We start from the raw sequence: 72,089 nt of genomic DNA on the forward strand, positions 1-72,089 counted from the left end.
GCAGCCAAGGCTACCCCCCAACTTCACATCTCCTACAAGTCCCTCTCTATTTGATAGCACGAGGTCCAGTAGCCCTCCTCTCCTCATTGGCTCCTCCACAACCTGCGTCAAAAAGTTATCGTCAACGCTCCGCAGGAACCTCCAGGACTGTTTGTGCCTGACTGTTTGTGTCAGTCCTCATGCTTTCATAAAATACTTTCAAAAAGCATGTTCTGGATGAAAATTTTAAAAGTAACTTGTATTTTGGTATGTAACAATGTTTGTTTATAGCCATCTAACGATGTAAGGAAAACGAACTATTCTTTTACCCCTATAGAAAGGAAAAATATTACCATTACTAAATGCTGAATTCTTTGGGAATAATCCAAAGAAAATTAATAGAAGAAAATTAAGCAGAAGAGGAACAGCATAACTGGTAGTGACTTTTGTCTGGATATTGTTTAGAGAAAATCAACATTAGTCAATGATCGATGAAAAGTTTTTTTTTTTTTTTTTTGATAAATCTGTTCATTTGAGTCTTAGGAAAAAAAGAAGATTCTTCATAACATAAATGTTCTTCATAATGGAGATTTTGTTGAAAGACATAGACAATTTGGGTCACATCATCTAAAATAAAGTCAAAAAGGCCAAGCGAAACTGAATGAGCTGAGGATATGTTCTTGATATGTGTTCTGTTTTGTCATAAAACCCACCGAATAAGGTAGTGAGAGTCCAATTCATGTAGGTTGTCTGAATTATTTTTACAATAAAAAGTCCTAGTAGCAACATAAGTCAGATTTTAAGGCAGCTGGTTGTCAAATTGATCACATTTACATTTAGAAAATGTAATTGAAGAAGGTAAATTGCAAGAATACAACACAGTAAGGAATGTAACACTAAGAAATCTTAACCTATAGGGTGCCATTCTCCAGTCTGTGAAGACAAATTTGCTTCATTTATACTGGCAAGAAACAGGCAGTAGAGAATAATATTGACACAAATGAAATATCCTTTGATGAGGGTAGTACAACCTCTTCCTACAGCAACTGTTTCCTTGACACTGGCTTCCTCACTTAGAAGGTGTGCTGGAGTTTTTCTTCATAAAGAGCTATCCAGAATGCTCCTAAGTGTTGCAGGATCTGCCATCTTTCTAATTCAAACTTCAGCAGCATGCAATTTTTTTGTTAGGTGTATAACTAATAATGACAAAATACCTAAGTACTGTGAACTTTTCTAAAGATTGTGGTGGGATTCATTAAAGATGGAGGAATGTCTTATACTCATTACATCTTTGTGATTTGCCAGCTCCGTCTATTATTTCAGATGCTATTGTAAAGTCTAACAATACATATAAACCGCAACTAATATTGTTTTGGCATTAAAGTTACTGCACAAAGAGTGATCATGATATCTGATGTGTAATTTAGCTTTGGTTATTCTTCTCCCAAGATTTCTTTAGCCTCTCGAGGTCCATAATGCTTCAGGAAATGTGTCTTTTCATTTTGTTAGCAAAATGTACTGATGAATGCTCTGATGGAATAATGTGTGCCTTGTGTCTTGTTAGTCCTGGGATGTCTTGAAGAAGATATCTATCTCAATGAGCCTCTTCCTGGGAGACAGATACGATTAACAACCAAATGTATAAATCAAACAGCCACCCTACTACTGTAAGGAACAGCTTAGTCTTGTGTATTGTTTGGGGGGCTTTGTTTTCAAAATACTAATTTTTATAATCCCTTTGAAAGACAGCTTTAGGTGTGAGCTGCATGAAAACTCTCTTTTTTACTTCCTTTTATGAGGTTTTGGGCCCAACAAGTTCCCACTCTATCCTTGCAGAATCTTCCTTGGGCCAGAATGATTATCTAATTAATTTAATATTATTCAGGGAATACTCTGGAAGGTATATATGATAATCTTAATGTTTGATACCTGTTTCTCTTCTTTGCAGCTGTATTCTCTCCTTCTTTCTTTGGGAGAAAAGGTCTTAGCTCAATGTTTTTTTTGCAGTTGGATCTGAAGTTAATGTCCACACTCTGAAAGAGAAGGACGCAGTTGGTCTGAGGTGAAAACTCAGTTGCCATCAGAGGTGGCTCACCTCTGATCAGCGTGGAATATGAGCATCTACAAGCCCATCTGTTTGCAAAATGGCAGAGTAACCCAAAATCTATGTACGAAACCATCATTTAGACTCTTCTCAAAGGCATTATTTTCCATTTGATACCTTTCTACTCCTCTTTGCTTCCTGCTGTCTTGACGTATCCAGTCATATCATATTGAAAATATTCTTATGAGAAGCTTGGAAGAACACTGATGCTAGAGTAGCTCTATAGAGTCAGGTAAGTGATGTCATGGTACAGCTGGAGTAAGGCAAAGGAGAAGTGGATGCTGCTTTAAAAGAATTAAGTCATTTTGCAACAGAATAATTCTGATAAAGGTTAAGATTGGATACATTCCATCCAAAATGAGATATTTTCTCCATCCATCTACAGAGTTTTCTAGTGTTTGAAACTACAATCTCAGACCCAAACTAAGATATCTGACAAGTCTGGGTATCATATACTAAAGAAATGACTGTTAGCAAGCATCGTTTCTCTGAGATTGTCCAGATGTTTTTAAAATGTTTTATGTACTACCAAAAAAGATTTTTTTTTTGCTGCTGTCAAGAATTTTGCCTAAAGACTTACAAGAAAATTTTCAGAATTATAATTTAGATAGTTCAGGGTCATGAAAGGGCTGAAGATGCCATTTGATGAAGTTCTTCTGTCTCAGTAGAATTCAGCAAAAATCGTATTTGTTGAAACATGCCTGGAAACATAATGGCTATGAAGCTTGGCCAGCATTGTTAAGAGAAAATTATTATTTAGAAATAAAATTGTTTTATTTATTTGTTAAATTGCTGCTATTGCTATTAGGCCCAAATACATATTAAAACATTCATCTAGCAGCATGAATAAACAGAAAATTTTTAAAAGTTACATTTTCTTGAGTCCTAGTAATTTTTTAGCTATTAGGAAATTTCCTAAAATAAAATAAAATAATAAAATAAAATAATAAGGAAAATGAGTGGTATCTCTTTCCAGGATATTGAAAATAAAATTACTTGCATTATTAATTATTTTTACTGCATAAAATAAAATATAACATTGTTAAGTTTTTTGAAATGTCATCACAGAGGAAAACTAGTTGGCAGGAGACAGTGTTTTGTGTGTGAAAAGGAAAGGAAAGAATATCCTAGTGTGGACGAAATAGTGGAAATAGAGGATAGAAAGAAATGGAAGAAAATCTGGCTGGTTTGCTTTCTTTTTGTGTTTAAGTAAGTAAAATGTACATTTTACTGAAATATCTTATGGAATACCTAAACAACTTAGGCCGACTTAGGAAGGCAACGGGTAAAGAAAGGATCAATACTGATGAAAAAAAAAAAAAGGATTTTACCAATAACTTATTACAGAATTAATAAACTGTAGAATATTGACTATCAGTAGAAAATGCAACAAACAGATCCATAGATAGCTTCATAATCTGGGTTGTCACATCTCTGCTTTTTGTTTTCTGTGTTCCAATCATGATATACTATTTAGCTGTGAGAAAGGATTATGAAAATGTCCCCATGAAGTTAAATAAAACAGAACACAGGAATAGAGGATGAAACTAATCACATCTTGCTATGGAGGAAGTGAAAGAAGCATTCGGTTCAAGTATAGAAAAAGGCTTATTCAAGTCAATGAACTCGAAACACAGAAATGCAGTTTCCCATGGCAAACAATTCAGGCAGGGCTTCCACACTTATTCGAGTTTTTCATCGAGAAGTGCTGCTCACAGAGAAGATACATGTGAAACAAAGGAGAGGTGGGACTGGATGGACAGGCATATTGTACCATATGTTGCTGATTACAGTGATGTGGTGAGATACTACTACACTTGGGTCATAATCTCATATTATCTACTGAGTGACCCTGGAGAATCATGCCCTCCTTGATCTCAATAAACAGACATAAAAACTCTGGCTTGCTTTCTAAATTATCTCAGAATTTTCTGATGAGAACTGTAGGAGCAGAAACTTAGCAGACATTAGGAAGATGGGAGATCAGAGATACCAGAGTGTCTGTGGACATTGTTTTTCATTAATGGAAGCTTGTTAAGGGGGATCTGAAATGTGTGCCACTGTGGAAAGAATATGTCTAGGATTGTTTGGAAATGATGAGGACTTGCTCCTATTGTGTGCTCTGGATTAGAGGACAGGACCACCGAGCCACCATCATCAGAGATGCAAACAAAGCCACAACTCACCTGCGTAAGGTGATCTATAGAGTAGGAAAGCACGGGATAAAGATAGAAGGGAAGGTCAAGAGGAAAAATAATGTGTAGGTAATAATGCAGGTTAATAAGAAAGCTACTTTGAGAGCTGAGGTGAAGAATAATTTCTCCTTAGTTTGAAGTACTTAACTGATGAAAGCTACATATCTGCTTGTTAAAAAAAAAAAAAAAACACAGAAGGATGAAAGGATGAGATAGAAACAAGGAAATGAAAATGTCACAGGACGTATATACCTGGTATTCTCAAATCAGTTCAATCATATTCTCTTTCTTAACTTAATTCTCTTAATCTTAACTGGATGACTTTTCCTGGAAATGACTCAATTAGTTGAACAGCAAGGCTTAAATGGAGAAAATTCAGAGGAATTTACACCTCACGGTGCTAAGATAAAGCAGCAAGGTCAAATAAATTTTGGACGTGTGAGAAGCCAGACTCTATCCCTCTCTTCAAAGAGAAAATAGGAGCAAGTCTCAGGATTTGGCCACAATCTTTTGTATTGTTAATACATTTCTTTATTTATGAAGGATGTTTTTAATAGGTGAGTCATAGGAAAAATTCACAGTCAAAAGCATTGTTTAGATGATTTTAATAAATAGATTTTTATGCTTCTTCACAGAATAATCAATCTGAGATCCTCAAATGAAAAAAAAAAATGCTAACTATAGTTTGTCAGGGAATTAATATTATTGAAGAAACTATTTGTGTTTTGGAAATATATATTTATAGAGAAATCGATGTCTCTGGTAGATAATATGTGGTATGTTAACAGATTTAAATTCCACTACTCATTTCTAAATTAGTTAAATATCTATTTACCAAACTTCTGAAAAGGGCATAATCACCCATGGGCAAAAGGAAGCTTAAAATGGAAACAATAGGACACTGTGTGTTGTTGTCCAAACAAAACAAAATCCAATTTATAATCTTCCTTATTACAGGAACTTTCATTTTATGCCTGCTTAGAAAGAATGGAAAGCATCCTTAGGCTCATAGTAATATAAAGACTGAGGATCTGAACTATTATTTTCAAGGAAAATGTAAAGAAATTCTAAAGACAAATACAGCCTTTGGAATCAATCCATGAAGTAATTGATGTCAGTGAAAAGCCCCTCACTTGCCATTTAGCTGCTTTTTGTCACAGGCTATCTATCTGAGCTTTTGTGTGCGTGGAAATGTATGATGCCATGTCCTGCATATTAATTAATTAAAGAATTGTTATTAATGTATAATTAAGTTTTTTTCAACACAAACATTCAATTGTTAGCATAAAGTGAGTCAGTCTTTTCTCCTATAGACCAAGAAACATTTTTTTTTTGGCCTTTTTTTGTCCTTTTTTTGAGTGGAAAAGTAGTTTGCTAAAACCATAGAAACAGAACTCTATGGACAGGAGGCATTTGTTTTGGAAACATCCTTTATATTAATGACATTGGCTAGAAAACTTAGCAAGACATCCTACAAAACAATAATCCCACCTAAATGTGATTCTAGGATGGAGCATTCTGAAAGGCAAATTTTATTAAATAACTAAAGTTAAAACTGAAGAGCAGGAAAGACTATCATTTCAAAGCACTGATGTTTTATTATAGCATTGTTACCTCTTGGGTTGCAGAAAATATGCCTAATAAAAAGAAGTTGTGCAACCTCGAAAACAACTGGAATAAGAAAAGTTGTAAAAATAACAGATAAATCGTTCATATTCAAACTTTTTATTGTTGTTGTGGGTGGCTTTGTGTTTTTCCTCTTGAGGTGGTGGATAAAGCAAACAAGAGGATCATAGACAGCACTTTACACTTGTTTCAACTCTGCTGCAGACCTTCCTGTGATGGTGAAGTACTCTCTTAAGAATGCAGTTAAGAAATATTTCTTTGGTCAACTATAAGAATGCTTGCAGAACTAGTTATTTTTAGCAATACTTTGCAAATGATAATAATAATAATAAACCTACAAGTTTATTATGTATGTTTGAAGCAAATGAGGAGGGCTTTTTGAAATGCACAGAAAACATTGAAAAGAGTCTTTTCAAAAAACGTTCTCAAAATGGACTTTCTTTTTTTCTTTGGTTGTAGAGAGTTGCTAATAATTTGGCAGACATTTCAACAAAACTAAAGCAAAGAAAAAAAATCTTTGACAGTTTGCTGCTGCTGAGCATTAAGAGGAACTGCCAGTGAGTTAAAAGAAAGATCATCACCCCTTCACCCTTGAGGATCTTGAGCCATAGATAAAATTGTGTTAGGCAACATGCCTTGAAATGTTGAAAATACAAGCCTTGAGAATTTACAGCCCAAGACAAGAGACCACAAGCAATCAACAACTTCTGTATCTATCTGATGTGCGGGGAAGAAGGCCAGGCAGGCTGGTGTTGTGGAACCTCGATCCAGGCCAGGGGTCCCCTTGCTTGCCTCTTCTCCAGCCCACCTCAGTTCCTCCTTTGCTCTTTTAACTGAACTGCTCCCTTACGGTTGCTGTCAGCATGCTAAATCCATCGCCGGTATCATTTGCACAGTGGCACTCAACTGATCATTTATTAAAACTGACCAGCACATCAAGGTGAAATCCTTCCCCACAGAGTAATAGTGCACAATATAGTCCTATTTCAATATTACATGGTTCCCTACAGTGGCTTTAAAATACAAGGGATTTTTGGTCCACTGCAGTGTCTGCTTGACCTGAACTGGCTGGTCTGTTTCAAAACTCATAGAGCGACAACCACTGTCTTCCACCATGTAGCTTGAACTGCACACTCGCACGCAGCAGATTTCAATATTTTGGGGAAAGGTATCCTCAAACTGATGTCTAACATGACTGATGGTAGTCAAACAAGTCTAATAACCCTGGCTCCCACCAAGAGGGAATGTGTTTTTAAACTATTAGTAGTGTAATTATTAACAGCTAAAGCATTAAAATTGTTAGGATCAATTGGATCTTGTTTTAAGGTTGGACTTTGTTCATTCTTCATTACCAAGAATTAATGCTGGTTGAAACTTGGAGTTTCAATGCTGGAAGTTACCATGAAGAAACTAGGAAACTGCCGTTTTGAGTCTCTAGGGTGGTAAGAGAGTCTTGGCTTACAATATTCATTGTAACTTTGGTTTTGGTTTTGGTTTGTCAGAAGGTGTTTGAAGTACATTATGACTCTGTGAGTGGACAGTTGTAAAAATCCAAAATATAAAGGCTGAAATGCCTTTAGGTGGTATGAAAATACTTTTCTAAAGGGGAGTTTTTCATTTCTTTCTTCAAAGGCTCCATAATGTGCTTCTCCCTGCCTGTGCTCTGCTGGTCTTTAATTGCCTGACTGCCTCGCTTTTCACTGTGTTCAGATGTCTGTCCTATCTACCATTAATCCTTGGAAGACTAAACTGGCATATATATTCATCTAAAGTTGCTATTCATTCTCACTCTTAAGATTAGGGTCCACCTGCTCCTTCTCCCCGCCACACGCCAGAATAAACCATGTCCTTTGCCTTTTTGACTAACAATGTATTAGCTACCCTATTGTTCTTTGTTTCTGACTCTCTTTACCACAGAGAACTCACTTGAGGGGCAATTCTCATTAGAGGCAGCTAGAGCCATTGCCACATAACATTTTTGTCCATAAATGCTAAATAAATCAGATAATATGCATATATGAAAATAAATAAACTAACACCTAATAGTGAAGAAAGACATAATGCAATTATTTTGGAGGCTGGATGACTTTTTATTAGTTTAGCTTTGCAGACTTGGGTCTTTGGGTCTCTTTTTCTTTTTTTCAAAAATATTTTCCCAAATTGTTACACACTCTCTGAAGTAATGCATTCAAAGAAAAAAAAAAAAACTATTCCTGAAAGCTTTTTGTGCAAAGTGTTTGAAATGCACTTTCACTCATTAACACATTTTGCCTTGTGAGTGAATAAAATGTTTGATACTGTTTTGTTTAGTGTTGTTTAGTGATCTTGCTTGATTTTAATGCTTGCTATATTATTTATTCTATGCTTCGTTTCCTTGCTTTTGTGAAAGAGAAGTTAAAAAACAATAAAATACAAAGTGGAAACTTACTTCAACCTGGTATACAGGTCTCTCTCCAAAGAGAACATAACAAATTATTAATGGCCAACAAAATCAATCAGACTGCCTGAGGTGCAAAGTGAATTACGATGACAGAATACAATTCTTGGCAATTAGGTTATGCCCATCTTCTGGCTGAAGAAGACAGCATCATTTGGTTTTGATCCCAGGTGCTGAGTAGCTGGATCACAAGGAAAAATCATCGTTTCCATCTTTTTCACTGTTCATCAGCTTGCTAGAACTCCATGGTAAGAGTAAATACCCTGCAATAACAAAATGCTGTTGGGAATGTGGCACTGATAATGGAAAGTCTGTAGTCATCAGAAACAGGCTGGAACAGTGAAAATCCGTGCAGCTAGTGATTCAGGTAAAAGACCTGAACATACTCACCAGAGGAACAAGTCCTCGAACTTGATGAATATCTACTGAGAAGTGCTGAGTACTGAATGCTTATTGACTTCTGTGGGAATATATGCTAATATGCAAATCTCCTTAGCGTATTAGTTTTCTATGTTCTATATTTTGCAGCACAGTAGAGATGACAGTTCAGTCATGCTTACTCTGTCCCCTGAGTTTACTTTCATTTTGTTCTGTACAAAGAGTGCATGATATTCTTTTGTTGTTGTTGTTTTTGTGAAATGGGTAAGTGGGCAAATCACTTAAAAACAATGGACGCATTTGATTAACTTTGTTGCTGCTAGAAACTTGACTTTGAGTCTGCCAGTCAGCAATTTTTTTCCAAGGAAGAAGATTGAAGAGATACAGGAATAATTTTAAAAATGTAATTCCTCTTTGAATAATATAGCAAGTTGTTGGCGCGGGGGTCTCAGACACCACTCACACGATCAATGTGATCAAGCAGTGCCAGTTTATTCAGGGTTCCAATTGCGCTTATATGCAAGGCTTCCCCGTACACGCGAGCGCTTCTTTGCAATGATTGGTTAAGACCCCACGTCTATGCTGGCTAACTAACAGTGCCCACGTGTCCTCACATTTAAGGACCGTCCCCCTCTACCTGTTTGTCTCAACTCTTTGACTCCTTATCTGACTCTCGGCTGATCTCCTTATCTCTTAGTTAGCAGTCCTTCCATCCTTTCAGCTAGGCCTGGCGCCCTTCTGCCCTTTCATCTAGGTCTGGCGCCCTTCTGCCCTTATCTGGCTTGCTCACAACATGACCACTGGCCTTCAGAAATCCCACAGCAAGTATGTTAGCATGGGAGAAAACACAACCGTATGAAATATGTGCCTGCAAAAAATAATATTTGTTTTTCAATGCCTTGCAAATTCTAATTGCCTTTCATTTCATTTAGCTTTTTATTTTATAATTTCTATGTTAATGTTTCATTATCCATCCATGAGAGATTAATCACAAATTTCTTGTGGTTCTTTATCACTTTTAAAGAGTTTTTTTTTTTGTATATTGGGCATGTAGGTGCTGCAAGTCTCTCTCCTGAGGTCCCTCTTTCTTCTTCAGGAATATATGAAAATCCTGGTGCTCTGAAACAGCATTTTGCAATTATAAAATAGTGAAAACTGCCTTTTTCTGGCCTGAAACCAAAGTGGGCTTTAGGCTGATAAGTCAGGAAAGCCCCTGGAACTTACTTGGGCTAAAGTTGCGAGAAAACCTGCTTTGAACTGATCTTTCATAGACATAAAGGAAGAATCAAAGAATCCTTAAGAAAATCTTAAGTTTGTGACAGATAAAAAGTAATGTGCAAGACTGTGCAGAATAAACAGCTGTTTCTGGAGGCTGCTGGAATGACACTGTAATCCCTGATTCTCACCAATCTCTACCTTGCTTATAAAATGCATACTCACTCAGTGGGAAATTATTATTTACTTTTAAATTCTCACCTTGTATGCTTCCTTGCCCTTCCTTTTCCATCTTTATTGCTTGCTTCTTTCTCCTTACTTGTTCTCTCTGCTTTGACAATCTCTTGTACACTCAGGCGTAATCGCTAAGTACTACTCCTACTGAGTAATAGGCACCAGGGTAATATACTCCTGAGTAGTTGTTAGATATTATTCCTGAGTAATGTACTCCTAAGAATGATACTCCCAGGTAATTGCTAGGGAATTCTAGGGAATTCTTTTCAGGGCCATAGAAACATAGGAAATTTCATCTAAATATAATTACCCTGAGCAAGAGTATGTTCTGTCTTGACTAGAGGGTCCCTGGCTCCTTCTTTTCAATTTTGTATTACATAGCTGTCAGTCACTGCGATAAGCCTTCTGGACAATAAGGAAATATCAGAACTTCCTTCTATTCAGAGGGATCCCTCATGAAATACAATACCATATAGAGCTCTCCTTGGAAGAGTGCAGCCTGGCTACCATCTGCAAATGAAGTTAGATCAAGTACAAAGCTCATCAATGAAAAATGGCTACCCTCTCAGGGGGCTTTTTAGTGAGGTTGTAGATGCTTTTCCACATTTCAGAAAGACCTCTAAAGCTAACAAAGGACAATAAAAAATGTATTTGATTATCTTCTAATTATATACAAACCTCATGGAAAAAAATATACCAAACACTATCCATTTGTAGATTATGCCATGAAAATAGATTTTAGAATAAAACAGTCTGCTAGTTCTTTGGTATTGTACTTTTAGCAAAGAACAGAAGACCCGGAATATATATTTATTCCTGTATTCACTCTCTCTTGCTAAAGCTCTCTCTTAGCTTTAATAAGAGAGTATCTATAATACCATTTGGTTCAGACTTGCAGCCACATTCCCTGAGTTAGAAGAAATACTACAGTCAGGCAAATAGTTTGAGTGACTTCAAATTTCAGAATTATTTATATGAATTAATCATTGAGAATCCACTGGCTAGAGTGGATTTGTTTGTTTTTATTTTGTTTTTATTTTGATTTCTGTTGCTACTAGATAAGGGCTTGTCTGATGAAAGAAAAGAAACACGTCATAAATGATTTACTATACAAGAAAATGAAGTAAACTCACAGTGGTTTGTTCAGGAAGAATACTTTTGCATTTTTTTTTTCACAGGTTTTCACACAATTCACAAGTCTTATTTTGTCATAATTCCGTTCCCATAAGACTATATTCCTCAACACTTATAACTGAAGTAGAAGAGGAAGGACAGGGAAAGAAACTCATCATTTAAGAGATTTGCCAAAATGTCTGCAAATAAGTCATTCCAGATCCTGGTAGGGAAACCACGGGGGAATTAACTCTAGTAGGTATGGTAATTTTTTTCTTTTGTTCTGAAGTTCCCTAACAGAATGAACCAATAAGAAAAGAAAAAGTGTAAATTATTATTATTTTTAAAAATTATTTTTCAAAACAAAACACAGAATTTTATGTCTTTCTGTGCATTGCAATAGATGCAAACATTGGGTTTGCCTCTTTCAACCATTTTATCCACAGCCAAGTTCAAATAATATCTGCATTCATATCCTAAAACATATTTACATCAGCAAGTTGGAACCTTTTCCAAGAGCCGCTGTTTCTATAGCTCGTGGAATAAAATATTAGAAGCAAAGGACACAGTCCATACCTTGCAAGAGGCTTTGCTTCTTTTCCTTTGGAGCATGCGGAGTTGGACACAGAGCTGACCTCTTTGACACATCACAGCACCATCTGAAGTATGTTAATTTTGCCTCCAGAAATGTGTGCCCTTTGGCAATCAGGCTTTCACAGTGAGCCCTCCTTTTGGGAAGTAGGCAGGACCACCAAAGTTAACATTACTTCTAGTAGGGAAAATTGTAGTGAGTTACGAACAGGGAGAGCAGCAGTTAACGGCTAGGTGAAAAATTTCTGCAAGGCTTAATGTTCTTGTTCCTGGAAGACAGAGGTTGGAAATGTCAGTTTACTTTAAATACCTAATCATACCTGTTAGTGTAAGAGATTATATGTTATGAGATTAATGTATTGTTATAGAAATGGATTTTTATTCCACTAGTTTCAAAACATAGCCGTATTTTCGCACAGCAGATCTGTGCCTTGGGAGAAAGAACAATAAACAGGGAAATGATTGAGGCTGGAGCCCCAAGAGCTGGAAATATGGCCAAGGGAAGCAGGAGAGGCTGACAGACAACTGTAGCACAAGGATAAAAAAGCAAGGACCGGAGCCCTTTGCTCAGTGAACCCAAATGTTATAAATTAGCCTTCTCCAGGTGAGACAAGCTATCCCAGAAAAGCAATGTGGGAAAGCTAAAAAGGTGCCAAAGTAAATCAGAGATGGCTCTAGTCCTCCCTTCCCGCCCTCTGCAGGTAACCAGATGTAGAGAACTGCTGTTCATCTTACTTCTTGTAGATGGGTACATGTTATCAAGTCACCAAGGCTCCTCTACAGCTCTGAGACCTAGTCAGTGGTGTCTAGAGTGGCCGCCTTCTTACCCTCAAGCAGAGATCTACAATGTTCAAATAAAGAGTATCTTCACAGCAGGCTTCATTCATGCTGTAGGCCCAGGCTGACTTCTGTCCATAATTTAGCCAACTAATCAGCCACATGTTTGAGATAAAAAAAAAAAAAGACCAATCTGACATGCTTTACAAGGAGCTGTGTTCTGTCTAACATGGCTGGTTCTTCATATTGCAATTCTAAGCCTAGATCCTCCATTATTGCTTTTCAGCACTTAGAGTGAAGATGAGGTAAACACACTTGCATTTTCTAATGTCCATATTTGGCTCTGAGGAAATCGTCTTTAAAACATTCTTTTTTGAATTCCTTTAGAGCTTATTTGAACTTCTCCATCCCATAACATTCTGTGGGCAATAATACTGCCACAGGAGAGGCAGAATATTGTGCCCTGTAGTCACTTAAATCTCATTCTCAGTTCTGGTCCACAGAAATTATCTCCCATGCCTGAGTCAGGGTCAGAGTGGGTGCAGGAAACATACAGCTAAAACACATCTCAACTCTACATAGGCATTTATCTGGGATACTTTGTGTCCCACCACTGGGCTAAGAGAAATAATTTTATGGTCTACCATATGAATGTAATGCAGTGTCAGCTTCACTACATTAGCCTACATTATTCTTATTCCTATGAGAAAGGTTATAAATGTGCTTTGCTTTGCATTGTTCACGTCATGACACACTGCTTGTGGTGGTCTTAGGCAAACTTTTTCTGCTATTTAAAGATAATTCCCAGCTAATCCTGCTGAAGTTTCTATAAGATCTGTCATAAAATTTAAAGCATAGATTCCAGAATTATGGCATGACGGAGCCTCTCATTAATTATGGATTAGGAATTACGCAATGTTTTTGTATCTTTCTTGAAAGGCAGATCCATTGCACTTCATTTTGCTTTTACTTTGTTTTTATTATCTTTTACTTATTTTATAGTCAAACCGTTTGCGTCTGAGACAGCAATTTAAAATGTCATATTCCTACCAATTATTTCTATGTCTGTTACACTACCTGGAGGTTAAAAAACATTTTCTTCTCTTAAACAATACGTAATTATATATTGCTCACAATGATTGATAGTCTATTGAGTGCTGGATCATGAGCAATAACCTGAATATTACGATAAAACAAGTTCCACTAAGTCTCAAGGTTTCAGGAGTTGTCTCACAGATCAGTCATTTTGCATTGTAATCATAAAGGCCTCCCTAAAATGATTGAGAGTAGTTCTATAAAGTGAATGCTGCGAAGAGAGGTTGTCTGTATAGGTAACAAACCCTCATGAAGATCACCCTTTCCAGAACTGCTTCATACAGGAGAACTTTAATGTGTTGAACAACAAGATGTATGAGTGCACCTCTTCACTTCAGGGATATATGCAAACATACTGACATAGGATAGACTCTTTTCCTTCTGGCCGTAAAATTTTCTGTTGCTTCTTTATGGCAACCATGATGTCAGTGCTGAGCATCATTGCATACTAAGTAAATAGAGGATTTATTTCGAATCAGCTCCACTGACTGACATCTCTTTCACTGGTAAGGTCAAAGCCACTCCCTTGTTGGGATAGATATGATATATTGTTGCAGGCATCTATTCCACTCTGTTTTTGCAGTCAGCAACCTTTTGTGACAAAATTCAGGGGAAGAAAACACCTCTGTATATGAATATCACAAATGGTACACTGCAAGTTTAACTGAAGATTTTGTGTCTAAAGAATACCCATCTCTGAATGAAAAAAAAAAAAAAACACAAATAAACATGGTTTTGAGCACACCAAATGTTAATGAAAGTTTGTACACAGTCTTCTTAGAGGCCAGAATTAGAGTTGTTTAGAGACTTTGTGGTTATTTTTGCAGTTAACAAAAATTACAATGGAATTATTTAAACCATACCAAGCAGACAGAGATAGACATGTTGGAATTTGGTCAAAACTGTTGATTAGACTAGGTGGCGTTTCAGAACAACTGCAACAAATTAAATGCAAAGTGGACATTTGCACTTCTTGCAGAGACAAACAGATAGCAATGTGGTAGTGTATTCAACTATGCCACAATATATGCTGGCAATCTATGCCAGAAAAGCCCACTAAAACTAGCACATCTATGTTTTCTCTGATTTGCATGCAGAACAGCTTTTATTCCCTTTAATCATACTAATTCTCACATAAGTGTAGGAGAATAGAAATCTAAATTAGCCCCCTCAGCAGGTCCAGAGAATTAGGACTGAAACCTCCTAATATGAGGACAATGCTGTCAAAAAACATAGTTTACAAATAAAAACTGAAAAGCAGTACTAGCCAAAACTTTCCAGTGAAAATAATTTGAGTTTCTTCTGATCAGAGGAGATCAGTTTTGAAGAAATCTTTTTTTTCTTTTTTTTTTTTCACATCAGAATGCAACACTTTTGATGATCCTGGTACAACCAGGGGATGGAAAAGAAATCTGGTCATGTTGTTGGCCTTACCTGAAGAAATCACTTGAAGCCCATGCTTTAGCAATTTGCCCAGTACAAGCCAAGTGCTTTGAACATAGTACAGTCTGAGAGCTGATGTGCTGCCAAAGAGAAAAATGTCTGAAATCTCTGTGCTTTCAAACACATGAAAACTTCAGAAGGGGAAAAAAAAAAGTCTTCTTGCCCAATTCCATCCCATTTTTTTTTCATTCAAAGACTGCTACATTATCTGACTGAAAAAAAAAATGCTGTGTGTAATTGTATTATTTGTCATACAACTGAAGCAGCAAAGCATTGGACAACCATCTCCAGTTCTGTTATGCACAACCTTTCTGTGTTAGAAAGAAGTTAACAATATTGTGGATTCCTTCATTCGCATGATGGCAAATGGTTTTCAATGAGGCACACTTCTGCACTATAACATAGCAACTATGGGCCACAGGGGAGCTCGAGGAGGAGAGTTTCCCTAACTGCTATACAGTGACTCCTTATTATCTTTTGATGTATGCACGTTTTCTTTACTTCGTTGCTATAGCCACAAATGATATTGCTTTTAAGACCGGAAGTGAATCACGCATTACACCCCTTCATAATCGTAAACTATATTACACTATTTTGTGGTATTATGCACTTCAGCATGCCTTACACTTGCGTTGTGTCTATCAATCATGATGCTTCTTATGTAGCGTCATGGAGCAGTAGAGAATAATCTGGCACAAGCACACCCCATGACATGTCCAATAGGCTGTTGGTAAATGCTCTCAAGAAAAGATCTGGCACATGATCTTCTTCCTGTCCTCACCTGGAACAGCTTTATTGGGGTTTGTTGCAGTGGGTGTCCAACAGCATAGTTATCCTACTGCATGTTTTAAATTTGTAAGCATTTAGGGAAATATGGAAAAGCAAAATATCAATTTCAGCATTTCTGTTCAGCTGATGATGAATAAGTGCCTTTTAGGGGATAGACTGAGGGAGCTGGGCCTGTTCAGCCTGGAGAAGAGAAGGCTGAGAGGGGATCTAATCAGTGTCTACAAGTACCTCAAGGGAGGCAGTGAGGAAGATGGTGCTGGCCTCTTTTCCCTGGTGGAAACTGACAGAACTAGAGGTAATGGCCACAAACTGAAACACCAAAAGTTCCACAGGAACATAAGGAAAAATTCTTAAGAGTGAGGGTGCCAGATCACTGGGACAGGCTGTCCACAGAGGTTGTGAATCTCTCTGGAGATCTTCAAAATCTGCTTGGATGCAGTCCTGTGTCACGTGCTCTAGGTGACCCTGCGTGTGCAGGGGATTGGACTAGATGATCTCTAGAGGTCCCTTCCAATCTTAACCATTCTATGATTCTATGAAAAGGCGTGATGAATCAGCACAAAACTCTAACAGGTCTGCAAGGGGAGAAGGAAGGGGAAAAAGAGCTAACAAATAACAAATTGTACTGTTCAAGAAATGATGCAGTCCAATTTATGAGAAAAAAAAAAAAAAAAAAAAAGAAGAGTTCTTTTTCTGAAGTAAGTATTCTTTACAAACTGATTTTCTGAAACACAAGCTCCATAGCACTGGAACAGGCTGCCCCGAGAGGTTGTGGAGTCTCCTTCTCTGGAGATCTTCAAAACCCTCTTGGACGCAGTGACCCTGCATGTCAGGGGATTGGGCTAGATGACCTCTAGAGGTCCCTTCCAACCTTAAGCATTCTATGATTCTATGATTCTATAATATGTGTGGTCACTTAAACAAATGTACCTAATGTGAGGAAGTCATTTGTTATGCTCTAGGAGGAGTAAAATCATTTTTCTGCCTCAGTTTTCTGCCTTGTCCTTCAGAATTACAACTACTAGTTGCTATGGTACTACATAGTCCAGCACATAGATTCAAAAAACACAAGAGGCTCAAGTTATTAGAATTTAGTGAGATATTTTAAATTAAAGTCAGTTTTCAGTCACAGTTTGGAGAAGGGGGAGAAAATGAAGGCTTTATATATACTGCAAAACTCTCAGCAGAGACTGTAACCAAGCTAGTTTGTGAATAGTATTATATCACAGTCCTTTCATAAATGATTGTTCAGTCAGAATATTATTGCGGATTTTTAATTATTTTCCTGTAAAGAAAGAAAAGCCTGGATTTGTAATCTGTGTGGGTTTTTCATTTGAAGCAATGAGAATTCTTTGTCCATAGTCAAAATATGATTTGGCCTCCAACTAAATACAAATTAAACAATGCTGAGATAATATGTCTTTACTTATATTAGGGAAGTGCTCTGAGACTTCCATAAAGGTATAAATCTTTCAAACATACATAGACTTTACCCCAAACAGCTTATTTTACCAACAAGTGACTGACAACAAAAGGATGAAGAAGTCAAGCTGAAGATCAGGTGCATCCATTGTAAATTTACCAGCATAAATCACCTGATTTCTTGGGGGTTTCAGATGTCCCCTTGTTCTGACTACCTACCATTTGTCCAGGGCATCTCTTGGCTTCTGCAGTTCAGGACATGACTAGGCTGAAATTTTGCCTTCACATTTCCTACCTAACAGGGCATCTGACAAAAGTTACATCTTTACGTTCATGTAGGTTGCTGTAGGAGTGAATGAGACATTACCGTCTTTTACTAAAATGGCTGTTCCTGGGTACCACTCCAAGAGGAAGAATTTGACATTACTTCTGCAAATGTTAGCATTCAAAGTACTTTCAAGTTTGTCCACTCTGAACATCCTGTATACAGAGCAGAAGTCAGTGGCTAGCACTGATTGCCTTGTGTTGCATTATGTAATTTTTGCCCTTTTTTTTTTTCTTTTAAAAGAGAATTAGAGCTTAGCACTTAAAAACTCCTTGCCCAGTAGCATTTTTTTCCTTTCCTTTCCTTTCCTTTCCTTTCCTTTCCTTTCCTTTCCTTTCCTTTCCTTTCCTTTCCTTTCCTTTCCTTTCCTTTCCTTTCCTTTCCTTTCCTTTCTCCTTCCTTTCCTTTCCTTTCCTTTCCTTTCCTTTCCTTTCCTTTCCTTTCCTTTCCTTTAAAAAAAAAAAAAAAGGATTCTTGACCCTAAAAGATCCCGGAGGCATGATATTTAATCTGTTTTCTGTCAGTGTTAAAGTGTTTTTAAAATAAGTTTTGAAATCCAGTAACCTTTTATTTGACACACACACACAAAATTAGATGGCTGTAGGGTAAAAACCAACAAAGATTTTTATGAATTCTGAAATATTATAAGCCTAAATTATTGATAATTCAGCTTCACAGTCTGTGCTCCTAATTCATCAAACAGTTAAACATCTGAATAGTTTTACACTTGTGAGTAGCTCTCGCTGAGGACAGCAGATTAAAATAATTTCCTGATATTTACATGCTTAAACATCTTTATGAAATGGAACCTAAATTTATAGCTGAAGTACCACTGCTAAGAGGTAATGTCTACCTCTTAGATTATTTCACTAAATGGTAAAACACTGAGTGGTTCTTACTCTTTGTGTAGTTGTGCTCAAAATATTACACTAAAAAAAATCATCAGCAAATAATAAAAATACAGAAATTTGAAGTGGCTAAAGATACTTTTAATGCGGATAATTGTATAAGATGAACCTAGATTTATCCTAGGTTGTCATTTGTTATTTATTCCTGACTATACGCTCTGTTCTACCTATTATTCATCAATTTTAAGGAAATATCAAGAGAAATGCATATTTAATGGAATATACAAATCAACAACAGCATTTTTTTCTCATTTGTGTGTGGTACAAGACCACGATTAGTGTTTATTTTGAATATATGCTAGTATCTTCATCTAATTCCTTGCTATCTGATGAGTAACAGCAAACAAAAAGTCAGGAGAATAAATAAATCTGATTTCTTTTATGTACAATTAGATGAATGTTTTCCCTTTCTCTTCCTTTTTTTTTTTTTTCTTTTTTCTTTTTTCTTTTTAACCAAATGTATATTAAGTCTTGAACATGGGTCTTGAACATGGGTCACGTGAGTCTTGAGCCTTTTCAGGCTTTCAGCGCCTTATCACCTCAACATAAACAAAAATCTACTAACTGAACAATGCAAGACAAGGACAGAAGAAGAAGGCTCTCTTCTCAGTGCCCAAATGCAGATGGCTGGGCTTCTCCTTCTGGACATGGGAAGAATGACAGAGACTGGTCTTTGAATATTCAACATCCAGTGAACTGCAATAAACATACAACTATTGATGGCCTCCAGAATGCTTCTTTTTACAGATACAACAAGAAATTAGAGCTTAGCACTTAAAAACTCTTGCCCAGTAGCATTTTTTTCCTTTCCTTTCCTTTCCTTTCCTTTCCTTTCCTTTCCTTTCCTTTCCTTTCCTTTCCTTTCCTTTCCTTTCCCTTTCCTTTCCTTTCCTTTCCTTTCCTTTCCTTTCCTTTCCTTTCCTTTCCTTTCCTTTCCTTTCCTTTCCTTTCCTTTCCTTTCCTTTCCTTTCCTTTCCTTTCCTTTCCTTTCCTTTCCTTTCCTTTCCTTTCCTTTCCTTTCCTTTCCTTTCCTTTCCTTTCCTTTCCTTTCCTTTCCTTCCTTTCCTTTCCTTTCCTTTCCTTTCCTTTCCTTTCCTTTCCTTTCCTTTCCTTTCCTTCCCTTTCCTTCCCTTCCCTTCCCTTCCCCTTCCCTTCCCTTCCCTTCCCTTCCCTTCCCTTCCCTTCCCTTCCCTTCCCTTCCCTTCCCTTCCTTCCCTTCCCTTCCTTCTCTTTCCTTTCCATGTTTTTTGTAGAAATGCAACCTAAACATTGGCTTGGTTCAGTGAGAAAAATAATAGCAACAATTATTTGGTATTGTAGGTTATTAATTATTCACAAAGTCCTCCTCAGGAAAATATTTTGCCATGTCTATAATGATAATACTTGCTTGACTGATGACTAGAGAAAACTGTTAAGATGCACATATGACTCAGGAAGATTTACTTTAAAAATAATTTTAAAAAGTAATATATTGAATTTCAAAAAAAAAAAGTATGCAATTGTATATAGAAAGGGACAACATAAAGCCTATTTTCCCCTTTAATACATTATTTTAATCTCTTTTCTGTACAATAAAAATGGATTTCCCTGATCAATTTTATTATAATTTTAAAGAAAAGCACTATATATGCTATACTATATCAGAGCACAGGAGCCTATCTGCATATGTCCTTCTATTATATAATTCCTCATATGTTAAAATATATTGGCTCACAATGGCACATTTACTACAATAAGTATGCTATGTATTTAAAAATCATAGAAATACTTGCATAAATGTCTGTTCCTATTTGTTGCCTGTAATCAACCCTTTCGAGTCGGCAAGTTAGGAACTCCTGCTGTTCATGCTAATACATTTTACATTAGTATTTCACTTCAGGAGATCTCAATTTATGGTGTCAAGAATGTTAATTAAATAAATAAATAATATACACCATTGAGTTGTATTATCTCTGTGTCATTCTATCATCTATTTATTTATTTCTGTGCTAAAAATGGGTTTTGTTTTTGATGAGAAAAAAAAAGGTTTGATGCTGGAAGCTGCTTGCTAGGAGATGTGAACTATGCAAACCCATTGTTACAAATTAAATGTAACCGTGCAAAAATGTTTTTGTTTTTATTTTAGATTTATTGCACTGTCTTCTGTGAAACAACTCTGCATGAAACTTTAGGAATCTTATTCGATAGTTCCTCTTTTTGCATTTTATACTTAGTTTTTTTTGAAGTTAACTTTACTAATATCACTTGTTATTTGATTTGGGGTATTTTTTTCTGAGTCTATTTTACTTCTGATTCCAGGGGCTCAAATTTATCCTCTATACACAGGTAAAATAAAGATATTTGCCAATTCACATTTTCAGAAAAGAAAGCATCTGGAATTCCATATAATGATTTCTAGAAGAACAGGATGTAATTATTCCTTCACTCCAAAGGCTAGAATCAATAGAGCTTAAGCCACGTTTTTCTGATGAACTAATCTGTTGGTTACAGCCGAGCTTTAATAGAAGAAAGGACCAAAAAGAAATGGACAAAATTCCACAAATACAAAATTAAAGTTTATAATCACATAAAAATTAACATGGTAGGATTTCCATAACTGAAATCAGTGGTAATCATTGCAGATCCTCTCAGAAAAGAAAAAAAAAAAAAAAAAAAAAAAAGGTCATATACACAGTAGTTCGACAAAGTACAGACATATTACAGCTGGTTAGACAGCTTTTCTGCTATATATTGCTTGCTGAAAAAGATCTTTTGTCATAGGTTTTTGTTTGTTTGTTTGTTTGTTTTTGTTTTTTGTTGTTTTGTTTTGTTTTTCTGTCCTGAAAATAACATGACTAAACAAAATAAAAGCATTTCTTTTGGGAGGTCATTAGTTTTCTTTCCGATTAATTGTTATTTTCTCCCAATGGCAAAATGAGAAAAGCAAAAAGTATGATAAGAAAAGAGTGGAGAAGGAAGACGAAATCCTTTCACTCCCCAAAACATTAATGCCTCCCCAAGTTTTTTGTTACACTCATTTTTATTTTAGAAATTTGCCCAAAGCGGTCAGTGTGATACTTTCAAAACCTAAGGAGTCAAAAGACCTGAAATTTTTTTTTCTTCCATTTCCTTCTAATTTTCTCTTTATGCCTCCATCTTATTCAGAAGTGAGTGAAAGGTCTTTATGAAAGGGCAGGGAGAAGAGAAGCTTCTAATGAAGATGGGTGTGTTATAACTGCTGGGTAGCAGAGCATTAAACTTTCCAGCACAGACTGAAGCAGCTACAGTACAAGCAGCTCAACAAGGTGTACAGTGATGGGGAGGGGATGATAAGTAGAAGATCTAGTTAAGCACTGGAAAATAGTATTCAGACACATGCATTTGAATTCTGAGTGGATCAGGACAACTTTCCATTTTAATGATCTCCTGTACATGATCCAGTATATATTAACACTATCTGGCTGTGTTATTTTTCTGCAGCTCTGTAATATTACTAAATTTGTCTTGATAATTTGACCCATTCACCATGATTTCCTGTAGTATAAATAAGGAAATCAAACAAAAAATATTATTTACTTTAATAAACACAAATTTTGTTTGAAAAGTATTCTTACCAAGTACAGTGGCAGCCAGATAGTCATACTACCACTAAATATTTTAAATATTTGTTTTTTTCAGCTAGAAAAAAAAAATCCTCAATACATCTAAGTAGCCCAACCTTTACAAAATGTTCAGTGTTTAGAGAGACAGCAGATCTGCCTTCAAATGGTACTGAATCATGAGTGTTTCTAGCACAAGTTAGGCCAAATTACTTCAACAAGATTTTTCTTTGTTGGATGATTCTTCCTTCCTGTACAAGCCAAATTAGGAGGAACAGAAAACCTTCAAAGAATAGAGGTGCTGTCCACTGTAGTTACATAAACAGCAACATGTTAACAGACAGGAGTATGAAGAAGATGAGGAAAACATCATTACGAGCCAGGACTGAGAATCAGACTTTTGAGTTTGAATAGAAGAAAATCTTTGAACCAAAGAAATAAATGAATAAGATGAGAACAAAGTATACTAACTTCCTGGGTTTTGCTGATTTTCAGCATCAGGTACTGCTGAACATATACTTCTTTGTGTTCTTAAGGTACCTGCTTGGGACCAAGTGGCCATTCAGATCTTTATCTGTTTACCAGTAAGATAATAATAAAATCCCAGTCCCAATAAAGAAAAACACTTTTTACGGGATTTCAACATAGTGCTTTGCCATACATATCTTCACACTGTTGCTCATTTAAGGGTTTTGCTTTAAAAATTAAAATAAAGCAACCTTCCATATGTATAGACAGATATTACAGAATGATTTAGAAGAACAACATTTTTGAAAGTCATGGAGAAAGTTTAACAAAAGTGTTAATATCCATCCTGAGAAATCTGAATTTTTGTTTCAATATTCTTTTATCCTCTTTTTCTATGAACATTTGTATTTTTATCTTTCCTCTCTCAGAAGTACTTGTGAAAGTCTCACAAAGGCAGACAACACACGCCTTTCCAAAATCTTTTATGAGGCACCACAAAGTAAAACAATACTATCTTTGCTGATGGCCCACCATGGATAGTCCAGGGATGATGCTTTATTGGTTCCTGAAGCTGAAAGGAAAAGAGATGCATGAGCAGCATATATATGGCTGAGGATGTCCAGGAGGGCTTTGTCTCCCCTTCGCAGAGCACCAGGCACTTGATCCCACATTAGGTATCATAACTGTCATTAAGTGGCTGTACATCCTCAAATGAAAACTGGAGATGTGTCCTACACTAGCACAGCTAGCTAGAATAGCTGCATTATTCATTCCCCATTTTTCCATATAGAAAAGCTGAGGGATTTTTGTTGAAAGTCTTTCATAGACTCAAGAGATTTTTGACCACGTTCTACCTTGATTAGGCAGAAAAGTTAGCCCAATAGTTACAGGTATAAACATTTTACACACCAAAAAAAAAAGGGCTCTTTTTGGAGAGCAGTTTTGATTTGCCTCACTCTTCCTCCTCGGTGAAAGCTCTATTGCTGCATGTGTGGCTATCTTTACTGTACCTGGGCACCTCATCCTATCAATTCTATCCTCCCAAAGCTTCTAGGGGATGAACTATCATCACAGCTTTTGTACAGGTGCACAGAATGGTATGTTGGTCTCACCTATTGTGTGGAAGTTGCATAATAGCCCATGTCTGGCAAAAGACTGTTCAAGACTCTTGAAAGGGTTTTTGTGGAAGCCTATCCTTTCCCAGCCACAAAGAACACTGGGAATCTTTTCAGATCCTTCTGCATATTTAGCTTATGGTTATCACTCTTTCTATGGCTTTCCCTATTTTGACCTATTTTTCCTTGCTTCTTCTAAAATTTCTAATTTATTTAGCAGACTTTCAATGACACCCAGTTTTCTTGAGTAAACCGTGATTTCCCCTTTGTTCCTATTCTGTCTCTATTTGTTTTTCTACTCCTGGTCTATTAGAATTTGGAAATCTGCAGGCCGTTTGGGGTGACAATGCATTTCTGCTCTGACCACTGTTTCTGCTTAGTTAGGGCATATCTACATGAGCAAACTCTGTGCTCTGAGTTGGAGCTGCGTGAGCCAACTTCATTCAGAAGCCAGATAGCCATGCAAGCAAGCACAGTGTTGTGCTCATGGTAGTAAGTCCCACTGAGAAGTTAATTAGTTGCTATTGCAGCGCCTTTGCAGTTTCTGTGTGGATTTTGGTGTCCAGTGGAGCTCACTTATCTCTCAGCCTGCTGAGCCAATGTTGGCAGCAGATTGCAATTCATCTACAGGACCATTACACTTCATCCCTAGTGCACTGCAACCTATGCAGCAGACCCAATGTGATGGAAGACAATATATGTGGATGGCTTGTTCTTTGGTTTAAACACTGCGCACAGTTCTGCACATACTCACCATCTGGCTCAATAACTTGTCTGTTATCTTGTTTTCCTTATATTTTCAGAAGGGCCATATTAATCTTCTATTTTTTTTTTTCAGAAGAACTGGGTTTGACTTCAGGAGTGAGATTCATCACATCCATATCTGCCATGAGAGGTCTGATCACCTGGCATGAGAGGGCTGCTATCTTTGTCCAAACTCATCATTTAGTAAGCAAGAAAAAGAAGGCACTTTTGTAGTACAATTGGCTGTATCCTAAGGTAACTATCTAAAATAGCTCAGGTGAACCTAGAAGAACTCTCCCCCACTGAATAAAAATGATTCTAGGCAGCAGCCTCAGAGGTAAATCTATTTTGTAGCTACCCAAAATGAGATGAACCAAACAACCTCTGGCTGTGATGACTAGTGAGGTTTCATATGATTTTGGAGTGGTACTATTTGCCAGATATGGCAAATGTTATCAAGCAGAATTTTTCAGTTATTTCATAAATTCAGTTTGATCTTTTTGCCTTTAGTTTGACCTTGCATTTCAGCTTAACTTACCTTTTTTTTTTTTTTTTCCTTCTTTCGTTTCCTTTTCTTGGTATTTTTTTTGCTCATTATATTTGTCTGCTTTTATAACAATAGACATAAGCCATACATAGAAATTTTGAAGGTAGTGCACTATTGTTGCATGATTTGGACAAAGCCTTAGGGTATTTTCTTTTATGAGTTAATTCATTAAAATTTCATACAAAGTTTCTTGTACTTTCCTCACATTTTTTTCTTCCATAGTGCAAAGTCTTTATTTCTATTTAACCTCATTTCAGTCCTACTATTAATGTAATTATGGTCAATATTACTATAATACTGTTTGACATTTATGTCACCAGTTCTTTCCTTTAAAGTGAATCTGGACTGTTTTTAACTTACACCACATAGGTCACCACATTGTAGTATACCTTGAAATATTCTTTCATTATTCCTTCAGTTGCATTATAATTTTTTTAAAAAATGTCTGTCAAATGATGTTTCTCCTGGAGCTTTGTGGAGTTAATACTTCATCCTCTACTCCTGTCCACACATACATATGATAAAACTATTACATTTAAGGGTCTCTGAGAACTTTTTTTTTTCGCTTTTGCAACAACAACGTGCTAGCTAGTTTTCATCGGTGCTATATCTAACAGATTTTGTCAATAAAATGCCTTTTTACTCTCCAGTTTCTTCTCGGTTGTTAAAAAGACATAAATTTAGAATCGATAAAAGAAAATTCTCCTTTACGCGACATATAATTAACCTGTGAAATTCACCCTTAAAGGAAATCATCAAGTCAAATACTCTGGTTGAATGTTAAAAAAAAAAAAAAAAGTGAGTTAATTTTATGAACACTAACAATATTTGCAGCTATGCATGCCAAAATAAATAATAAGGATAAACCAAATATCATGCTTCAGGGAAAAAAATGATTGTCTGCAGGTGTCAGGATGGATTCCTATTCTCCACGTAGCACTTTGTGCTGGGTCTTTTTATGACAACATGAAGCAGCTGAAACAGTAGCAGGCTTATTATTTATTTGCTAGTTTGATTTGGTTTCATCTCCTCTAAACAACCTTTTGCTGTTTTCTTTCAGTGTCAAGACATTGTAGCAAATGTTTTGATCAGGTAAGGAAGGCATCTCCTACTCAAAAGTCTTTGAATGTTATGGCAGGATGGATTCTCTACTGGTGAGATGTCACAACACCTTTCTTTAGATCTCTCTTTAGATCTTATCTATATCTTAGTGCCTCTTGAAAGCCATCAGGCAGGTGATGTGTTGCCTTCACTGCTTCTTTTTTTTTTTTTTTTTTTTTCCTGTACTTGTTTTCCTTAGTTACCTTTACTGTTTTTTTTTTTTTTTTTTTTTCTAGTCTTTCCTTTTTGAACTTCTATCTAAATTAGGAACTTTTTTTAGACCAGGGTCCTCTCATTGTTATGTTTTGATGCAATATGTAAAAGACTAGAACAGTAAGTCACAGAGTCTCAGAGTTGCTGAGGTTTGGAGGGACCTCTGGAGATCAGGTAGTCCATCTCCTCTGCTTCAAGCAGGATCACCCTGAGCACGTTGTTCAGGACTATGTCCAGACAGGTTTTGAATATCACCCAGGATGGATATTCCTCAGGCTCTCTGAGCAACCTGTTCCAGTGTTCAGTCCCCCTCACAAATAAAGTTTTTCCTTAGATTCAAATGGAATTCATTAGATTATTGCAAGCAATAACCTAGTTATGATAACAGAAGAGAAAACCAGTGCAAACATCACTATACTGTGGATCAACTTTCTCTTGAGAAATTCCAAAAACCTGTGTTCCATGGCCTTGGGCATGATCATGTCATTTGCAAGGTTTCTTTCTTCTCTGATTACAGTTTTACCTCTTTTCAAATATTCTTTACCCTAAACTGTCTCCAGCTTTCTGATCAATTATTTTCTTTGTCTTTGAATCACAAATATCAGTAAATTCAGGATCAGCATATTTAGTCTTACAAAGTTAAAAATGTACAGATTGCTGAATCAAATGCTCATGCCTACTAGTGAAAGTCACCAAATGCTTTATCATTTGTAATCGTGGATTCTCTTAAATTTGACAGATCACCTAGTTTTGTGATGTGAAAAGAAAGTAACTACATCTAAATGAGATCAGTATCTAGGCTCTTTTCCTTAACCTCACAGAAGAGTTTTAGTCAGTTTTGATAGCCAGTTAAGTCTGGTATCCAGTTGCCATGAAAGTCTTTGAAAACTCTCCCTGGTTTTCTAATGGGAGCATTGATGAGCTCTAGAGGAATGTATTTGTGTCAGATGGACCTCCCATTAAACACCATGGAACCAATCCAGCTGAGGTGAAGCTAAAATACAAAGAGAGCAGAAACACAATATCAGCAACTTAATTCCATCATTTCAGAAAAGAAGCAATTTTGTTTTCTATGTGGAATTTTCTACCATATTTCTGGTTAAACACAGGTCTGTAGTCAGCTTGTCTGGCTTATGGGAAAATGCAACTTTTATAGTTTACAATACAGTAACTTTGTTTGGAAAGACACTGGCCTGCATAATAAAGTAGTGGAATTCACATAATAAGCTAATTACTAACTCATAATAAAAATATGGAAACTCTTTATCATCTAAAGTATATTTCAGCTTCACTGTGGGTATACGTCCTTTTAAAAATTGTTATGATCTTCAGTCTTCTTTACTGTTAAGGCTAGTCTCCATAAAATAGAGAGCTCAGACACAAGAAGGAAAAATGGGAGAGAGAAAGACTTTCTACTGATCAAGAAGGATTGGGTTATAGATTCAAAAGGCAAAATGGACGCACATAAATCTATAGGCCTGGATGGGATGCACCTAAGAATGCTGAGGGAATTGGCAGGGGTTATTGCTCAGCCACTCTCCATCATCTACAAGTGGTCAGGGAGAGAGGGGGAGGTGCCTGAGGACTAGAAGAAAGCCAGCATAACTCTAGTCTTCAAACTGGGCAAGAGGATCCGGGAAACTACAGGCTGGTCAGCCTCATCTCTGTCCCTGGAAAGATAACGGAGCAGCTCATCCTAGAGACCATCCCTAGGCATGTCAAGGAAAAGAAGGTGATCAGGAATAGTCAGCATGGATTTCGGAAGGGGAAGTCATGTTTAACCAACCTGATAGCCTTATACGATGGGATGACTGGCTGGTTGGAGGCAGGGAGAGCAATAAATGTTGTCTAACTTGACTTCAACAAGGCTTTCGACACCATCTCCCAGAATATCCTCATGGGGAAGCTCAGGAAGTGTGGGTTAGATGAGTGGACAGTGAGGTGAATTGCAAACTATCTGGATGGCAAAGCTCAGAGAGTGGTGATAAATGGAGCCCAGTCTAATTGGAAGTCTGTGGCCAGTGATGTCCCCTAGGGGTCAGTACTGGGCCCAATACCGCTCAACTTCTTCATCAGTGGCTTGGACAAGGAGACAGAGTGCAATTTCAACAAGTCTGCAGATGATACCAAACTGGGTGGAGAGGCCAGCACTCCAGAGGACTGTGCTGCCATTCAGAAGGACCTGGAGAGGTTGGAAAGTTAAGCAGAGAGGAACCTCATGAGGTTCAACAAGGACAAGTGCAGGGTCCTGCACCTGAGAACGAATAACCCCAGACAAGAGTACAGATTAGGGATTGACCTGTTGGAAACCAGCTCTGTGAGAGACATTTGGAAGTTCTGGTTGACAAGAAGCTAACCATGAGACAGCAACGTGCCCTTGTGGCCAAGAAGGGCCTGCATTGGGAGGAGTGTTGCCAGCAGGTGAAGGGAGGTGATCCTCCTCCTCTGCTCAGCTCTGGTGTAGCTGCACCTGGAGTATTGTATGCAGTTCTGGGCTCCCCAGTACAGGAGTGACATGGAACTGCTACAAAGGGCCCAGTGTAGAGCAACAAAGATCACAGAATTATAGATTCGTTGAGGCTGGAAGGGACCTCTAGAGATCATCTAGTCCAAACCCTCTGCTCAAGCAGGGGCACCTAGAGCATGTGGCACAGGGTCGCATCCGGGTGGGTTTTGAAGATCTCCAGAGAAGGAGACTCCACAACCTCTCTGGGCAGACTGTTCCAGTGCTCTCCTCACCCTCAGGATGTTTAAGGGACTTGAGTATCTATCTTATGAGGAAAGACTAAGTGAGCTAGAGCTGTTTAGCCTGGAGAAGATTAAGAGAGATCAGTATTTATAAATAACTGAGGGGAGCATGTAAAGAGGATAGGATTAAACTCTTCTTGGTGGTGGCAAAGGGGTAATGGGTACAAATTGAAACACAAGAAATTCCATCTCCATATGAAGAAGAATTTCTTTACTGTAAGGGCACCAGAGCACTGGACCAGGTTGCCCAGAGAAGTTGTGGAGTCTCCTTTGGAGATCTTCAAAACCTGCCTGGATGCAACCCTGCGCCACGTGCTCCAGGGGTCCCTGTTTGAGCAGAGGGATTGGAATAGATGTTTTCTAGAGGTTACTTCCAACCTCAGCCATTCTGAGATTCTATGATTCAGTCCTAAAATTTAAAAATTGGTATTTAATTTAAACATATTCTGAGGAACTACTTTGTAGATGTGCTTCAGTGTTCATGTAACATTTCAGCTGAGATCAGAGAGATGATCGTGCATTAACTAACAAGATATGTGATCAAAACACAATAATTAATGCATAATGTGACTTGTAAAACATAAATGAAGATGAACCAGAGGGAGGAACTTGCTAATCTTTAAACAAGGCTAACCTATTTATATAACAAATGCCTGCAATATTTCTCATGACTCATTCCTTCCACTGAGCCCGGGAATATATAATAACCTTTGTTGTTCTGCCTTCTAGGTCATTAGCCCCATGCTAATGTATTCCACATTTATACAGTTAGATTCAGAGTGGTTTCTGCCAGAAGATGCAAATTTCTACCAGCTTTTGAGTTTGCTAACATCACAGGCGCATCAATGAGGTGTGAAGGGTGCTTCTCTACTGCTGCATATTTTCACAGAGGTCTGCAGCGATTAGTGCTTCTACAGCGGTGGGAGGCAGGAAGAGATTTTACAGAGAATAAGGGGTCCCTGAAGGGGAACAGACAGGAAAGGTGACTACACAGGAGCAGTGTGAACATGTACATGGCTGGACAGAGCATGCCACTGTCAAGTTTGAAACCACTGTTTCTATTTATTAGTCAGAAAAAAAAAAGTGTATATATAATGTCTGTACACACATGCATATACACATACATGTTTACGCATATGCACATACATGTTTACAGAAATATATTCATAGCATAAAATAATTACAAAGGTTACATTTTCAAGAATAGAAGACACTGTTACTACCAGTTATTATTACAAGCAGATTATCTGCCTGCTTGAATGACAATCTACAGTTAGAAGTGTGACTGCTCTTTCCTGCTTTTGTGTTTACTCTCCACTTTTCCTCCCATCTATAGTACTCTTTAGGAAATGATGCAAAAAATTATATCAAGCTGAGCTTGGTTCACTGTTGCCTTAATAAAGTTAAAACCAAGAAAATGCACTGAAATAAAAAATATTAATGCAAAGAAAGACTGGGCCCCTTAAGATTTTTAATCATTAAAACATTCTGCCAAAGATTTTGATAGTTTGAGTTTTTCTCTTAATGACAGATTTCAAGACCTGAGTTAAAGGAGAGGATAAACACCCCTAAACCATTACTTTAACAAAAGAATCTACCAAATAATAGATGACAATAAACTCAGACAACCTGACTCCTCACAACAAGTAATCTGTACAAAACATATGAAAGGCCAGCAAAACAATTCTGTTTGTTTCACTCCCGTACTGAGGACTCTGTGTTAATGACAACAAAATATTATTGCCCATAGTTAAGAGTCAACCATGCTTTATTAGATGAAAAGGACATTTTGCTCATGATACCACCTTTTGATGTTTATTTTTTAATGATGTCACCTATGAGAAGATTCTCACAACTTTCTCAATTTCAGTAGACTCCCCTTCTATAGAGAATCCTGGTCAAACCAAACATGCTACCTGACACAATAAAAAGCTGTATCAGGATCTAGGTTCTGTAATTTGAGATACAAGTCTATCATGAAATGCTGTTTGTATTACCATCTTCCACCGTTATTAATTGCCAAGCTAACTTAAAACACACTGCCATCCATTTGCAGCTTGATATGATCTGCATGTGAAATATGAATCCCCATTCTGCAGTGGCTTGCTCCTAAATGCTTATTTTCATATTTCGTATCTTCATATTTTGAAGCACACGCAATGTGATATTGAGCAGAGATCTCTGTCACCCCAAATGAAGTCATCTGAGAACAGGAGAAGATTAGGCAAAAATAATTATGAAACTCTACAAATCTGTTTAAAGTGTTAGCAGTGCCAAGGATCTGATCTTCCATTCTTGTCCATTTAATTTGCATGCTTAAGGAAAACTATTTAGTAAGAGGAAGTGCATTTGGTAGATCAATACTCCATTGATGCTGATATTTGTCAGCATTTTCTTTAGCTGATGATTTATAGGGTGCCAGAAACATTTATGGAATTTTTAACTCTTTGTCATGTCTCAATTTGTTCTGCACACAAAACACTTTTCTCTATTAACAAAGTAAAGGACATGCTATGTTAGATATTTTATAAGTGTGCTTAAAACAGAGTTATTGCACACTAGGAGTTATTATATTGTTGTTACTGGAGCCAAATTCTTTTAATACTAGTGGAAAATAAAACCCTCTTTTTTTTTAATCCGATACAACATTGAACATAAGAAGAGTTAAATTATTTTCTCTCTTTCAACCCCATTTTTTCTTTCAATAACATAAAACTTAATCAAAAATATAGTTGTTTTAAAATTAAATGACTGTTCCTGATTATATTTTATCTGGGTTCTAAGTCATTTTTTTCCTCAGATTTGTTAAAAAAAAAAAAGGCCTGAAACAACAAATTTGACTCCTGTGGTAAAAAATATATATTGCAACCATTTTAACAGAGAAATGTAATTTGCAACTCATAAGTAAAAAAAAGCTATAAAACAGCAAACTAAAAATGATAAAATCTACCTCTTGCCTCTCAATTTCAATACAGACCTGGAAAAAGAGCTACCTGCTTTTTTCAGATACTGTGAATCTAAGATGCCTAGAGATTAAGCAAACTCCCCAAGTCAGGTTCTCAAGGCAGATTCAGTTGCAGAACACGGGCTCATGATCCATGGTACAAAGTCCAGCTGGAGGCCAGTCACTCATCCTCTACATCCAGGGTCACTACTGGAGCCAACACTGCTTATCATCTTTATTAATGACCTAGATGACGGGTCAGAGAGCACACTCGGCAAGTTTGCAGACAATATGAAATTTGGAGGAATGGATGCTATTCTAGGTGGATTTTTTTTTCTCCAGATCCATATCTGGAGTACTATGCCCTGTGCTGGACATACTGCATAAAGTCCAGTTAAGGGCCATGAAGATGAGTCAAGGATTGGAGCATCTGACCTACAGAGAGTAGCTGAGAAAGGTGGGGTTGCTTGGCCTTGAGAAGACTCATGGGGATTTTATCAACATTTATAAATATTTGATGGTAGGTAGTAAAGATGAAGCCAAACTCTTCTCAGCAGCTCCCAGTGACAGGATAAGAGGCAAAGAGCACAAATAGAAATACAGGAAGCTCTATTTAAGCAAAAAGATTTTTATTGCGAGTGTGAACACTGGAACAGATTGCTTGGCAGGCAATGCAATTTCCACCCTTGGAGATACTCAAAATCTTCACACACATAGCCCTGGGCAACCTGATCTATCAGACCCTGCTTTGTGTAGGGGTTGGAGCAGACAAACCCAGCCTTTCTGTGATTGCAAACCCCAGGCCTCTGACAGCTTCCAACAACAGACTTGTATTACTATGTGATTACTCCAGTGATGTGCACATTTTCATCAGCAAATGTACATCAGTGTAAAATAGAAGTAATTCATTGATAAAAACATATGACCATGTAAGCAATGTTCCAAATACAGTGGAAGATTATTTTTACTTCAGAAGAGATTTGTTTGTTGCTAAAGTAGTAGAGGCCAAATGTTCCAGAGCTGTAGTATACTAATTAAAGGAATAGCCACAGAAATATCAATATTATCTAAAATCATTTGTTTTACAAGGATTTTGTCATTCTTCATTGTGAAACAAAATGTTTAATATTTTATTCATGGATTGGTATAATATATTTCTATGTAAAATCAATACTTTGTTTTTATTAAGAACTACATCATTCTTCCCAGCAGAGAAACAAAATGCAACATAAGAAATGAACTGCAGAATTAGAAAAAAAAATAATAACTAGTGCTGAAGCATAGCACTATGGACAGTACAATAAACTTTACATTCCTGTCGTTAGTTGTGTGACTGTTTCTTTCCTTCTTGAACCTTTTTCTGTTCCAGCAAAAAGCAGCTCTTGTGGCATCTCTGAGCTTAACTTACAACCAATGCGCTCATCTGTATCACACATTTGGCAAGATCCCTGAAATATGATTTTTTTTTAATAATAATAATAAAAAAACAAAGAACCAAGAAGGTAGAGCACAGGGACGCAAATGAAAAGACAGTTGGAGAGAAGCAACCCATAAAAAAGAGAACTGGTACTTTATTACTGAAATCCAAACATGCAGTTTTTACATACATAATACCTTAAAGGGGAGGAGGTTCAGGCTGGTCTAGAGGAATGAACCTGAAAGATAGGGAAGCTTCTGTGATTATTTCCACTCTCACTGCTGTTCAAGCCCACTGATTCAACAAAGGTCCGATCTTCATTGTATAGTACAGAATCTACTAACGTTCTGTTATTACAGAAATGAAGAATACTGACAACTCAGATGAAAAGAATTTTGACCACTAGATAAAATGGGAAAGGGGAAACAAATACCATTCCAAAGCACGGCTCTTACAATATGTACAAATTGAAAGAACTTATTCAGTCAAATGGGAACTTCCAGATGAGATCATCACACCATTTTTTGGTTTTACGTGGGAAAGAAAAATGAGTCATGTGATAGAAGAAATGAGTTCTAAAATAAAAATAGAGATCAAAAGAAAATTCAAACACAAAATTAAAATTCAAACACTGATGACAGAGAACTTGGGAAATCTATACACCAAGTACACCAAGGTCCAAAATGTATCCGTTCTTTGTCGACTTAGAGCATATTTGACTGTCCAATGCACTTTGAGTTCGAAGCTCACCTCAACATTTTTGCTCACCTTTGGAAGGAAAAAAAAAAAAAGGCAAAGGACATTAAGACTTTTAAAGGGTAAGTACCATTTAGATTGCAGCAGTCAGGCTATCTGTCACCTCCTCTTTGTAACCATTCACTGCGACATATTGCCTGATAAGAATTCAAATTCTGTTCCTCTAAATCATTTGCTCACTTAAGAAAACCCCTGTCCTTCTCTGGAAAAGAAATCCAGTTATAGCAAAGTCCTTTTTGAATGCTGTTAATGAAAGAAGAAGCTTATGCTCAACTGCAGTCCCTCCTCCCTTGTGAAATGAGATTCTGACAAAGTCTTTACAGAAAGAGACCTTCCCCACTCAATAGCATGTTGCATTTACTTTAACAAATTTACAGTACTCTTAAGAAATGCTCTAAGAAAGGGTGAGAAAGTCTTGGTTATTGGCAATGTGATACTTGTCTTAGCTGTAAACTTAGACTATACTGAAGGAAAAAGAAAACAAAAAAAAAAAAAAAAGAAAAATCTCCCCACTGACATTTAAGAAATCTATGTAACTAATTGCACTGAGAAAGTAGTTTCATTTCAAAAGCTAAATATTTGGGTTAGGCTTGTCCACCGCCGTCAGTCCTTATCAAATCTTGGTTTTCATACTCTTGCAAGTCCAACAAGACTCCATGGTGCCCAAGAAGGATAAAAGGATTGTGCTTTTACACTAATATAGCAAAAATGCCATTGATAGTTCATGCTCGAATATGCAATTCTCTGGATCAGCTCTGGGATAGCTCGTTAGGTAGCTTTGAAGCTGTGAAATAAGGTCTTCATAATCGTACTTTTCCATAAACTCTTCTCTATTCTGTTCTGAAAATTCATTCCACACACAGCATACAAACTCAAAAGTTTGAGTTTGTACACAAAACACAAAACAAAAGCGTCCCTTTAAAACAGTATTTTCCTTTGAATATAGCACCTGCCTGGTCTCTGACAGAGTCATTTTTATTCTTTTCTGGTTGTCTCCTTAGAAAAGGTAAGTTTAGAATGACCCTTTATTGAGAAGGACTTCTCTGTATATTCCCTTTGTCCTTTCCCTGCAGTAGTATTGCTTAATTATCTTTTAACTAGCATTAACATTTCAGTTAAAGCAAAAAAAAAAGAAGTTGGCAGATGGCTTTATAGGTATGAAACACTGTAATTCATACATACTAATGAGAACTGGGTTTTTGAAGAGTTTTTTTTTTATTCCCCACTCGCTGATTAAGGGAACAATACTTTCTATTTTTTCTAAAGCTTCAAACTCAAAATCTGCCCTAGGCTACAAATTTTGAGGTATTAGTTGAGACTGTAGTTCATTTTATGTCTTTATATATAGTACATGTGAAAAAAAAAATCCTTGCATTAAAAAGTCTGCAATCTAAATAGATAAGATGGATAAAAGACTGGGAAAAAAAAAACAGAAACAGAAAAGAGTGAGAGGAGCATAAAGTTATATAGCCAGCTGTAAAGCCACAAAGGGACCCCAGCTCTCTTCACACTTAAATTAATCTATTACATAAAGCTGTTTTCTTTCCACTGCAGGGAATTGCTAAGATGGGGTGCATTTAATTAATTTGATTTAATTTAATTAATTTATTGTACATAGAATCTTTCCCACACCAGAATTTCCCATATTGGGAAGTATAAAAATGATATAAAGTACAAACTCTTTCTTGCACTTACCTAGTGAGATTAAGCCTTCCAGATTTAGGTAGATTTTGCCTCTGCTATAGCCTCCATAGTTAAGGTTTTAAGATTTTCTTAAATGGTTCTTCTTGGATTATCAATTTATTTCTGTGACTTTAACTCCTTTTACTCTTTTGCCATATTTTCCTTGCTCACACCAGTGACTACCCTAGTGGGCAAGGGAGTGAGACAGGGTATTTCTGACTTTCCTTCCCCCAGGGTTCAATTTTGGAAGTGGTTATGACTTCAAAATCCACCTCAAAAGCTCACCCTTCCTCCATGATTAAGAGACATCACATATGACAGCAGGACTGTGTACCCCCATGCTGCTCTCACAAAGTGTGGTAAGTAAGTTCTTGAATTTGTGTAAGGAAAACAAACAGTTTTTCTCATATTCCCTCAATTCCTCATAAAATAAGTTCTCTATAAAGGGAACTTTCATTGAAAACAAACGTTGAAAAAGACATCTGTGGGAGAACCATCCTTGTCATTCCTTGATCTAGTAGAGTTATATATGCATTATGAATGGCACAGTGAGTGCGGTAGATGCAGGAAATCATACAGTCTTAGGTCATCAAAGAAATGTATTTGAAATGTAGATCAATACATATATCTAGAAAGAAATATGAACAAGGAAGTACAAAACCGCAGATGGATAGAGAACTTGGCACTGATAAAAATGTTAAGTTAGAAACAGAAGCTTTTAGGTGATGTATCATGAGATAAGAAATTGTCTATGGTCACTTGGTTTGTCCTTGCATTTAAGGAAACAGAATTTCATAAAAAGAAATAATAATAATTAGAGATACACTAATACTTCTCCTCCTGCTCATAACAAGTCAAAATTTTGCTTTAACACTATTTGCTGTTTCTATGATGGTTGTGTGATCTCAGTCAAGGATCAAATCTTTATGTTACACATACGAATAACAAAGCAATAAGCATTGAGAGGTTTTATGTAATATAAACATGGTCACAGATTATGTTTACATATGCACACTGATTCTCATTACCGTCAGTACTGAACAACAGCAAGACGTGTCAGCATTTTTTGGAATGTATGTTCAGTAGATGCAATATACATTTATACAGCATATATCACACAAGTGCTTCTCATGGATGATAAAGCCTGACAAATCCGACTACATTAAGACTATGCCACTCTTTCAGGTTAATAAATGTTCACGTATTGTAAAAGGATGGTCATCATAGCAAGAACACCTTATTCAGTTAGCTATTGCATGTGAAATTCTGGAGATAAAACAAAACAAAATGTATTTTTTCCAAATATTCTTTATGACAGTAACAGTGAGTAATAGTGAAAGCGATTCTTAAAACGGCATCTCAAAAAAGTGAAGTACGTGCTCTATGATCATAAAATCATGATCAATGCTTAAGGTTGGAAGGGACCTCTAGAGGTCATTTAGTCCAACCCGCCCTGCTCCAGCAGGGTCACCTAGAGCACGTGGCACAGGACTGCATCCAAGCGGGTTTTGAAGATCTCCAGAGAAGGAGACTCCACAACCTCTGTGGGCAGCCTGTTCCAGTGGTCTGGCACCCTCACTGTTAAGAAATTTTTCCTTGAGTTCTCATGGAACTTCTGGTGCTTCAGTTTGCAGTCATTACCTCTAGTTCTGTTGGTGGCCATCACTGAGAAGATGCCAGCACCCTCCTCCTCACTGCCTCCCTTGAGGTACTTACAGACACTGATTAGATCCCCTCTCAGCCTTCTCTTCTCCAGGCTGAACAGGCCCAGCTCCCTCAGCCTCTCCTCATAGGGCAGATGTTCCAGGCCCCTGATCATCCTCGTAGCCTTGCGCTGGACTCTCTCCAGCACCTCCACATCCCTCTTGTACTGTGGAGCCCAGAACTGGACACAATACTCCAGATGTGGCCTCAGATGTGGCAGGATCACCTCCCTCGACCTGCTGGAGATGCTCTTCTTAACGCACCCCAGGATCCTCTTGGCCTTTTTGGCTATGGGGGCACACTGCTGCCTCATGGTCAAATTGTCATCCAAATGGTCACACAGAGATCAGACCGTGAGCAGGTTTTGCCTGAGTGCAGACTTGACAAGCCTGGGATGCTGCTCAGGAGCACCATGTAACGAACTGCCCTGGTGTACAGCTTTACAGCATGCATTTGCAGGTCAGCACCACAGGCTCTCACTCACTCCCCAATCTCTTGAGCCAGATGTAGTTAGTCAGGGTAATCTGCTGACAAGAGGTTTGGGTTGTTTGGGGTCTTAGGGCCATGGTGGAGCTCTACAAGCTGAATTCAGAAGAGGAAGCTAAGACACAAATGTATATTTCAGGAGTGACCCACAGCTATGGCACTTCCCCTGTCACTACCAACCATGTAGGGCCTGGTATGTGACCTGGCCAAAGCCTGTAAGTTGTTCTTGGGGCCACAGCTGTTTTGGCATTTCCTTTGTGCATGGATCCAGGAGCCACTCAGCACCAAATACAACCCCAGTGTGTGCGTTTTTACACTTGTCTTCTGTAGCAAGTGCATTATATACTCACTTCTACCCTGACCTGTTCTTCCAGACCAAGCCTCTAAAATTTGCCACAAAGGAGATTAAGATTTGGAATGAGGATGGCACAGATTATCCAACTATATTTATTACTAAAGATCACTTCTCACGTCTTTTTCATAATGAATTGGAAACTTAAAGTCAGATTTCCCAGTATGCTCAGGCTCAGCAAAGTGCCTATAATTCCACTTCATCCATATGGACTTCACAGGCTGCCTTGAATAGTGAGGACATCCCTGGAAGGAGGCTACTGAAGCTGATTCTATACTGAGAAGTTTTACAAAATAAAACTGGATTGCACTTTTTAGGCTTGTACATATGGATTACCATTGCTTTTTAAATGTGTGGTTTAATTTAAAAATGTAATGCCGGATGGACTGGACCCCTTGAGTGTTTCATGTTCATATTGTGTATTACAGACCTTTCGAAAATCCTTAGAGTGCATGTGAGGACAGTGCATGACTTAAATAATATAATTCTGAGTAGTCAGGCCTTTAACCTAAGAGCTGCATTGTCAGAGAAGCTGTTTGATGGGGGACATTTTTATAAACAGATTATACAATAGTCTTTGGCACTATTTCTCAAACAGTCTCTGTAAATCATGCATAACCACTTTATTGAAGTGAATGGAATTGTCATAAAAAGGAGTAAATAAGGGCAAAATCAGGCACATCAAATTTGAATGCTAACTTGTAATGTCAGATTTAAGGAAATAATTAGCCTGTAATTTTCAGTGACAATCTGGTCTTTCACATAGTGAATACAATATACATAGCGGTAATACTGAGAAGTGGCTATCCTATCTACATGCATGCACCTAAATACATGCTTGAGACTAAAATATTATTCTGTCTGACTTGCACATCTTGAACATATATTTCAATATGATATTTCCCTGTTCCCTGTTAACACCATTCTAGCTACTAGACTCTTTTTGTTATCGGTTTCTGGACAGCCTGCAAAAATAATTCTACCTGTCACACATCCAGAAGTGGTCTCAAACACTATACAGTGTAGTAAAGCCTTTTAGTCTCACTAAATGCTAATGTTTCCAGACCTAGAATTAAACTTCCATGAGTTTACTCTGTTTTCTGTAAGAAAATCTTCTACTTTTCTTCATGCGATCTAAATTCTTCCAAGACTTAAAAAGAATGTACTTCTACCAGTTGTTAGCATCCTGAATATATTTGTTTACTGAATAAGTTTTTTGTCACATTAAAGCCACAGGATGAAGTCATCATGAGTTGCAGAACAAATGAGGAGTTATTTGCCTTTTAAAATGATTATTTCAGATCAAGCTGCGACAGTTCTGAAGAGAATCATTTCACATATATTATGCATATAGATAGTCCACCATGTTAGTGGCTGCAATGACCACATCAGCATCTACCAAGTAGACAGGTCTACATGCAATTTGTACTTTTTGTTTTTAATTGTTCTACGTAACAGTAAATTGTTGCTCTGAGTTTGCCAAGCTGAGAATGTATGTAGTTTTCATGTAAACATCCAGCTGCTTGTGTCGTCTTCTAATTATTTTCTGATATTCTAGGAAGAAAACAAGCAACTCTGGATTTGGAGCAAATGCTCATGGCTTCATTATTTTTTATTTTAAGCTATTTAGTTTTGTGAGGCTAGGGAGTTTTTAGAGCTTAAAATAAAGAGAAGGAAGCAATCAAACATTCTGTTTGGTTGATGATTCATTTATTCAAAAGCCCATGACAAAAAAAAATGTATGGTTGAGAGCAACTCTGTCATTAGCAAGGTTACTTGAGGCAGAAAACAAAAAGAAATTTAAAGTAACGTTACAACCTCTTTAGATGACATTAGCATTGCAAATATGTCAAGGCAGGTTCATATTTTCTATTTATGCCATATTCTCCATTTTGATACATGTGCTTAATTCTATACATGGTCCATCTCCTTTGGTGAAAAACTAGATACGCAGAGAAGAGGCCTGGCTTACAAGTCAAAGAGTAGAAAATTTTTAGTTGTTGTAAGAATGAATGCTCTTTTCTTAAACTTCAAGTACTTGACACTTCTCAAGGACTAGAAGAGTATGGAATTTTTGGAAATTCCATACTCTTTATTGGATATAAATTCCATACTTTATTGGAAATTGCTGAAAAGCGGATTATTCAACCTCTTCAAGCACTGTGTTTTAAAAGTATTCTCTATGTCAAAGTCAAAGTAGGAGTAGGTAACACCTCAAATAGAGAAGTTGAACTCAGTAATGTGCTTGCTTGCTCTCAGAAGTCAAACCCTTTTTAGGACTCCTCACAAGTATCATACAGCAACAAACAAAATTAGATACTCTTCCCAATGAGCATTTGCATCCTACTGAGATTCACAAACAGAATCTAATATTGTTAAATTCTCAGATATAAGTAATTCTTCTCACACTGAACTTATGGACATCTCCCAACATATGTCCTTCTTCCACTACGTTACCAGTCTCAGGATATATATACAATTCAGGATTTCTGTAAATCACATTAAATAGAGTTTAATGACCAGTAGAAGAACCAAAAAAAAAAAAAAAAAAAAAAAAAAAAAAAAAAAACCAATGAGATTATGAGATTGACTGTGTCTCCCTAATCTTGACTTTTTTAGTCAGATTAAAGTAATTGGTCTTTGCACAGATGAACCACCCAGCTCTTCTCTGAGGATAATCGGAGATTCTAATATTTGACTAATCATAAATAAATTATTGAGATTATGTATTTGACTAATCATAGAGAAATTACATTTCAAAAATCCTTAGTGTGTAAATTCAACTACAAAAGCTGCAAATAATGTATACCAGCTGTGAACTAATGTGAATAATTGAACTCTAACATTGCAGAAAATTTGAATTTAGTTGAGATTTGAGTATAACTTAATCTGTATGTATCAAAGCAGTCATGGAATGGAATAGGAATATAATAAAATACAAGTATCAAAGTATTCATCATAAGGCAGGCATCCAGCTAACACTTGGTTTTTGTAAATTCATAATCATCCATCTTCCTAGAGTAGAAGACTCTGTCTAGTCTTGGAGTAGGAAGTACTTGTAGATACAAGTGCAGCTACCTGTTGGAAGTATAATAGGACTCAATTCAGCAATTTCCCATACAGTCTATATTTTGCCATGGTTAAATTAAAGATATACCAGCAATGAAAATTACTGGTGCAGCCAAGCAGAATACCTAAGGACCAATATTATCCCTTTCTGCTCTTTTGGTCAATCTTGCAGGTAATGTTTTTTCAAAAGAGTTAAACTGCATTTTGCTTTGACAAGTTACTGTGAAAATGTTACCATAGAGCTTTACTTCTTAATGATTTCTGTATCAAATGTGCAGTCTCAACTTAGGCATCAGTTAAACCTGCATTATTCACCAAGCCATGATATATGGTTTGTTTCCTGGTAGCTAGCTCTCCATGGTGCTCATGAAGCCTTGTAGAGTTAATAAGTGGGAATACCAGAATTAATTCCCAGAATGATATAAAAGAAGTAGAATTCTCTTCACTATTTCTTTCCTGTACGAGCCTGAAGGGCTAACAGAATGGCAGATAAATTGAATGTTGGTTAGGAAAGCAAGTAAAATGATTTTTTAAATCATATATTCTGTTAAATTCTTAATTTTGACTATAACCTCTTAGGCAGATAATTCCAATCTCACAGAGACCTTCAGTGCACTGATACTATAGAGTGAGATAGGAAGAAACATATATATAAAAAAGATGTACTTATAAAAAGTACATTGTGAAGTGGATGAATAAAACTGAAAGATGCAAACAATAAAATCTAGTACAGAGCAATCAAGTCTATCACCTTTCCAGCAAGTTATTGGTGTAAACCTATAGAAGCTCCATTGACATCAGAGCATTTAGATCTTCCAGAAAGTTTTGAAATGTCCCAGTGCTCTCTCCCCTCTTCCCTGATACAATCAATATCTAGTAACACTTCTGGAATTCAATAAGCAGACTAGTTAGTTAGAAATAGCATGTCTTCCCCAAAATTCTTGTGCTTAGATCAAATGTTTACATACAGAATATTCTATTGAAAGAAAGTAAATATGAATCTAGGCTCAGAGAGCCTGGTTTTGGGTGGAGACATTCAAATGGGGGATTTTAATTTCTTCTAGATTTTAATATCTTCTAGCCGTGGGGGTACTGAGCTCTCAAAAGTATTTATAGAAGAGTCTAAAGCCCCCACGTATCCCCCCAAGGGGAAAAATGAATAATATGAATTATTCAGTAAAAAATTAACAGTTCAGTAAGAAAAGAACAGTTTAACCTGTTCTGAAAATAAAAACTGTGGGAGCTTCTCATAAATGAACTGCAAGAAAATTTATCATGTGTAAAAGAGAATTGATTATGTAGTCAGAATTCATTTTGTAGAACTCACTGCCATATAGAAGAATTGAGATAAACAGTGAATAGGATTTCAAGTGGTTTGGCAGTGTATAGTCAAAAGTTCAACAAAAAAACAACTTGTCACCAAAAAAAAAGAATCTTTACAAATCCGCTGGCACCTTCAAGTTCTGTTAGGGCCTTAATCTGCAATGGTGGGGTTTTAACGAATTATGGTTTCTCTCATTTCCATCAAGACTATCTTCTTGCTATCTTCTGTCATAGAAGAGGATTCTGCCCTTTCTGATACTTCAGTTTGATCTTGCTCTCAGATTGTTGCATCCACAAAGACAGTTAATTAATTTCGCAAGGGTCTATCTGATTAAGGTGCATTGCTGTATAAGGTCTGCATCTTTTTCTAATTTATAGTTTTCTCTGAGAGGGAGATAGGAAAAAAATATTAGTAATGACATAGTAGACTTATCCATGAGAAATACTTGAGGTTATTAATTTATTTATTTTTCATATGTCACCTACTCCACCTAAAATGTTTTCTACATTGGTTGGCATAACCGCGTTCAAAAATGGGAAAACATCCTAATTCTTCATCAGGAGAAAGAAGAAGACTGCTGAAGAATTATTAATGTAAACAAAACATCAGCATTTAAAGGGAGGGCTACATCTGGACTTGAATTGTCTGCTTCGTCTATTTTTTTGCACACAAAGAAAGACATTCTCAGAACATGAAGAAATTGAGAGTAGCTCAAAAATAAGCAATAGGAGATTAACAAGATGGGGTGTTTCAGTAGTACAGATAACCAAACTAGGTAATGAAAAGTCATACAGGTAGAACATTAAGGGTGTATTTGACACTTTTCAGAAAAAGGTTTCAATTCATTCTACAGTTTAGGATAAATCATTTTCAAAAATTAAGACATCTAAGGGTCTGAATAATCAAGGAAACACTCAGCAGTTTCCCTCAAAGCAATACTCCGGAGTTGGATTTTGTTTTGCTTTGTTTCGTTTGGGTTAATTTTATCTTTGAATTTCCTTATTGGAGCATTTGGAAGAAGCATTTAAGGCCAATGAAAACTAAATGGGCTGGTGAAAAACAAAAAAAAAAGGCTGCAAATACTATGAAAAGTTAGCTGATTTCTACTTGAACTTGAATCTTGCCAAAAATTTGATGTTTAATTGGATTGGAAAGGAAAAAGACATTTTGTTTGATGTTTAATTGGATTGGAAAGGAAAAAGACATTTTGTTTGACAACTATGAAGTCATTTATATTCATTTCTTTTCCTCTAAAAATTACTTAGAGACTCTGAACTTTACAGACTGAGATTTTAAATTTTACTTGAATTTATAACTGTTGGCTTGTCTTGTACCCAAGTACATGTCTTTTGGGATAACAGAAGCCTAATTGTGTAGGCATCTAGGGGTACATCTGCCTCACTCAGGTTTTCATGTCATTTAAAACCTTGCAAGTATTTCCCTGTCTTTTGATAGTACCAGAATTTATTTCTGGGGGCCGTCATGATCCTTAGAATCACTTTTTCTGAAAATGTTTGACCTACATAAGCCACAGGGTTTTATATCTGGTCTTTAGTATAGCCTTTTGCCTGTTCAAAAGTAACCATTAAATTCTGGGAATAGGTTGTGACCTGCTCATTATGTCAAGACTTCTGTATTTTTGTTTAAAAACTAAAAACTATAGTTTCTTTCCCTAGCATAAATCTGGCAGTTCATAGAGTTTTTCCTCCTTATCTGAGACAGGCATTTATTCTCGCTTGTCATCCTCTATCAGTAGTCAATATCTAGAAAGTACATGGTAGTGATCACATCACAGTATATTGCACTGAAGGATAACTGTACACTGAAGGATAAAAATATGAAATTAAAAGTTGACAAAATAGTTGCTAATACTTAGCTGACATACAGCAAAGCAAAACCGTGTGCTAAACAGTGTGCAAAGGCCAATAAGAATAAAGAGAGAGAGAATAAAGACTATGCTAACTACTAAAAAGTTACAGCCCTTTGAGTTGTGCTTCTCAGTTTTAACCTCTGTGAGTCAGCGGATCCCTTGTTTGACCATCTTGACTAATAAATTAAAGGTGAAAAGAGCAGAACCAGAATAAGAGTTAAGATTTTTTCTTTCTTTTTTTTTTCTCCATTAAAAATAATAAACCAAAAAATGCTCCGTTCAAAAAAAAAAAATCATGCCACTTGTAAAAAAAAAAAAAAAAAAAAAGACGTTCTGTTCCATTTGAGGTAATTTTAACCAAAGAAATGAAGGAACATAAATATCTAGAGTTTAACAGGTTTTCAAAATCAGAAGGGAGATGGTGATTCACTTTCATAAAAGACCTTATTGGGCATGAATTGTGAGAATGTCCAGGAGTCAAATTTCCACACACCTGAGCCGTATGCTTTCATGAGAGAGTACTCTTGCCCTATTTCTATTGCCCTATATATTGCCCTAAGATGCTCTATATATTGTCCTATATTTATATATTGCCCTCAGATATTTTGGAGTGGATTGATCTCTAACAAATGCTGATCCTCCTCGTTCAAATAGTTAAACGTTGATTGGATTAAAAAGGAAGCACAAGAATAACTTCATAGTTTCATAGATAGGGTGCTTACTTGGAAAAGTGTATATTTACATTCCAGTCTTTCCTCTTATGCATATTTATGTACCTTATAACACTGGATGAAATCCTGGCAATATTTAAAATACTTAAATTTACAGTCCAACCAGAACTTTGCGTTTCAGCAACCCAGCCAATCTTCTGCTATGTATTTACAAATCTGTATATATATTTGCTTTCTAAAATGTCCAGATAAACACAGACAATAATGCATGAAGCAGATCTGCTTCAGAAATTCATCACGTTATAGAAACAGATCTGCTTACTGATACCCTACAGTTATTGCAAGTGGAAACCTTCCAAAGTGTCTGCACCAAAATAAAAGCTCTTACAGAAACAAATTTGATTTACAATATGCACTCTTGAATTTCTAATACTAATGATCCATGCACTTCTGACACCTACATTTTTCAATGAAATAAGCTGGTTACTTCCTTTATTTTTTGATCTGCTTTAATGATCAGCAGCATGTGATATGGTTTAATATTTTGATGCAGGGTTTTGTCCCATAGGAAATTGCAAACTTTGATTGCTGCCTACCAGCTGTTCGTTACTGCCCTTTGTTTAAAGGGTACCATCCCAACAAATTATCTCCAATAATCATGGATAGCTTCCTGTCTCCCAGGTTCTGTTAAAAAGACCTCACTTTGTAGAACCTTACTTTGACCCTTGCTGTAGAATAAAGTTAGCCCTCTTCTGCAAGTAATGCTTTTAATCACTTCAAAAATAAGTGAAAATTCTTATGTGGCTTCAGTATGTTTTTCTAATATAGCTAGCAAACTAATACCAACTCCCACTACATTAGTGATCATATTGCATGTGATGGCATATTCCTTGAGAAATCATGGACATACCACAGGTGGGGGGATGGGAATTCAGTGATTTCACACTGCCATAAACTATTGCAGACTGAAGAAACAGTCCCCACCCACAATCATTAATGGAGGATCAAAATGAGATCTAGCTCCACTTAAGCATGCTTTGTCAAACTCCGATTTTGAAGATCCATCTGTTCCTCAGGACTGCCAATTCATTGAGCAACCGGTCGTGTTAGACATTGTGAAACTCTGAGAGGAGTTAGCTGCAGCTCTTTACAAATTGTTCCTGTCATTCATCATCATTTTCCCAATTATCATCAACAGCAGGACCAACCCATGGCCAATACCTATTTGCACTTCCAGCTGAGAAAGTTCTCTTCCAGAACTTCATTTAAGCTGGAACAGATATGCTGTTAACCTAACCTAACCTAAAGTGCACCAACTGAGGTCTCACCCAAAATGTAGAGAGGAATTATTTTTTGGCCCTGGAATGATGCATGAACCACATTTTATTAGATAAAATCAACTTATAGTTCTGCACATATTTTTAAAATTGGAGATCATAAATTATTATGGGTCAGTGGAAATAATTTGCAGGAGTTCAACAAAGTATTGAGAGAGACTGTTGTTTTGCAAATGGTTTTTGAAATTCAACGGAAGTTCAGCTCCCAGCTCTCTTAGGATCCTTTAAAAATAGTCCATCATTAGTAGATCACAGCTTTTTATGAAGTAAGAAGTTACTTTTAGGTACTGAATAGTAGTGTCTATCCTGACTTATAGACACTAATAAGAATATTACTCTTTAGAGTACTTAGACTTTACATCGGAGTGCCATTTCTGCCATAAATCTTCTTGATGTCTGTGGTCAAGTCATTTTACTGCATATCTGTATATAAGATGCTTTCCTGTCTCTGAAATATCACAATAAGGTGTTTAGCTTACCATGCACTGAGAAATCTGGGAAGCTGGATAGGCATGAGGATGTGAATATATGCTGAGTTTCACGCCATCACAGTTACTGCAATAGCTTCATTTAGTCAGGAAACTTCTACACTATGCTGTAGTACCTCGTTTACTTTGCTTTGGGTAAAAGGGGACACTAATATTGATGACTTTTTGTGAAATGCTTTAAGATGTGTTGATTAAGAGGCTGATGAGATAGGAGATTGCTCTACAGATTGTAAAGCTAATGCACAGTAGATTAAAGAACTTTCCAATAAGTTTTTGGGAAGGATAGTGGGGTAACAGTGACTGGTGCTTGATGTGCTGCATATATCCTTACCAGTAACTTAAACTTGCCAAAACATTCATGGCGTGGAGACCAAATGGCATGAATAACCTGAACCTATGCCAGTAATCCCTATTGCCATGCCAAATAGCGGGGTTGAAAGCAAGCTGTCATCCAGAACTTGGATTTTTTTTTTGTTAAAATGCAAGCCAGCACTGTTTAGAGGTCCACCAAAAGTATTCTAGCAGGACAAACAATTGTGTTTCAGTGTTAAAAAACATTCCCAGATACTGTTTAGTTTACCCAGACAGATCTAACATCTGAGTCCAGAAAACCTGAAACTAACAAATTCAAAATTCAAAAAGGACATCACTAGTGCTAAGCCCTTTAAAAATCCTGATTTTCTGAAGTGTCATTTTAATATTCTCAAATGGAACAAATGATCACTTGAAAGTCTTGAATAGTATGTCCATATCTCTGAGGATTGTCTTTCTGCTAATGACCCTTACTCCAGAAATCCAAGGTTTTATGAGCCTGTACAAACACAAGCAGACCTGGTTAAATGTATCTGAATAGAGTGTTGAATAGATATCATGCTATATCATGAGAGCTTTCCAAGTTCTGTGGACTTTTTTTCTGCCCATGCTCATTTTGCATGTCATCCTGCAGCTTGTGTCTCTTTTACAATAACGGTGCTCCATTTTTCCCCATAATATAAACTCAATATAAACCCAGGATTTTCTACACTGGCAAATGTCTCCTCCTGCTGTCACGCAGCATCTTACTGTAAGATAAGTTAGCTTAAATCCTTTAGCTGTTTTAAATCACCATGACTTCCAAGGGAGACTAAACCTCCTCCTGTGCGAATCCAGGCTCAGTCACCATCCTGCCTTTTTTGCATGCCTTTCATATATTGCTCCTTGACTGACTTTTGCTTCCTTTCTCCAGTTAGAAGGTACACCCAAATAGCTGACCATATAGGGTGAAACGGGAGTGTGATCACACTTGCCCATGTCTCTTTTTCTTGAGGAAAATGTCTTGGGGAGGGCTGGTGCAAGTCGGAGGAGTGAAAGTTGTGAGGTGATGTTGCACATCAGAAAATCTGATAGCTAGACAAAGCAGTACTTTCATTGCTATTGGAAATTCTCTGTTTTTACAAATTTCTCTTGCCTTGGTCCACTGAGTCTCTAGGGTCAATGAAAGTCTTTCTGTGACAAAGGTGAGCCATCTTTACTCCTATGAATAGCAGTTAATGAAAAAGTAAGACAGCAATCTATAGAAGCATTCAGGAATGTTACTCTTACTATGATTAGCCATTGTTTTTTAGTCAGGTTTCTATCTCTACTAAATGTCAACAGTATATATGAAGGGAAGAATTCAGGTCCAAATCAGATGATATCTCAATTCTGATCAAACCAAACTATAGGCTTCCCATATTCTTCTATATCTTTCCTCATATATCATGGAACAAAGTCTGGGAAGGCATAGGAAAAAAGAAACAGCTCAGAATGCAGCAATCAGCCTCACTTTTAAATGTGTAATGTAGATGACATTGAGGTGAATACCCAGAAGGAAACGTGAATATGCTAGTTCTGGCATTTAGATATTTACTGATTCCAGACTGTCTTTGTGAAAACTGCAATTTAAAGAACATAGAAGCTTAATTCCGTATTCCCTGAAATACAAAGGAACAGAGGGATGATCTCATTTGACTGATTTATTCTGCTTCTTTCTTCAATAGATCCTGAATTTTGCTCTCTTCAGAAGACTTGTGTCTTTCAGAAGAGCGGTCTGGGAAGCTAACCAGATATTGTCAATGCAGCAGGACCTTGCAGCTGGGAATGAATTTGATGAGCAATTTGATATGACAAAGCATACAGGTTACATAAATGGAGAATCTATACAGTTGTCAATAGCTTCGGAAATCTTATTTGTCATTACCCTAAAATTTAGAGTCAGACCTTCTAATGTTTTCTCATTACTAGATGTCATTTTGCAGAAGATAATGTCAGTTTGTGATAACGTGTTTATTAACACTGTATACGCCGGGGTGGTAGGAGGATTAAAACTCCCTCAGTTCCAAACCCAGATCCAGATCCGAACAGTCTTAAATTCACCAGCATGAAGTTGCAGGGGTTTGTTTCAAAATATTCTGTCTTCTTTACAGTGAACATAGCACACTCACTTGAAGTTACCAAGGCTAACAACAGAGAAAATAATTCACTAGCTATATTATATGATTTTATGAGATTAGGATATTGCTTTACAATCATGTTATTTGGTGAACAGTGCAAAGAAGCAGTGGGAAACAGTTTCTAATGGTCCTTGTCTTGCCTTGTTTTGTTCTGGTGCAAAGTGATCTTACGACCTATGTTCCTAAATGTTCTCTGAAAAAAATGTTTCTTCAAATGCAGCATCAACTACTGCATCACACTTTCACAGTAGTCAAATGATACTGTGAGAATCAAATACAGATGACATGACAGATGGGACAGCTGTTTCGGTTTAAGACTTTTGTATTGAATTTGATGTAAAATTACTTTAGAGGTATGGGTCACAAAAGGGACTCCACTAACTCTTTCACCCAGCATCAGCTGAATATAGCAAAGATTTCCATGTGGAGGTCTGATTCCCCAACTTAAAAAAAAAAGTTTCTTTTACAAGGCACCTCATATAAATTACAGAAAAAAAACATATGATCACATCAAGGACAAGCTTTCTGTTTTCAAAGATGTTTGGATCAAAGCGTTAACTTCTCTCTTTTATTTATTTTTTTTTAAATCTGATCAAGCTTCACTCATACGGTAACAAAAATTATCTGTCAAAACAAAACTCTACAGCACATTTTTTCTCCAAAATTAAGACCTCCTGTGCTAGGATTTACACCTGAAAGTGAGCTAGCTTTATCTGCATATGAAGACATTACCAAATCCTTTGAACAAAGGGAGATTTTTGTTTGATTTTTTATTCCAGTTTAAACGCAAGTGAAACGGAAGCTACTGAGCCATATATTCCCCTTTTGGTATTCCTCACAATAAACTTCCTCATGATAAAATGTCAACATAGTCTTTGAGAACAAAAATGAATGCATGCACACTATTATTTAAGACAAATAGTCCATTCCCACTAGATCTATATAGTCTTTTTTTTTTTTTTTTTTTTTTTTTTTTTGCGCTGAGGTCCTCTACTATTTATGCTTTGCAACTTAAGCAGCCTTAAGAGTAGATAAGCACTTTAATTCTTCAGCCAAATAGGACCAAGCATGACGCCACTTATTTGTATTCATTTTTCATGAACATTCACAGTCACATTTTTAGAAGAAAATGATTTGGTAAATAGTCAGCTGAAGCTGAAGCAAACAACCTGGCCTCTGGAGCTTCCTGTATAATTCACACTCAAGTGTGCCCTGCACTACTTGAGGAGCCAAGTAGCCTCCAAGTGCAGTTAAATGGAGTCTGTCAGACACTGCTGGATGTCTCCCTTCCTTGCTTGCAACTCGCATCTTAAAATCTTAATCTGTCGTTTTTCTCCCGCTATCTAGTGAACAGCTTATTTTCTGCCAGGTATCCTCAGTTCTCCATTCTCCTCACATGTCCACATTACTCCTTTGCCCAGTCTTTCTGAAGCCAAACAGTGATTTGTCCCCTTTCATATTTTCTTACAGAGTCACTATTCTAATGACAGTGTATCTAGATGCTACTCAAGACAGTCAAAATTACTTGTTTTCATAATGAGGGATGTTTTAAGGTTTTTGAAAACCTGGTAGACTCCTGTCTTCCATAATGCTGTTGTAGGTAAGCAGGATGTTATGCTATGTGAGCAACCACAGGATGCTCCCAAAACAGCTTACTTCTGAGCATGTCAAAGTTGATTGGGTAATGGGATTACTGTCCTATGCAAAATTGTAACATTTTGATGTTTTTTGTTTGATTTTTGTTTGTTTGCTTGTTTTCAGATAATAAGTCTTTGTTGGCAGCAACACGGAGGGCCATTATTTGAATATATTTGTGGACATGACAGGACATGGTGTTCAGAGTAGGAAGGCTCCTGTGGAAAAAAAGTTTCCATGCTGCCAGTCAAGACAGTCAGATCAGTCCACTGTGATGCTCCAAATGCTTTCCCAGGACTACAGATAAAGAAATAACTGAGCTTATTTATAATAACAGCTTAATTAGAACAGAATACAGAGCTTTCTTCAACCAGGTGGCAAGAGACAGAGGCCAATGACATCCTGGAGTGCATTAAGAAGAGCGTCTCAGCAGGTCAAGGGAGGTGATCCTAGTCCTAGTGACTCAGCCCTAGTGAGGCCACACCTGGAGTACTGTGTCCAGTTCTGGCCTCCGGGTTGTGGAACTACTGGAGAGAGTCCAGCGCAGGGCTACAAGGATGATCAGGGGCCTGGAACACCTACCGTATTCAGAAAGGCTGAGAGGGCACCCGATCAATATATATAAATACCTTAAGGGAAGGGAGTGAGGAGGATGGGGCCTGCCTCTTTTCGGTGCTGGCCAGCGATAGGACTAGAGGAAACGGCCACAGACTGAAGCACCAAAAGTTCCACAGGAACTTAAGGAAAATTTTCTTAACAGTGAGGGTGACAGAGAACTGCAACTGCCATTTTCAGATCACATGACTCTGAGGGAAAAATTCTAATCTCAACTGAATAATTTGCATGTGACAAATGTTGAATATCTTTCTATTGTCTATACAAAAGTCTGTTGCAAGAGAGGATCATTCACTTGCCATTGGAAATTGCCCATTCTTTTTTTGATTGAAAAATGTGTTCAGGCATTACTGCCATGCATGTAACACACATCCACCTAACCTTTCCAATAGAAAAGAAAAAGGAGAAATAGACCTATCTGATGAAATAATTTGAAAACAAGTGGTTATTTGATGAAGGCTATCCTTTTCTCTCTCTATTTATTTGCAAATACAGCATATGGAAATGTATGCAAATACAGAATATGGAAAGAGTCTATAACTTTTTTGGTTCATATAAATTTGCAATTAAATTTCTTCAATCTGCATCACAAAATGATTTATTATGGAAAGCAAAAGCAAAAGCAAAGATGATACTCAGGACCACTGCAAGCAATGTTATCTACTTGGAAAGCAACGCTTCAGAAACCAGAGGAGTTCCAGAACTAAAATTTCTGAGACATTAAATGTATTATCATAGCCAAGATATATTGACTTCTGCTCATGTGCCATGGAAGTTCGTGATAATGCTACTTAGGAAAAAGGTAAACGCAGAGGAAGCACGCACTAACTATATGAAACCAACCTTAAATTTTACACATAAACACAATTTGATTTATCAGAGCTAACGTGGAGAAGATACAGTTTCCTTAAAATAAGATGATGGCTGCTCTACCTGCTAGCCCTACCTGTATCATTCAAATTAAAAAGTTCATGAAATTAACACAGAAGAGAGATAAATGACATAGCAGAGACATAAAAATTAACATAGGAGAGAGATAAATGACAGTACAGAATCTAGTTGGAGGCCTGTAGTTAGCAGTGTCCCCCAGGGGTCAGTCCTCGGTCCAGTCCAGTTCAGTTTATTCATCAATGACCTGGATGAAGGCACAGAGCGCTCCCTCAACAAGTTTGCTGATGATACAAAACTGGGAGGAGTAGCTGATACCCCAGAGGGCTGTGCTGCAATCCAGAGGGACCTGGACAGACTGGACAACTGGGTGATAAGAAATCCTATGAAATTCAACAACGCCAAGTGCAAGGTCCTGCACCTGGGGAGGAATAACCCTAGACACCAGTACAGGCTGGGGACCGACCTTCTGGAGAACAGCTCTGCACCCGGGTGACATGGTGGACGACAAGTTGACTATGAGGCAGCAGTGTGCCCTTGTGGCCAAGAAGGCCAATGACATCCTGGGGTGCATCAAGAAGAGCATCTCCAACAGGTCGAGGGAGGTGATCCTGCCCCTCTACTCAGCCCTGGTGAGGCCGCATCTGGAGTATTGTGTCCAGTTCTGGGCTCTACAGTACAAGGCGGATGTGGAGCTGCTGGAGAGAGTCCAGCGCAAGGCTACGAGGATGATCAGGGGCCTGGAATATCTGTCCCATGAGGAGAGGCTGAGGGAGCTGGGCCTGTTCAGCCTGGAGAAGAGAAGGCTGAGAGCGGATCTAATCAGTGTCTATAAGTACTTCAAGGGAGGCAGTGAGGAGGATGGTGCTGGCCTCTTTTCCCTGGCGGCCACCGACAGAGCTAGAGGTAATGGCCACAAACTGAAGCACCAAAAGTTCCACAGGAACTTAAGGAAAAATTCTTAACAGTGAGGGTGACAGAGCACTGGGACAGGCTGTCCACAGAGGTTGTGGAATCTCTCTGGAGATCTTCAAAATCTGCTTGGATGCAGTCCTGTGTCACGTGCTCTAGGTGACCCTGCGTGTGCAGGGGATTGGACTAGATGATCTCTAGAGGTCCCTTCCAACCTTAACCATTCTATGATTCTATGAAAAGGCATGATGAATCAGCACAAAACTCTAACAGGTCTGCAAGGGGAGAAGGAAGGGGAAAAAGAGCTAACAAATAACAAATTGCACTGTTCAAGAAATTATGCAGTCCAATTTATGAGAAAAAAAAAAGAAGAGTTCTTTTTCTGAAGTAAGTATTCTTTACAAACTGATTTTCTGAAACACAAGCTCCATGTCTGGGGTTCTCTGAAAAATATACAAGGGAGAAACCTGCTTTTTTAAAAAATGAAAGCTGAGTTTCAGGCAATCTGTTTATCCCAGAATGAAAAGCACCAAGTGCAAAAAGGAAGGAAAAAAAAAAAAAAAAAAAAGCCAGCGGGGGAATGGGCAAACGCCCAGTAAAAGCGGAAAAAATGCAAGGAAATTTTGTATCATTGATGCTAGTGCATCCCAACTCCATAACTCTGGAGCTCTATTTTAGCTTAGGATGCAGCAAGTTCAGTGACACCATGACTAGATCACTACCAGTGCCAGACCTAGCTGGTTTAAAAACGCCTCATGTATCTGTGGTCTGTAGTACCCTGAGGGTTATTGACTTAAATGCCTAATTCATTTATAAAACTGGGGCTTGGACTCTTAGCTGGCTTAGGCCCTTCGGAAATGTATGTCATATGACTAATTCTTAGAAAGTACAACATGTCTTTTAACTACTAATGCCATTCCAGGATACTAAATCAGTGGAGGGGAAAAGAGGGGAGGTGCAAAGAGAAAGCACAATGAGGCTTAATTTTTCCAGTAGCCTTCAAAATGTTCCCCGTTATCCCAAATAATTAATTACCGATTCATTAACTTTTCTAGCACACTTAAAGCAAGGATAGGTGAATTGAAAGCAGTGAACTCCCTTTCCAAAAGACTCAAAATATGATTGTGCTCTCAAAAGAGATCAGATATTGCTTGTGTTTTGGAGTCACCAAAACATTGCTATCAGAGGAATGCAAGCTTTAGTATGGCAGCAAGCTCGTGAAAAAACAGCAAAAACATACAATAAGTTATATCCATCATGCTCTGAATATGCAGGATTCTTCATGACAGGAATCCCCATAGTTTACATCATTATTAACCATAGCAAGCACATGTAAAAATCCTCTTTAACAATGTTTCCTTTTAAGCTATGGTTCCTACTAGATCATTCTATATCCTGAAGTTGTGCCCTCTTTTTCACTGAAAGCATCACCTCAGACTAATTATAAGAGCTTTCAATAATGGAAAGACAAAGAACCTTGCAGGAAAGTCAGCTTTGTTGTCCTGAAATTTATTACTAGGTCTTGGCAAAACACAGAAGTACACTTTGACCTAAGTTTTTAATCTGTCGTTTTATCAACTGTCCCACAAATTTTTGTCCTCAGCCACTCCATTTTACATGCCCTCCTTCTGATGTTCTTTCATAATGATAGTGCAAAATATTACTGCTATGCAACTTTGGTGCTGTCCAGAGTAATTATTTTCTGGAAATTGAAATAACTTCCTAATAGTTGACATTGCCTTGGCTTGCACATGACAGATATAATGAAATATTACTGGGAATGGTGACTTAGCCCACCACATTCTGCAGTAATGACTTCTGCTTTGCTTTACTGAAGGAGGCAGGCACCCTCTGTTTCTTGTATTTGAGTTTGATATCACTTGAGCCCAAAATGTATGACTCGTTTCAGGTGAAGAGTCCCTTAAATATTCACATTACTTTTGTCACTTTCTTCTTTTTAATCCATCTTGCAAGGATCTCATATATTAATTTTTCTTTCAGTTAAAATGGTATAGGACTGATAATGCCCTCATTATCCAAACTGTTATTTCTCCCTCTGGCCTCACAAACTGTATTAAATGACATTTCATTGAGGGAATCCAGCAGTGACATTCTGAGTAATGCTTTAAATGATGGGTGTCAAAATGGATTTAATTTACATTTAATAAGACATGTATTGTATGGCAAATTAATTATAACTGACTATTGAATGCATTTTTGAGGATTAACAGTTAAGGACTGAATAATGTGTTTGTTATATACAGTGACACAGATTACCAATAATATTTGTTTCTAGCAATCAATTTGTATTTATTTGATATATTTGATTATTTTGTTAGGTTAAAAGAATAATTATCTGAGATGTGATTTATTAATTAAAAAGTCAGACACAACTTCGTAATAACACAATTTTGTAATTTCTCTGACTCAAAACTAAATAATGCCAAAATATTGTAGCCAATAAATTTGTGCATGACGCTTTTTAAACAAGTGATAATTTGATCATATGTTCAAGTGTTTGTACTTTATATTACCACAAAACTGAAAGAAACTAAAGGGTAAGAAGAAGCTGTATTCTTCTATGACTTTTTCAAGCCTTGCAATTCAGATAAAATTTGATTACAAATTTTTGATTGCCTAGCCAAGTCAATTCAAATGTTGTACCAAAAATATATTGTTTTGTTCTGGTAATTCTGTTTGTTATTAATTTTGGAGGGATGTTTTTTAATACTCCACCATTAAAGTTCAATTTTGTGATTTTGTGTAGATTTGTGATTTCTAAACTGTCCCTTAAAATATTTCAGTTTTGCAATGCAAGTTTTATAAAAATGTATGAAAATATTTGACAGATATTTAATGAGCACATCAAGAAGTGTCAACTATTCATAATTAATAGCAGTAGAGTGGACCTAATTCTTTACCATCTTGTTCCTTCAGCAGTCATTTGTCTCTGAGCAAAGTACTAATAAGTGGACTTTAAAATATGACAAAATATTTTTGCAGATCTTTACATTATTTGCTAAATGTGTGAGTGAGGAAGAAGGAGCAATCCCAATGGTTACAGAATACCTCAGATTTGTGCTAGTTCACAATTTTGGTTGTAAGATTGATCACAGGGACTCGAGCACCACTTTCATTTCTGTAGTTTGATCAGAAGAATTTCCAAAGTTCAATGCTGTGTATCTTCTTGAATATACATGTGCATAGTATTATGCCTTTCTGTTATTCTGCAGTTTTGACTGGATAGTCAGTCCACTTTTTCTTCTATACACTATTATAATAAGGCTATAAACAATGCAGGAGTCAAATGACCACCCAATCAAAGTATAAAATATTGAAAAGGTCAAAAGAGTGCAGCTCACTACTAAGATTCATTGAATATAAATTAGACATTAAACTCCCGATACCTCATTCCCTTGACTGAGTTGTAATGAGAGTGGAAAATGGCAGAAAATTATTCCCTTCTCATTAAAAAGCTTGTAATGAGAATGTGAATCTTTGTAAAAATGTATCCCTTTACCATGATAGTCCCCAGGAAAGGGTCTTTGTGGACTTTTTCAGTTGTCACAGCACTGAATGTTTTCCCTCTAACAAAATAGTGCAGGAAATACATTTACATTATATATGACTCCCTTGCATTAAGTCTGCTGCATTGTAAAAATCATACTAAAGTAACAAAACCTTTTTCATTCAGTAGGGAGTTTGAGGGTGGAGTTGAGAGGGGAGTTTCTGCTGTATCTATATTTTATGTTAATGTGCACGTATACCTGCGTCACCTGCATTTTCAACATTGCCTGGAACAGTGGTATGTCCATGTCCCATTGAATTTCAGTCATTTGCAGATCAAAATCTTTTGCAAAAACTAGCTAGAGTCATATCGAATGAATATCCTGATATTTATCCAAATACAAATGTGCACATATAGGTAAATGAATGCAGATTATCCATGGGCTAAATAGCAGGAATGTGCTACTATACCTTTCCACGCACACATTTTTGACAGAAGAGGACACACAGATTTCTGTCTTCTACAGTAAATTCTACTGTGCCACAATGTTTCATTTGCCACAGTTAATTTTACTGCTCCTTGGCTTGGTTGGGGTCTGCTCACACCTCTTCTGCCACACCAGGACCCACAAGGCAAGCACAGTTATTTAGATAGCCAGACTGTTTCCTCTATCATTTTATGTTGCCACGGTGAGGATAAAACCACAGTGTTCTGTTGGGACTAGGAAAATTATTGTGGAAGAATTGCTTGAAAAGGGGGAACCTAGAGAAAAACTAAGGCCTAACAGAAGTTTTGGCATTACAGAAGCTTGGTTGGGGTGAGACACAGCTGCCACTTCCAGGATGGTTGGCAGGCACGAGCTCTGCTCCCCCACAGTTCCCTAGGCAACACAATCTGCCCTCCTCGCAGCTGCAAAGAGGAGTAATGGAGGATGGTGGGAAGAGACCACGGCCAAACTCTGTTGTGCTCCCTGTGCCGCTGATAAGCCACACAGTAGCTGTCCAATGGGAGATACACAATAAGATGTCTGGAGCTGAGCCAGCAAGGGAGGCAAATCACTCCTTTTGAGTGAACTTTGCTCTAACTTTGCTCATTATAATCTCATTATAAAGCCAAAACACACCTCCATCTCAAAAGTTACCCACCTCTGAAGTACGACCACTCCTCCCTGAGCATGCGCTCTAGATTTTTGATTGAATGGACCTTTAAATGAAAGCAAAAAACTTTTTCACCAATCAATAACAAGTATGACTATAGTCACTCAAACTCTATCTGAATGTAAAGAAGAAGTATAAAAGGTGAACTGAGGAGATCCACAAGCTAGAGGAAAGATTCTGTTGTAACTACTGGGTCAGTTGACATGCTGAACCCCTTTCCTTCCCTCAGGTCGGGACACCACCTGAGGACACTCAGAAAGGAGAGGGAAGATTCCATTGTAAATTTTGGATCAGTCAGCTGGCTAAACTCCCTTTCCTCCCCTCAGATCAGGATGCTGCCTGAGGAGACTCAAGACTGACAGCCCTCTCCCATCTTCTGAGGTGAGTGATGATTGCACATTTGTACATCGGAGCAAGCTAAAAATCCCACACTGTAGTAGAGAATTTCCTGAACTGAGATCCAAAACCTGCTTTGTAAATGTTGCGTTTGAATAAGTCATGGTATTTGTGAACTCAAGTACTTGTTTGGAAGGCGATCAGACCTACAGTTGACAGACTGTTCATGAATCCGATACCGCCAGAGTCAGATGTATAGCTAACAGTATTTGATATTTCCTTCCCCCCACTCCCAAGACTTTCAAACTGCAACAGTCATGACAGGGGATTGTAACAAAGGTAATTAATGAACTAAAAAGAGAAATATTTTGATAATAAGAAGAATTTCTCAAGCCGCTCGTTTGCATTTCTGCTCACATATGCGTACACACATGCATGCACACATATTTTGCCCTGGCTATAAAGACTCCTACGCCAACCAGAGACAACTATTGTAAAGGTCTTTCTATGTCAATGCCCAGCTACTTTGCACAGCAGGAAATAGTAACACTCAATGCTATAGCTGCTCCAAATACCCTTGACAGCTGCAGGCTGCAAAACTACCACAGGCAACCTAACGAAAGCATCTGTAACTTAGAGCAGCAACCTGGCAGGTCTGAATTGTGCTGGCAGCAGTTTGGCTTTTCAAAACACTTCACAACTGGGAAAGCAGAAAAGCACTAATCTCTCCTCCTTTTCCTGATCTGGCTGCACCAGTGTGTGTAATGCTTCCTACTACCAACTTAAGTGTATCTTTGTGACTTGGTTTGTGTGTATTTACAAATATGCCTACGCACACACTTGTGCATACATACTTGCACAAATTTACACATCTCTCCCAGGATTTTTTCTCTCTTTTTGTAGAGAGATTAAATTAATGCAAATCTTTTCTTCCTAAAATTTAATCTGGATCAAAATAGAGATGTTCATGAATATGGTCATTCTCAATGGGTTATCTGCTGCAAAATCTTCACTAACTTCTGCAAAATGACTGGTACTAGAAATTTTTCATAATAATGTGTTCACAATTTTTCAGTAAAACACTTAAAGATATGAAAAGTCAAAATAGTACACCTGAAAAAATAATATTTTGACATTTGAGAATTTTTTATGAAGAAAGAAATATAGTGCAGGTTCAAAAAGGATATAGTATATTGTAGATTTCCCTTCACAACAGGAGTCTCTGGAAGGAATACTGCCCCAATGAAGCAAAATTTTATCATGTCCTACATAACCTGTGTGGCCTCACAACTTCTTAGGGCAGATCATTATTGCTAACATATGATCAGCTTGGCAGAATTGACAAATAGACCTAGGCCTAAGTCCAACAGCATAGATTCTTCAGCATCCATAAACATCTTTAGTCTTTGCCAGAAGGAACCCCCTCACACCTTTTTGATAGCATATTTTTCCATATCCATGCAAAAGAATCACTGGCACCAATATACATGCTCTTTAGCTCTCTCTCAATTTTTCACTCTTCAAAGGGTAGATCCCTTCATAGGTTTTGCTAAATGTCTACAGAGTAATGTTTTACATTCTTTCTTTCCTGAGAATTACACTGTAGATTTCACAGAATCTTTCTAACTGGACATTGTGATTCTGTAGCTTTTCTCCAAATACTCTTCTTCCAATATGTGTTTTTAAAAATAAATCATACTTTAGAATTCATTTGCTACTATGTTCTTTATAATATCAAACATCTGAGAACTCTTCTGTAGAACTAAGATTTTTCCACATCATTTAATATCAGGAAGCACTTGCCGAAAGTGATGGTTATCCAGACTTGTTCACCTGGGCAGTGTAGGTCCTGGCAGATGGGAGGAGAGAACAGGTCATTTCACAGTCTAATTCCCAAAATAATAACTGCAGTTCACAAATTGCAACTTTTTCTCATTGCAACTTTTACCTTATGGTATCATACTCTCTGGTCATTTCAATAGACACATCATTTTCTCTTCCTAAAGGACCATATTCTTGAGAATCCAAGGTGCCCATTTTTTTAATAGGCATTGAGGATCATTAAAGAGTTACCTAGTCCCTGGGAGTTTAGCATCAAAAATGTGCCCTTCACCATTAACTTACTTGAGAAAAATTGATTAAATATCCTTCTCTGGAGTCATGTGGCCAACAACTCTAAAAAATGACCTTGTTGTTGAAAGGAACAGATCCATAATTCAATGCTCTTTGCAACTATAGTTCCTGACCCAACTGAGAGAAATATTGACAGGGGTAGGAGCACTGTATCGCTCTTGAGCGATTGCAAAAGCTTTAGAGTCTCCTTCCTGAATTTCAAATGGACGAGGTGATTGACAATTATTTGGCTACTATAGAGGTATTTTTAAGCACATTTACAAAAAAAAATCAACATCAGCTTAGAATTGATTCAATTGGAATGAGTTTTGTATACCTGCTTTCTGAGACTTGAAGGCTTTCAAGATACATAGCATTATGAGTGCCCTCAATGGGGTACTGCATGGCATGACCAAAGGGATATAGTGAGGAAGACATCCTTCCAGCTGCTTGTGTTAGTGCTCCTTGGTTTGGAAGGAAAAGAAAAAGAAAAGATGGCAGACCACAAGCCATTAATCAACAAATCACTTATATATTTTTTTTTTGATGTTAAGAATGTTAAAATTCCATCCTTGCTCTGCAAGGCATTTACAAAAATGCTTACCTAAGCAGACCCACTTGGATGCCACCCTGTGCCACGTGCTTTGGGTGTCCCTGCTGGAGCAGGGGGCTTGGAATAGGTGATCTCTAGAGGTCCCTTCCAACCTCAACCCTTCTGTGACTCTGTGTGACTGCCATAAGTAGGATTTAAGCACATGTTCTAATGATGGATAGAGTTTCACATCTTTCTGAAGACTAGTAGATTTAAACATGAACACACTTTTTTTCTTTTCTTCTTTTTTTTCCCTGACCTGAGCCCTCAGGGAAGCTACATCTGCCCAAATAGCAGAGCCCAAAATGCAGCACTCTTAGGTATTCTAGTATCCTATCTGCATCTTTAGCACCACCACTGACATAAACTTTTGCAAACTTTAAGTGACAGTCAGAGAACAAATGGGAATGCTATGGAAAAATAGAAAATTACTCTCCACTCTTGAAAATTAAACCCTTTCTTGGGCAAGTTATTCTGTAGCAGGAATAGCTGTATACTTGAAAAAGATGCATTTTATTACACATAATAAATAAATCATTGTTGACTAAATAAAACTAAGAATAAAACATGAATTAAATAGGAAAGATTAAAGAACTGGCAGAAGTAGGCATTTACTTCTTTCAAGGTACTAATTCTGACTTTGAAGATCAGTATTAGTAAAACAGCACCATCATTCAGCCTTCTGTTTTGACTTCCCATATAAGAACAAGGAAAACTGTGTCCTTCTTGAAAGGCCTTCTTTAGTCATAATAAAAGTCTTTCTTTGAGAACGGTGAGTTGTAAAGAAAGGGGGGAGTGTTCCAACTGCAAAAAACAATGTTTGCTGCTAATTTTATTTTCCTGTTTAGAGTGAAATTCTCCTGTAAAGGAGCAAATGGTTGATCTGAAGGAAAAGTCTGAGCATATATATAATCTCTTAGCTCAGTTTATATCCCACATGTTGACAAAGCATGACTTTTCTATTTTCTAAGGCATTGTAATACCAAAAAAGTCAAAAATAATCTGAAAATATATACTTGTTTTTTATAAAACTACTTCTTAATAGGCAGAAATATACAGTGGGTACAGAGTATAACTTAGTTATTAGTACTTTAAATGCTGTGCAGTGTTTCAGTGCACTCTCCCGCAAAATGAATTGAAAATTTGTACTGTAATTTCTGAAATTACAATAAACCACTCACCTTCATGAGTAGTGGTACAAAGCCTATTTGGCCTACAATTTCTCTGTGCTAAATAACTTTAACTCCACTTTGAAATAATGCAGCTGTTCCAGCAACACTTAAAATTATTCTGTTGGAAATACAGTGTATTTATTTAAGCCTTACTGCTACTTCGATATCTTTCAGAGGTTCTTTATAAACATTATCAATTCTTCTTAGCCTTTAGTGCTTACTGAGTTCATGAGATGTCAGAATAAACTAGATGCAGTTTGGTGAGTTAGCTAGACTGGCAGTAGAGACTCCTTGTTTGGATTTCCAGCTCACCCTCAGTTTTTTTTAATACCCTAGCTAATCTCAGATACAGATGATAATGTTTCTTTTGCCTATTTGCTCTCCATAACCTGAGCAATGATATGCATGTGTCCCCTTGGGTATTGGACAAGATGTAGGGTTATGCCCCATCTCCTGCCCCACAAGTACAAGAGCTGCATGCTTGACCATCTATTGCTAAAACTGTGGAGGAGTACCAGGGAAAATGCCAACAGCCTCCATGTCATGTCTCTGTGTGATGGCGAGTCTTTATCTGCTTTTTGTTGGCTGATAGAAAGGTGCTTTACTAACTCTGCTTTGCTGGGAGGGCTGCATTATTCGATTCCAACCCAAATATTAGTCTTTTCTCTGTATAAATAGAAACAATACATCTATACTGCCTACACCTCTGCAAGCACTCTTTGGAGCATGGTTTGGAAATCTAGATTAAAGAAAAAAGATCTCATATTAAAAAGTAAGCCTATGGCTAGCAGCTTTCTCCATGGCATGAGGTCTGCAGAGACACGAAGTTGAATGACAACAGAAAACAGCACTACAACATTTGTTGTTTCTTTTTACAGAGCATAATGCAGACAGGTCATAAAAACAGAGCTTTGCTACAAGAACTCTTTATTATTACTATGATTATTCTTGTTATTGTGAATGTGTAATTATTGTTTTGCTGCTATATATTTTCTCCTCTGATTCCCAGAAACAGAAATGACAAAATGAAAGGCTGTCCTTAGGGTATTTCCAGCTCAGTAAGAAGTGGGAAGTACAAGGCACCTCACAAGAAAGCCTATCTTTAAGCAATTTACAGCCATATTGTGTTTTGAGCAGGATCTTTGGGAGCACTCTCCTTTTGTCCCTTCTATTTCCTTCTTCCTTATTCTTCTTTTTTATTTTATGATTTTTTTTTTTAAACAAAGCTAACTACAGGCTGCACCTCTTGTATTGGGAGGATTAAAACTTTAAACTCCAGTACTGGATCAGGCTTGTGAACTCTCCTGATATTTTAAAAATTCTGAGATAAATAAATCCTACTAGTTTGTTTGTGGTTGGTGAGAATTTTGCCTCCGACTTCAACAAAACAAGGTCATATATAGATACTTTGTGCAAAGATCCAGGAAGAGAGGTCTTCCTTTTCTTTCCTATTTTACTATTTTCTGATACACACTGAGAACAAGTGGATGATTTTGATCATGTTAGGTTACTTCTTCAAATTAATAACATTATATAGCTCTCACGTGTTGTCACATATATCTGATTCGTCACGCATATCTATCATACCACTTCATAAAAGGGGATAATGATCAATAGCCATACTGAAGAGACACAAAAAAAATAAGGAACAGATACATTTTCTCAAGGTCATCAAAATGACCTCAGCATTCTGTATGGCTGAAATTTGAGTCAATGACCTGATTGACACAGCAAAAACTGCTGGTGTGATACATCCTGCTCCTAGGGGAAGCTCTTAATATTGAAAACTGGGGATTTGCTTCAGTAAGGGACTCCCTAAAGGGGATCCATGACTACCAGGGGATCCGTGACTATCAAAATTATTGCAGACACTAGACCTCAATGTGCTCCAGTCAACACCAGGATTGGAAGTCTGATAGTCATTTCAGCATGGTTCTGGGACCACACTAACAAGCACTGATGGGAATCAAGCATTAGATCTTTCCGACAGTAATGAACATCTCTTTACAGTGCTGCCTTTCACTGTCTCAGCTCTCTGCTTGACTCATTGCCACCTTTCACTCTGCAGTGAGAGGCACTCAGAAAAACCAACTGAAGACACTGGGGCTTCTTGTTTTCCAAATTAATTCTGCAATCCAAAAGAGGTCCACTTTTTTAAATAACTGCATGGATTTAGGGAAGTTGTGCCCATTTTGCAGTTTTGATGCCCACTGTAGCATTTTTTTTTTCAAGAAAAAAAGAAAAAAGTATTCTATCTTTTTTATATGCAAAGAATGACATCAATGTCTTTTTTCATTGGCTTATATGAATTCTGGAGTAAAGAAGAGTTTATGAATTTGTAACGATAATATAAGCATTGACAGAAGTGCAGAAGAATAAGTGGAAGCACGACTGCAACATTAAAAACAATAATTGTTAGTATCGATTGACTATCGCTCAGACTCATGACTATTGCCCAGACTCACGACCACTATGCTAGCTGCATACAGCATATTGCTGTCAATATCAGAGTATCCTGTATTTCTATGAATACCTTCTTTTAATGAAAGGTTTTACTGAAATACTAAGAAAAGAAAACTAAGCACACCCACATTATGAATACAGATATAGATTGTACAGAGAGGGTGAGTAAAGGGATCAGATCTTATCATTCACTTGTGACCATCACAAAGGGCAAAGAAGTTGTCTGGCTGAGGTCACTGAATCTCATAATAATCACAATTTAGCTTGCTTATATGTCAAGAGCATTTTATATTGCTGTTCCACTTTCAGCCTAAACATTTAAACACATAAAAAAATAGGCCACCATGAGTGCTAAAGTTAATTTCTTAAATCTGCATCTTGGTCTGCATCTTGTTGAAAAGTATGAACTAACTGCAGCCTTCACTTATTTTAATAAGACATCAGGTTGCTAACTGAAAGTACAAAGAAAGTTTTGATTGTCATCAGATAACGTGACAGAAGACAGGCTAGGAAGAAATACTAATATTTAAATGTTCCTAGATGCATGAACTCACTCAAGTTCATAACACAATTCTGATGTTCTTATGCTCTGCCCAGTTCGATGACAACATAGCTCCAAAGCTCCTCCATCAACCTGAAATTCTAAGCCATAGCATGTCCCACTTGCTGTGGGGACAGACCCTGTTAATGCAGCAAAACAAAGAAGGAGACTCTGGGTATAAAATGCATACACAGCCTCAGCTGCTTTAAAAATATTCCAGATTTTCTCTGGCTTTGGAGGAACCAGAAAGAAGCTCAAGTATAGTACAGCAGATAAGAGTAAAATGTTCCCTATGCTTCAGAGCAAGACTGAAAAATAGGAGGAACACCTATGAAAGGCTGAAATACTTAAATCCCTGTAGTCCAGGTGATAAACCTATACTGCATTAATCTAGCTGCAGAAATCTAACTGAGTAAAATTAATAAAGGGTTGCAACCACGTATCTTAATGATGGACTGGGCCTTCACATTTCACTTGATACAGTCAAGGCAACGTATCATATGAAATTGGCACTAGTTTAATGGTTCTGCAGTGGACAACTATCTAGAGCTCATGTTGATTTTTTAGAAGTCATTTTTATACTGTTGACCTCCAAAGACAACACTTTAATGAAGCACCTTCAAGATTTAGCTAGACTAAATTGTCATGAGCTGTCATGATTCCTCTCTTTTTAGATTGGATAGGAGAAATGACACACCTGTCCAACATACTTTTTGTGTAGATTTTTACAGCTTTCTTTTAATGACAAAATTAAAATGATTTAATGTTAATTACACTAAAAATAAATGTCGCTATTAAATGACATTTATTAAATATTAAATGTTAACATTAAATATATTATTTTAATATGTTAAATATGCAAATATTAAATATATTAACCATATGATCAAGTATGCATTATTTCAGCTGGAGGAAAGAATCAAATGTGATCTGATGCAATCAGATTATAAACGTTTATGTCTTTTCTCAGCCCTCAACAGAACAAGTCTGGTTCACTTACTGCCTATCTAAGAGTGGATCGCAGACGTGAAAAGGCTGATCAAGACCCAAGAATAACTAACAAGGGCAGGCATGAATCATAAGTTTGGTCAGAAAAGGAGGGAGAAACACTGAAAATATTGTGTTATTTTGAAGGTTTAAAATCTCAAGTCTTCATTTGCTGTTTTTACTGTGCTTTCATGAGAAGATGTTCTGATTGTACCCCTGACTGCACAATCTGATTATTCAGTCTTAATCACTAACAGTAAAGTCACTGCACAAGTGACAGACAAATATTCATAGGTGTAGTGGTAAGACATGTGCCAGAAACAAGTATTTCTGTGAAACAAGCATTTTTGTATCTCAAAATGCAAGTCACGTTTTTTTTTTTCTACTTTGCACAACACTGCAATTGTATAATAATTGATTTTTAATAATAATTAAACTCTTAAAGCAGTTGGAAGAAAGGACGGGAGAGAATAGAAGTTATCAGGACCAGGTTACTGGACTGCATGAAAATAAAAAAAAAAAAGGAAAAAAAATGAAAAAAAAAAAGAATTCTGGAATTCTGTTAATGGTTCACTTTGGCTTTTTAATGAAACCACGATTTTCACTTGGGCATCTTCACTGCCCACTTAACAGCACTCTGAATCCAGATCTTCAGAAGTAAACACATTTCTGTCTGTCCCTTGCATCATCTTTTCCAGCCTTTTATGTTTGAGGATGAATGTTTTCATGCTTTGTCTCATTCTCACAATGTGAAGAGCTTTGCGAAACAGCTTTTCAAGTAACATCTGAAGGAGCAGAGCTCTAATGATTTCATTAACATAATGACTGTTCACAGATCTAACTGTAACTGAGCCAATGCATTGCCATTTTAGTGTTGTTTAACAACGTTCACTAACCCAGGATATATTTATTTAGCACTGCTGTAGCTAAATTTAATGCAAGAAATGCACAGGGCAAGCATTTACTTGTAAATTTGGCAATCCTCATATATAAACATTTTTCGGAGAATTGCTTGTATGTCTATTGTTAGAAAAAATCCTCTAAGAGAATTGGACAATACTGCACATAGTTCCTTGGATGCACTCTTTAGAGTAATGTATAAAAACCTAATGAAGGTGAGGAAGACCGTGAAAACACATTTATTTTCTGCATCTAGTCTCTGCAATGAATAGCTAAGAATTATACTGACTTCTTAACAAGCAGATTTCATTCACTCATTCATTCATTTATATATTTTATGAATTTTAGCAGGAGTGATTAAATTGAAGAAAAATCCATCAAGTCATGTAGAAGGGCACCACCATTACATGATTTAAAATGGATTTTTATTTAGTTAAAATTATAACAACTGTAGTGAAGAAGAAAGTTTAATGTTGCTTCAGTACTTGCAACTAGATAGTAGATAAGTATTTCAACTGAAAGAGTTAAAATGCTTTAGATTCACTTTGCACTGTAATTGCTTACATAGGTGGTCAGCGGAAGCACCAACCCTATTTTATGTTCCTTTTTTTTTTTCTCCTCTCAGGTAGGAATAAAGATTCTAGATTGTATCAGTTCCCAGTAATTATTCCTCTACAAATGTTCTCACTCAAGATCATTAAAGAACCCTAAAAACAGGAAAAAGGGTTAAACATAACATAACATAACATACGTTAACCTAACACATATGTTAACATAAAGGGTTAACATAAGTAGCCCCTTAGAGCATACTGACTCCAAGCTCTCAAAGTAAGGGCAGAAGTTTTCTGGTCAGCAGCTAAAAAAGGAAAAAAAAAAGAAAAAAAAAAAGAAGGAAAAGAAGGAAAAGGAAGCAATCTAATTTTCCCCTTTCTTTTTGATTCTGTTTTGAAATTCACTTATAAGTGACCTTATAAATTTCACATAAGGAGGCTTTTTTTTTTTGGAACTCAGAATCATATTTTCTTATTCATACAGAATAAGAAGAAGTAGATACATGTTTAAACCAGCTAATTTACTCTTCACATCCCAGTTGGTTGTAATATAACATATTCTTGTCACACCCTCTGAGTTACAAAATCCCCTTATGTTCAAGCTAATGGCAATAGTGCTGTTCTGGCATGCAGGCTGCCTGCATATGTGACATGGACAAATGAAACTAATATTGTACAATCCGTGCAAAGAGAAGTGCTGTAATTAGAGCAGAAAATAAGCCTCTCATCATCTTCTCATAGTGTAACATCCCATTGCAACCTACTCAATATTTATACAGTAGACAAATCTATTCCTAAAAGTCCCAAATAGAAGTTCAATACCCTCACTGTCTGAGACCTCACTATATGACCTAACACAACAACACAATGTAGAACAATACGGTAGCACAGTCACTGAAAGATAGCAGAGGCTTTGAAAGCAGGGACATAGATTGTAGTATAGAACAGTACAGGAATGGGATGTTCAGTGATGTACACTGGAGAACAGTACAGTGATGGGATGACACTGGAGATACCAGAGCCAGAAACAACTCACCATCAAGCAGTTAAAAATATGCAGCCATGGAAGCTGGAGAAGAACATTTTTAAGGCTGGCAAAGAAAACAATGAACAAGTATCCAACATACGGAAAACACACTTTACATATAGGGAATTTGGCTATATCATGGACTTGCAGACCAAAAGAAGAGAAAGGTTTAAAGCACATAAGCGTATTGGAAAACATATAAAAATAGCCCCAAGTAGACCCCTGAGTGAGAAAGAAGCCACCATTATCATTCCACACTCTTTCTGGCAAAGAAACCCCATCATCACTCTCTTCCTGGTGACGAACAGGGACACTGCCAACTCACTGTGAATTCCTCCTACCCTTCCCCAAATCAGATTGCAGTCATGGACTTTCACTCCCAGAGGGGCAGTGAACAGGTGAGTAGGGAAAAATAGTAGGTACTATGAAGTGTGTTTTTAGTAACTCTATTATTATTGCTGAGCCCTTTTCTCTAGTAGCATTTTTCATTTTATGTCTTTTTTCCTGCACTAATTATATATGTACTACTAATAATTATTTGATTAGGCTGTTAAGATCTCAATTACACTAAAAATAAATTCCTAGCTTTGAATATAAGGTGTGTTTCCTTTATGTCCAAGCAAGATTTTGAGTGAAATAGACTATCTGAATAATGCAGAAATACGCAAGCAGACATCTACATCTGAACTACTCACCTTGTGCTTCCTTTAGAGCCAATGAACACCTAGAGAAAGTGATCAATGGAGTCAAAAATGTTATTCATCTTAAGGCAAGTATTTAAATTAGATTCTCTGTTTCAAGCGACTATGAAGAGAATCACAGTTCATAGAAGAGACACAATGTCTACACTGAAGAATTTTAAGATTAATGGGATGAGTTGTATTGTGTTAGTACGTGAAAGTTAGTACTGTTTTTGTTTTTGTATGGAGTCAAAAGCTAACATTTCAGCGCACATCTTGCTCAGCAAAAAAAAGACAGCTAAAGAATATAGCTTTGCACTTGAAAATACCAGGTTGCAAGAATCTAAGCACTCACTAAGCACAAGCACTAAGCACTTCAAGCTTTGAATCAGTGAGATTCCACTCTATGTAACACCACAAAATTCAACCCAGTGAGCCTCTATCTACCATCATAGTTTTTGGAGACCATGCATGCACATTAGTAAATCTGTCAAGGCTGTCTTCTTCCACGTTGACATCAAAGTTTTCTATCAAACTTACTTTCTTGTACTAATTGTAGTTCTTAAAGGCATATGTCTCAGAACAGATGGATAAAGGAACACAGGTTGAATCATCAGATATGGTAAGCAGCACAGGACTACTAACTCTTTAATGCTATGTGAGTAACTGCTAAAGAAAGATATAGTCCAGTGTTCAATGTTATACAGAGTAAGGAAGGAAAATTTAATTAGTGGACACTCAATCTGGCATTATCTTCCCCTTCCTTCAGGCTCTGTAGCAGCAGAACTAAGAAGCAGTCATATGGCTGCATCATTCAGGAAACAAGCAAAAAATCACTGTTGAATGTGGCACACAATGCTCATCTAAAGCCTTTCAGTAATAGTGGCTCCCAAACGCCAAAGGTAAATAAGAAACAGCAATCTCAACGTTAAAAATACCTTTGCAAGATACCAAATATTTGCAGCGAGATAACTGGCAATTTTGCACAGCTCTACCTGCAAGAAATAAATGAATGTGGATTCTGTATGTACCAAAACTATCAACATTATTTACAAACACTGTAATTAGCAAGTGTGGACTCAACTCTGATTTACAATGAACCATGCAACAAATCTTCTATATGCATAAAAACAAAATATTTTGTATATTTATAGTGATTTCATCCTTAAATTTCAATGTGCATCTTGTTTACAAGTGCTTCTAGCCTTTGACTTCATAACCAAAAGCTTTGCTTACTTTCAATAGCCTGCCTTAAGTAGCCAATAAATATTGCTTGTGATCACTGATTAAGGAAGACTGAAGTTATTTTAATAATATTGTTGGGATGTATATTTATTATACTAGTTGGATTAAATTTTAAACACTGCTCAAAAGTTGGAAATACCTAGCCTGATGCATATTTTACTAATAATTTCTTGCACACAAGTTTGAGAGCTTGCTTTAATTCTCACTAGTTCATTATATTCAAAATCTTACTGTGGACAAAGGGAGCATACTCTATATAAAAACACAATAATTTGTTAGTCTAATTAAATCTTAACAGACTAACCAGAGAATTATTATTCCCCTTACAGTGATCCTGGTACTTACAGAACAAATTATATACCTTTAAAATGATTTTCAATATTTCTAGTTTCTCCACTCTTTCTCTTCTGTTACCTCACCCTTCAACTGCCCCTGTAGGTCTTTCCTAACATATTCTACACCATGCTCTCTCTTCTATGGTCTTCAAGTATACCTTAGATTCAAACTTGCTATATGTGATATCAGATATTTGTTCATTTTTTTCCCTTTTTTCCATCTAAACTGGCTTTATCTGGCTCCCAAAGTTATGTTTCTTTTGCCAACATCAGTAATCATACCTGAACTGTTTACATCCTTAAGTCTCCCATATCATTCCATGTCTGTACTTTCCAGGCCTCTGCTGTCAGTTCATACCTTTATTTCTTTAGGCTGCAATTTATTCTAGGGTCACAATTAACTCATTTAAACAGAGTAACTACTTTTTATTACTATCCTTTGATTACATATATATAGCAATGTGTGTGTATGTTTGTATGTGTTTGCAATATACCTACACCACAGAACTGTACAAAAGCCTAAACACGATAGACAACAGTCACCTTTAGGTATTTGTTAGAACTAAACAAGCTAAAACACGGTTCCAGGCAAGCCGAAAGAAGTCCCAAAGTTCAACAAGCCATAAAATATGTGCTAGAGCTTAAGACAGTCTGTGGCTTGTTACTGATAATGGCAACACCATATTTACTGAGCTACAAGGTTAAAACTTCTTTAA

This window comes from Tinamus guttatus, unplaced genomic scaffold (genome assembly GCF_059628265.1).
Source record: "Tinamus guttatus ecotype Peru unplaced genomic scaffold, ASM5962826v1 Tinamus_guttatus_pri_ptg000224l, whole genome shotgun sequence".
Lineage (NCBI taxonomy): Eukaryota > Metazoa > Chordata > Aves > Tinamiformes > Tinamidae > Tinamus > Tinamus guttatus.